Raw genomic sequence first — 72,089 nt, 5'->3', positions numbered from 1 at the left:
ACTAGATAGACACCAGGAAGAGTACTCCTGCAGACTATAATATACTGTATATGATTTTCGTGTGAATAAAGGGAGACACAGGATAGATACTGGATAGACACCAGGTAGAGCATTCCTGCAGACTATAATATACTGTATGTGATTTACTTGTGAATAAAGGGAGACACCGGACAGATACTAGATAGACACCAGGAAGAGCATTCCTGCAGACTATAATATACTATATGTGATTTACGTGTGAATAAAGGGAGACACTGGACAGATACTAGATAGACACCTGGTAGAGTATTCCTGCAGACTATAATATACTGTATGTGATTTACGTGTGAATAAAGGGAGACACTGGACAGATACTAGATAGACACCTGGTAGAGCATTCCTGCAGACTATAATATACTGTATATGATTTACGTGTGAATAAAGGGAGACACTGGACAGATATTAGATAGACACCAGGTAGAGCATTCCTGCAGACTATAATATACTGTATGTGATTTACGTGTGAATAAAGGGAGACACCGGACAGATACTAGATAGACACCTGGTAGAGCATTCCTGCAGATTATAATATACTGTATGTGATTTACTTGTGAATAAAGGGAGACACTGGACAGATACTAGATAGACACCAGGTAGAGTATTCCTGCAGACTATAATATACTGTATGTGATTTACGTGTGAATAAAGAGAGACACTGGACAGATACTAGATAGACACCTGGTAGAGCATTCCCGCAGACTATAATATACTGTATATGATTTTTGTGTGAATAAAGGGAGACACAGGATAGTACTAGATAGACACCAGGAAGATTAATCCTGCAGACTATAATATACTGTATATGATTTTCGTGTGAATAAAGGGAGACACAGGATAGATACTGGATAGACACCAGGAAGAGCATTCCTGCAGACTATAATATACTGTATATGATTTACTTGTGAATAAAGGGAGACACCGGACAGATACTAGATAGACACCAGGAAGAGCATTCCTGCAGACTATAATATACTGTATGTGATTTACTTGTGAATAAAGAGAGACACTGGACAGATACTAGATAGACACCTGGTAGAGTATTCCTGCAGACTATAATATACTGTATGTGATTTACGTGTGAATAAAGGGAGACACAGGACAGATACTAGATAGACACCTGGTAGAGCATTCCTGCAGACTATAATATACTGTATATGATTTACGTGTGAATAAAGGGAGACACTGGACAGATATTAGATAGACACCAGGTAGAGCATTCCTGCAGACTATAATATACTGTATGTGATTTACGTGTGAATAAAGGGAGACACCGGACAGATACTAGATAGACACCTGGTAGAGCATTCCTGCAGATTATAATATACTGTATGTGATTTACGTGTGAATAAAGGGAGACACTGGACAGATACTAGATAGACACCAGGTAGAGTATTCCTGCAGACTATAATATACTGTATGTGATTTACGTGTGAATAAAGAGAGACACTGGACAGATACTAGATAGACACCTGGTAGAGCATTCCTGCAGATTATAATATACTGTATGTGATTTACTTGTGAATAAAGGGAGACACTGGACAGATACTAGATAGACACCAGGTAGAGTATTCCTGCAGACTATAATATACTGTATGTGATTTACGTGTGAATAAAGAGAGACACTGGACAGATACTAGATAGACACCTGGTAGAGCATTCCCGCAGACTATAATATACTGTATATGATTTTTGTGTGAATAAAGGGAGACACAGGATAGATACTAGATAGACACCAGGAAGAGTACTCCTGCAGACTATAATATACTGTATATGATTTTCGTGTGAATAAAGGGAGACACAGGATAGATACTGGATAGACACCAGGAAGAGCATTCCTGCAGACTATAATATACTGTATATGATTTACTTGTGAATAAAGGGAGACACCGGACAGATACTAGATAGACACCAGGAAGAGCATTCCTGCAGACTATAATATACTGTATGTGATTTACTTGTGAATAAAGAGAGACACTGGACAGATACTAGATAGACACCTGGTAGAGTATTCCTGCAGACTATAATATACTGTATGTGATTTACGTGTGAATAAAGGGAGACACAGGACAGATACTAGATAGACACCTGGTAGAGCATTCCTGCAGACTATAATATACTGTATATGATTTACGTGTGAATAAAGGGAGACACTGGACAGATATTAGATAGACACCAGGTAGAGCATTCCTGCAGACTATAATATACTGTATGTGATTTACGTGTGAATAAAGGGAGACACCGGACAGATACTAGATAGACACCTGGTAGAGCATTCCTGCAGATTATAATATACTGTATGTGATTTACGTGTGAATAAAGGGAGACACTGGACAGATACTAGATAGACACCAGGTAGAGTATTCCTGCAGACTATAATATACTGTATGTGATTTACGTGTGAATAAAGAGAGACACTGGACAGATACTAGATAGACACCTGGTAGAGCATTCCCGCAGACTATAATATACTGTATATGATTTTTGTGTGAATAAAGGGAGACACAGGATAGATACTAGATAGACACCAGGAAGAGAATTCCTGCAGACTATAATATACTGTATGTGATTTACGTGTGAATAAAGAGAGACACTGGACAGATACTAGATAGACACCTGGTAGAGCATTCCCGCAGACTATAATATACTGTATATGATTTTTGTGTGAATAAAGGGAGACACAGGATAGATACTAGATAGACACCAGGAAGAGAATTCCTGCAGACTATAATATACTGTATGTGATTTACGTGTGAATAAAGAGAGACACTGGACAGATACTAGATAGACACCTGGTAGAGCATTCCCGCAGACTATAATATACTGTATATGATTTTTGTGTGAATAAAGGGAGACACAGGATAGATACTAGATAGACACCAGGAAGAGAATTCCTGCAGACTATAATATACTGTATGTGATTTACGTGTGAATAAAGAGAGACACTGGACAGATACTAGATAGACACCTGGTAGAGCATTCCCGCAGACTATAATATACTGTATATGATTTTTGTGTGAATAAAGGGAGACACAGGATAGATACTAGATAGACACCAGGTAGAGTATTCCTGCAGACTATAATATACTGTATGTGATTTACGTGTGAATAAAGAGAGACACTGGACAGATACTAGATAGACACCTGGTAGAGCATTCCCGCAGACTATAATATACTGTATATGATTTTTGTGTGAATAAAGGGAGACACAGGATAGATACTAGATAGACACCAGGAAGAGTACTCCTGCAGACTATAATATACTGTATATGATTTTCGTGTGAATAAAGGGAGACACAGGATAGATACTGGATAGACACCAGGAAGAGCATTCCTGCAGACTATAATATACTGTATATGATTTACTTGTGAATAAAGGGAGACACCGGACAGATACTAGATAGACACCAGGAAGAGCATTCCTGCAGACTATAATATACTGTATGTGATTTACTTGTGAATAAAGAGAGACACTGGACAGATACTAGATAGACACCTGGTAGAGTATTCCTGCAGACTATAATATACTGTATGTGATTTACGTGTGAATAAAGGGAGACACAGGACAGATACTAGATAGACACCTGGTAGAGCATTCCTGCAGACTATAATATACTGTATATGATTTACGTGTGAATAAAGGGAGACACTGGACAGATATTAGATAGACACCAGGTAGAGCATTCCTGCAGACTATAATATACTGTATGTGATTTACGTGTGAATAAAGGGAGACACCGGACAGATACTAGATAGACACCTGGTAGAGCATTCCTGCAGATTATAATATACTGTATGTGATTTACTTGTGAATAAAGGGAGACACTGGACAGATACTAGATAGACACCAGGTAGAGTATTCCTGCAGACTATAATATACTGTATGTGATTTACGTGTGAATAAAGAGAGACACTGGACAAATACTAGATAGACACCTGGTAGAGCATTCCCGCAGACTATAATATACTGTATATGATTTTTGTGTGAATAAAGGGAGACACAGGATAGATACTAGATAGACACCAGGAAGAGTACTCCTGCAGACTATAATATACTGTATATGATTTTCGTGTGAATAAAGGGAGACACAGGATAGATACTGGATAGACACCAGGTAGAGCATTCCTGCAGACTATAATATACTGTATGTGATTTACTTGTGAATAAAGGGAGACACCGGACAGATACTAGATAGACACCAGGAAGAGCATTCCTGCAGACTATAATATACTATATGTGATTTACGTGTGAATAAAGGGAGACACTGGACAGATACTAGATAGACACCTGGTAGAGTATTCCTGCAGACTATAATATACTGTATGTGATTTACGTGTGAATAAAGGGAGACACAGGACAGATACTAGATAGACACCTGGTAGAGCATTCCTGCAGACTATAATATACTGTATATGATTTACGTGTGAATAAAGGGAGACACTGGACAGATATTAGATAGACACCAGGTAGAGCATTCCTGCAGACTATAATATACTGTATGTGATTTACGTGTGAATAAAGGGAGACACCGGACAGATACTAGATAGACACCTGGTAGAGCATTCCTGCAGATTATAATATACTGTATGTGATTTACTTGTGAATAAAGGGAGACACTGGACAGATACTAGATAGACACCAGGTAGAGTATTCCTGCAGACTATAATATACTGTATGTGATTTACGTGTGAATAAAGAGAGACACTGGACAGATACTAGATAGACACCTGGTAGAGCATTCCCGCAGACTATAATATACTGTATATGATTTTTGTGTGAATAAAGGGAGACACAGGATAGATACTAGATAGACACCAGGAAGAGTACTCCTGCAGACTAAAATATACTGTATATGATTTTCGTGTGAATAAAGGGAGACACAGGATAGATACTGGATAGACACCAGGAAGAGCATTCCTGCAGACTATAATATACTGTATATGATTTACTTGTGAATAAAGGGAGACACCGGACAGATACTAGATAGACACCAGGAAGAGCATTCCTGCAGACTATAATATACTGTATGTGATTTACTTGTGAATAAAGAGAGACACTGGACAGATACTAGATAGACACCTGGTAGAGTATTCCTGCAGACTATAATATACTGTATGTGATTTACGTGTGAATAAAGGGAGACACAGGACAGATACTAGATAGACACCTGGTAGAGCATTCCTGCAGACTATAATATACTGTATATGATTTACGTGTGAATAAAGGGAGACACTGGACAGATATTAGATAGACACCAGGTAGAGCATTCCTGCAGACTATAATATACTGTATGTGATTTACGTGTGAATAAAGGGAGACACCGGACAGATACTAGATAGACACCTGGTAGAGCATTCCTGCAGATTATAATATACTGTATGTGATTTACGTGTGAATAAAGGGAGACACTGGACAGATACTAGATAGACACCAGGTAGAGTATTCCTGCAGACTATAATATACTGTATGTGATTTACGTGTGAATAAAGAGAGACACTGGACAGATACTAGATAGACACCTGGTAGAGCATTCCTGCAGATTATAATATACTGTATGTGATTTACTTGTGAATAAAGGGAGACACTGGACAGATACTAGATAGACACCAGGTAGAGTATTCCTGCAGACTATAATATACTGTATGTGATTTACGTGTGAATAAAGAGAGACACTGGACAGATACTAGATAGACACCTGGTAGAGCATTCCCGCAGACTATAATATACTGTATATGATTTTTGTGTGAATAAAGGGAGACACAGGATAGATACTAGATAGACACCAGGAAGAGTACTCCTGCAGACTATAATATACTGTATATGATTTTCGTGTGAATAAAGGGAGACACAGGATAGATACTGGATAGACACCAGGAAGAGCATTCCTGCAGACTATAATATACTGTATATGATTTACTTGTGAATAAAGGGAGACACCGGACAGATACTAGATAGACACCAGGAAGAGCATTCCTGCAGACTATAATATACTGTATGTGATTTACTTGTGAATAAAGAGAGACACTGGACAGATACTAGATAGACACCTGGTAGAGTATTCCTGCAGACTATAATATACTGTATGTGATTTACGTGTGAATAAAGGGAGACACAGGACAGATACTAGATAGACACCTGGTAGAGCATTCCTGCAGACTATAATATACTGTATATGATTTACGTGTGAATAAAGGGAGACACTGGACAGATATTAGATAGACACCAGGTAGAGCATTCCTGCAGACTATAATATACTGTATGTGATTTACGTGTGAATAAAGGGAGACACCGGACAGATACTAGATAGACACCTGGTAGAGCATTCCTGCAGATTATAATATACTGTATGTGATTTACGTGTGAATAAAGGGAGACACTGGACAGATACTAGATAGACACCAGGTAGAGTATTCCTGCAGACTATAATATACTGTATGTGATTTACGTGTGAATAAAGAGAGACACTGGACAGATACTAGATAGACACCTGGTAGAGCATTCCCGCAGACTATAATATACTGTATATGATTTTTGTGTGATTAAAGGGAGACACAGGATAGATACTAGATAGACACCAGGAAGAGAATTCCTGCAGACTATAATATACTGTATGTGATTTACGTGTGAATAAAGAGAGACACTGGACAGATACTAGATAGACACCTGGTAGAGCATTCCCGCAGACTATAATATACTGTATATGATTTTTGTGTGAATAAAGGGAGACACAGGACAGATACTAGATAGACACCAGGAAGAGAATTCCTGCAGACTATAATATACTGTATGTGATTTACGTGTGAATAAAGAGAGACACTGGACAGATACTAGATAGACACCTGGTAGAGCATTCCCGCAGACTATAATATACTGTATATGATTTTTGTGTGAATAAAGGGAGACACAGGATAGATACTAGATAGACACCAGGAAGAGTACTCCTGCAGACTATAATATACTGTATATGATTTTCGTGTGAATAAAGGGAGACACAGGATAGATACTGGATAGACACCAGGAAGAGCATTCCTGCAGACTATAATATACTGTATATGATTTACTTGTGAATAAAGGGAGACACCGGACAGATACTAGATAGACACCAGGAAGAGCATTCCTGCAGACTATAATATACTGTATGTGATTTACTTGTGAATAAAGAGAGACACTGGACAGATACTAGATAGACACCTGGTAGAGTATTCCTGCAGACTATAATATACTGTATGTGATTTACGTGTGAATAAAGGGAGACACAGGACAGATACTAGATAGACACCTGGTAGAGCATTCCTGCAGACTATAATATACTGTATATGATTTACGTGTGAATAAAGGGAGACACTGGACAGATGTTAGATAGACACCAGGTAGAGCATTCCTGCAGACTATAATATACTGTATGTGATTTACGTGTGAATAAAGGGAGACACCGGACAGATTCTAGATAGACACCTGGTAGAGCATTCCTGCAGATTATAATATACTGTATGTGATTTACTTGTGAATAAAGGGAGACACTGGACAGATACTAGATAGACACCAGGTAGAGTATTCCTGCAGACTATAATATACTGTATGTGATTTACGTGTGAATAAAGAGAGACACTGGACAGATACTAGATAGACACCTGGTAGAGCATTCCCGCAGACTATAATATACTGTATATGATTTTTGTGTGAATAAAGGGAGACACAGGATAGATACTAGATAGACACCAGGAAGAGTACTCCTGCAGACTATAATATACTGTATATGATTTTCGTGTGAATAAAGGGAGACACAGGATAGATACTGGATAGACACCAGGTAGAGCATTCCTGCAGACTATAATATACTGTATGTGATTTACTTGTGAATAAAGGGAGACACCGGACAGATACTAGATAGACACCAGGAAGAGCATTCCTGCAGACTATAATATACTATATGTGATTTACGTGTGAATAAAGGGAGACACTGGACAGATACTAGATAGACACCTGGTAGAGTATTCCTGCAGACTATAATATACTGTATGTGATTTACGTGTGAATAAAGGGAGACACAGGACAGATACTAGATAGACACCTGGTAGAGCATTCCTGCAGACTATAATATACTGTATATGATTTACGTGTGAATAAAGGGAGACACTGGACAGATATTAGATAGACACCAGGTAGAGCATTCCTGCAGACTATAATATACTGTATGTGATTTACGTGTGAATAAAGGGAGACACCGGACAGATACTAGATAGACACCTGGTAGAGCATTCCTGCAGATTATAATATACTGTATGTGATTTACTTGTGAATAAAGGGAGACACTGGACAGATACTAGATAGACACCAGGTAGAGTATTCCTGCAGACTATAATATACTGTATGTGATTTACGTGTGAATAAAGAGAGACACTGGACAGATTCTAGATAGACACCTGGTAGAGCATTCCCGCAGACTATAATATACTGTATATGATTTTTGTGTGAATAAAGGGAGACACAGGATAGATACTAGATAGACACCAGGAAGAGTACTCCTGCAGACTATAATATACTGTATATGATTTTCGTGTGAATAAAGGGAGACACAGGATAGATACTAGATAGACACCAGGAAGAGCATTCCTGCAGACTATAATATACTGTATGTGATTTACTTGTGAATAAAGAGAGACACTGGACAGATACTAGATAGACACCTGGTAGAGTATTCCTGCAGACTATAATATACTGTATGTGATTTACGTGTGAATAAAGGGAGACACCGGACAGATACTAGATAGACACCTGGTAGAGCATTCCTGCAGATTATAATATACTGTATGTGATTTACGTGTGAATAAAGGGAGACACTGGACAGATACTAGATAGACACCAGGTAGAGTATTCCTGCAGACTATAATATACTGTATGTGATTTACGTGTGAATAAAGAGAGACACTGGACAGATACTAGATAGACACCTGGTAGAGCATTCCCGCAGACTATAATATACTGTATATGATTTTTGTGTGAATAAAGGGAGACACAGGATAGATACTAGATAGACACCAGGAAGAGAATTCCTGCAGACTATAATATACTATATGTGATTTACGTGTGAAGATAAACGAAATGACTTTATAGGAGTGGAGAGGGTTAAACTTCCTAGGCTGGGGGCAGACCAGTGTGAGGAATCATGTGATAATTAGGGCCAATGGGTTTTTAGGGTTGTAGGTTATAGCAGGGATATTAGAGATTGTTGGAGGCGGAGTCAGCCTCTTTTGTTCCTGTCTTGGGAATGGGTAAGTGCTCTTACCTGAGCTCTGTTATATTTTCTTCATAGCCATCCTTCTGTTTTTCTTTCCTCTTCTTATCTTTGTTCTTCACCTTCTTCATCTATCCCTCTCTCTCTCTGCCCTCCCCCACCTTTGCGCTCTGCATTTTCTAACAATCCTCCTAACCCTTATAAGGACTGTGACCCCCCCCAAATTGGTAGCATGCCCCGCCCGCACCGCTCATCGCGGATCCCCGCCCGTTACCGGGCACAGGAAGAAGGCCCAGGGAGTTCTGGGGAGGCTCCTGCCTCTCAAGAGGGAGCTGAAGGGGCTAGCGCGAGTCGCGCAGCCCCGCGGCGTCATGGGCGGCCGGGCGCGGCCGCGCTTACCCGCGGCCGTCAAGCAGGTGCTGTCAGGGCGGCTGGACACAGCCGCCGGCGGGGGGAAGGCGCGGCTGCTCTGAGCAGCCGCGAGAGGCAGTTAGTGAGCCCGCGGGAGGGCAGAGCTGCCGCGATTAGGGCGGTGAGCGCTCGCCCCCCGCGGGTTCAAAGGTCACAGGCGCACACGCGCACCGCAAGGAGGGCTGCTAATAGCCCTGTTAGTGCCCGGAGGGGCAGGGGGGACTCCCCCACAGTTAATGAAGTGGGGAATGTCGAGGTGGGGAGATGGACAGCCCTGGCAGCACATTAGGGGCTTTGTCAGTCAGGGAGGCAGCCATTTTAGGACAGGGAGAGCTGATGGAGGATGATTGGCAGGCTAGTCAGCAATCAGCAGACAGGGCCATGTCTGGGGCAGCAGCTTCTGGCTATGTGGATACTCAGGTCCCTAGTGGGGGTGCAAGTCAGTCCTTTGACCCTGCAGCTTTTGCGGCCATGATGTCATCAATGACATCTGCTTTTGCTCCCATGGTTGCGGCATTGGCTCCTAGCCAAGCAGATAGTGAAAGGGTGGATCAGAGGCAGCGTTCAATTTCTGCTACTCTAGGGCCAGCGGTAGATCAGTTCATGCAGGCTTGCAAGGCTATGGGCTCCGCTGCGGCTCAGTTGGCAAGACCAGAGGCGTCTGGGGCTGGTGCGGCTGTGTCTTCTCCTGCTGTGTCGACCGTGCCCAGGGTTTCGGCCCAGGGGGCGGCTTCATCGTCTGTTTCAGATACTGCTGAGGGCGAAGCTATGGAACAGGATTTCAGCGTCGAGGAGGCTTCATCATCGGTCGTGTCCGGGAGGGAGCAGTCCGGATCGTCAGGTGAGATCTCAGAAGATGATGATGTTGCTGACTCTGCCTCCTCTTCTTCCTCTGTCTCTGACTTGTCGTCGACCTCTTCTTCTCTGGCTTCTTCTGTCAGCAGCGCGAAAAAGGCGCGGAAGAGGGCTGCTAAATATGCGCGCAAGGAGGCGGATAGGCGGGATAAGCGGGCTAAGCAGCAGCGTCAGAGTAGTAGCGCGCGGAAGTCCAAGAAGCGTCAGCATCAACCAGGTGTGGTGCATTGCGACAATACAGCAGTATTGCGGGGTCTGCGCGATTGTTGCAAGAAAAAAATCAGGAAGGGCGATTATGTGGACATGTTCATTTTAACTGAGCAAGCCAAAAAAGATTTCAAGGCAGCTAAGCTTAAAGGCGGGGTGGGGTTGGAAGCTTTTCGTTCCTATGATAACTGGCTTGCTGGGTTTTGCGTATTCGCAGCATGCTACTTGAAAGATCGCCCAGGGGAGCACCTGAACGTAATAAGGTATATCCACCTGATTCATGGGATGCAGCGTAAATCCAGGGGCAGCGCCTGGAGAACATATGATGAGGAATTTAGGCGCAAGCAGGACGGATCCAAGCGCTTAGATTTTGGGTGCAAGGACGTGGAAGTGTGGCTTGACGTCACGCAACCACCAAAAGGTGGAGTGGAGGATTCTCGGGTAGGCGGGGATACTCATAAGGGGGGGTCTGGGGCGTGGCGCCCGAGTTCTGATCCCTCCCCGGGGCGTCGACAGACGGGCCCCGGTCGGCTTTCTGCGCAGACACCTTTTAAAGGTAAATGTTTTGCCTTTAATAATGCCTCCTGTTCCCAGGGCCAACGGTGCCGTTTTCGACACCTTTGCTTGCGTTGCAACGGATCGCACCCCGCCTCTAATTGTTTCAGGTTGTCAGCCCAACAGGGATCCAAGTCGGGAGGAGGAGCTATTCCCAAAGCGGGAGGTAGCGCAGGCGCTAAATAGGGCACCAACCCCTATCCGTTTGGATGCTATGTCCAGGTGGCTAGGGTGGTACCCTAATAGGCAGGACGCTAAGTTTTTGTTTTTCGGGTTCAAGTTGGGTTTTCGTTTACCAGTTATAGGGGAAGTTCGAGTCGGTTCCCCGAGAAATTTACAATCAGCTCGACTTTTTCCTGACGTTCTTCAGTTAAAAGTCGAGAAAGAGGTTCAGTTAGGACGTATGGTGGGTCCATTTGCGCATCCTCCAATGGGGAATCTGATTCTTTCCCCAGTGGGGGTGGTGCCTAAGAAAACTCCAGGAAAATTTCGGCTGATCCAGCATCTGTCTTATCCATTGGGGTCCTCCGTTAATGACGCTATACCTCCTGAATTCTGTTCAGTGAGGTATCAGTCTTTTGATGATGCTCTCAGTATCGTTAGGGCATATGGACGCGGGGCCCTCATGGCTAAGATGGATGTGGAGTCAGCTTTTCGTTTGCTTCCTTTGCACCCCGAATCGTTTAGGTTCATGGGTTTTCGCATTGGGGGGGAATACTTCATAGACAAGTGCTTGCCTATGGGGTGTTCGATTTCCTGCGCATACTTTGAAAAATTTAGCACTTTCCTTCATTGGTGCGTAGAGTTTTCTTGTGGGGGTCATGGGATAGCGCACTATCTCGATGACTTCCTCTGCGTGGGGCCCGCTGGGTCAGAGCGTTGTAACGAGTTACTTGGTTCCATGAGAGCGCTGTTTTTTCATTTTGGAGTACCTGTGGCAGACGAAAAGACAGAGGGACCCCTCTCGTGTTTGTCATTTTTAGGTATCGAGATTGATACCTTGGCTGGATCCTGTCGGCTGCCGCGCGATAAAATTGACAAATTGCGAGATTCCATTTCAGAGTGTTTGGTTGCGCGCAAAATTTCGCTCAGGCAGGCCCAATCACTGTTGGGTTGTATGAACTTTGCCTGTAGAGTTATACCGATGGGGAGGGTATTTTGCAGAAAGCTAGAGAGGGCCACAGCGGGGGTTTCCAAACCTCACCATTTGATCCGTTTATCGTCAGAAATAAAGAGAGACCTGGAAGTTTGGGTTTCCTTTTTGGCAGATTTTAATGGGATCAGGATATGGTTATCCCCTCTGGTGGGCAATGTCGATTTGCAGCTTTTCACCGATGCAGCAGGATCTTCGGGGTTCGGTTGCTACCTGAGGGGATCCTGGTGCGTCGCAACTTGGCCAGAGGAGTGGATTCGTGCAGGTTTGACAAGAGATATGCTGCTCTTAGAACTGTTCCCAATAATGGTCGCCTTGGAGGTCTGGGGCGAGCGCATCTGCAATCGCAGCATTCTGTTCAGATGTGACAATCTGGGCGTGGTGCATGCGGTAAACGGGCAGCGAGCAAAGTCGTTGCTGGTTTTGCGTGTGCTAGCGCAGCTGGTGCTTGCCTGTTTGCGCCATAATGTGCTGTTTCGAGCTCAACACGTACCCGGAGTTGACAACGGGATTGCCGATGCGCTGTCCAGATGTCAATGGGGTCGGTTCCGTACATTGGCTCCTGATGCAGAGACTGATGGTGTGCTGTGCCCCTCTTATGTTTGGCAGGTTATCAAGCCGGACTGGAGGGGTTAGCGGAGCTGTCCATTGCACCAAGTACCCTCAAGGCTTACCGTCGGTCTTGGGAAGAATGGGAAGTTTTTTCCCGTAGCCAAGGCCTTGGAGGTAAGGGTCAGCATCAATTGATGCTTGCTTTTATTTGGCAGCTGTATGTATCTGGCAAATCGAGAGCGGTAGTTTCACGGTACCTGGCAGGTATTTCGTTTTTCTCCAAATTGAAGGGAATCCCTGACCTTACAAGGAGTTTTGTCATCACAAAGGCCTTGAAAGGTTGGGCGCGCGCTGAGCCGGTTAACCCCGATAAAAGACGGCCTATAGACATTTATCTGTTACCGTCCATTCTAGGAGCGGTTGCGGACGTGGCGGCCTCCGGTTTCGAAACGCTTTTGTTTAAGTTAGCTTTTTCCATGGCTTTTCATGGTGCTTTCCGGGTGTCGGAATTGGTTGCTCCCTCCAAGTGGAGGGATTCAACTATGCTGCGTTCGGATGTGAAGGTGGGTGAGAGGTCCTTGCTGTGCAGATTGCGTCGTTCTAAGACCGATCAGTTAGGCAGGGGTCGCTGGATAACATTGGTCCCCTCGGCGGATTGTCGAATTTGTCCGGTCGGCTTGGCCACTCGTTATGCATCTGTCAGACCCTCAGCGGAGGGCTCATGGCTGATGCATGGCGATGGGCTTCCGCTGACAAAATTTCAGTTTAGTTGGATGCTGCGGCGATGTCTTTGCAGCGTGGGCCTCTCACCAGGGGAGTTCGGCACGCATTCGTTTCGACTTGGTGCTGCCACTTCCGCCGCTGCTGCGGGATTTCCAGAGTCACAGATTCAAGCTCTGGGCCGATGGAAATCAGCCAGTTATAAGCGTTACATTCGACCGAATCATTGAGGTTAATGTTGTGCATGCACGTTACATATGGTTTGTTATGTTTTACGAAATGTCATTGGTCCTGGTCTTGTTTGTTTTCCCCTGTCTTTCCTACTCGGGGACTAGCTACTCGCCATTGATTTCAGTGGGAGTCTGGAGAGTTTTGACGATTTTTTTACCTGATCTGACGGATTTAATTCGGCTATTTGGTTTATAATTACAATTATATGTCCCTCAGCAGGTTTTACGTTTTCTCTCTGGTCGAGTTCACTTGTGTTATCCGATATCTCTCCCAAACCCCCCCCCCCCCCCCGCTCTCCCCCCCCCTTCTTTTTTATTTTAACTTATCCTCTTGTGTCTTCATGTTGCTTCAAATTGGCACAGAAGCTTGTTGATCTTTAAAGATTCAAATCAAAATTTTTTCTTTTTGGCAGATCCTCAGTAATATGTTCCCCGTTAGATATACATGATTAAATATGCTAAAATTTTACAATAACTTTAATGTTTTCTTTGTTTTTCCCTCATTATAGGAATGGCTTTTGATGATTGTACTGTATGGATAATTGGCCATTCATTTGTTTTTTGGGCGGCTAGGTTCATGCAGGCGCAGGACGCGCCGTTGTTTCCGGGGGCTAGTGGAGTTAGATGGATAGGGGTCAGAGGTATGTTGTGGGAGAGCCTTAAGCCTAAACTCTTGCAGCAGGTTCAGCGGTATGGCTTACCGAGAGTCGTGGTTATTCATCTAGGCGGGAATGATTTGGGCAAGAGGACATCTCTGGATTTAAGGCATGCGGTGGTGGAGGATTTGGGTCAGATTATAATGGCATGGCCAGCTTGCACAATAGTTTGGTCTTTCATGGTCCCTAGATTGTGTTGGAGTGGTGTGGTTGACGGCAGAGCCATTGATGAAGCCCGGAAGAAAGTGAACTTTACGGTTTCAAAATTTGTGTTGGAAAATGGTGGGGCAGTGGTCAGACATCCTAGGATAAAATTTCGGTATACTTACCTTTTTCGGTCTGACGGGGTTCATTTAGCGGAGGAAGGTATGTTTATTTTTCTTGAGGATCTGTTTGAGGTTGTGGTTTCTGTGCGTTAGTTCTATGGTGGCGGTGCAAGGTTTCTTTTGGCAGAACCTTGCTTTTGGCGGGAAAGAACGGCAGGTTACCTATTAGCACTGTGAATATTTGTTTACTCATTGTTTTGCTCACCTTCGTTGACTCATAAAGTCTGCTGGACCACCCTGCCGGGGGCAGCATCATCACCTTACCGGGTGGGTAGTCAAGATAGAAGGCTTGAGCGTATTGTGTTGTGGTTGGAGTGTTTATAGTGTTAGGCTTGGGCGGTTGTTAGCCGTTCTTTCTTTGCCACCATATTTAAATTAATTTAATTAATATAGTAACTAATTCATTATATGTTTTTAAATAAATAGCTAACAAATTCTGCCAAATACAAGTCTCCGTGTCTTTATTTCAATTAAGTATGTTATTGTCACTGATTCACACGCAGGTCAATCCTCAGACGATGGGAAGTTTAGATAAACGAAATGACTGTATAGGAGTGGAGAGGGTTAAACTTCCTAGGCTGGGGGCAGACCAGTGTGAGGAATCATGTGATAATTAGGGCCAATGGGTTTTTAGGGTTGTAGGTTATAGCAGGGATATTAGAGATTGTTGGAGGCGGAGTCAGCCTCTTTTGTTCCTGTCTTCCCACCCTCCCTCCCTAAAGTTTATTTTTATGGGCTCTTTTTGATTTGGGTTTGGTGATTGTTTCGTTGGCTATTTTAGGCGGGAAAGAACGGCAGGTTACCTATTAGCACTGTGAATATTTGTTTACTCATTGTTTTGCTCACCTTCGTTGACTCATAAAGTCTGCTGGACCACCCTGCCGGGGGCAGCATCATCACCTTACCGGGTGGGTAGTCAAGATAGAAGGCTTGAGCGTATTGTGTTGTGGTTGGAGTGTTTATAGTGTTAGGCTTGGGCGGTTGTTAGCCGTTCTTTCTTTGCCACCATATTTAAATTAATTTAATTAATATAGTAACTAATTCATTATATGTTTTTAAATAAATAGCTAACAAATTCTGCCAAATACAAGTCTCCGTGTCTTTATTTCAATTAAGTATGTTATTGTCACTGATTCACACGCAGGTCAATCCTCAGACGATGGGAAGTTTATAAAGGGAGACACCGGACAGATACTAGATAGACACCTGGTAGAGCATTCCTGCAGACTATAATATACTGTATGTGATTTACGTGTGAATAAAGAGAGACACTGGACAGATACTAGATAGACACCTGGTAGAGCATTCCCGCAGACTATAATATACTGTATATGATTTTTGTGTGAATAAAGGGAGACACAGGATAGATACTAGATAGACACCAGGTAGAGTACTCCTGCAGATTATAATATACTGTATGTGATTTACTTGTGAATAAAGGGAGACACTGGACAGATACTAGATAGACGCCAGGTAGAGCATTCCTGCAGACTATAATATACTGTATATGATTTACTTGTGAATAAAGGGAGACACCGGACAGATACTAGATAGACACCAGGTAGAGCATTCCTGCAGAATATAATATACTGTATATGATTTACGTGTGAATAAAGGGAGACACAGGACAGATACTAGATAGACACCAGGTAGAGCATTCCTGCAGACTATAATATACTGTATGTGATTTACGTGTGAATAAAGGGAGACACTGGACAGATACTAGATAGACACCTGGTAGAGCATTCCCGCAGACTATAATATACTGTATATGATTTTTGTGTGAATAAAGGGAGACACAGGATAGATACTAGATAGACACCAGGTAGAGTACTCCTGCAGACTATAATATACTGTATATGATTTTCGTGTGAATAAAGGGAGACACAGGATAGATACTAGATAGACAGCTGGTAGAGTATTCCTGCAGACTATAATATACTGTATGTGATTTACTTGTGAATAAAGGGAGACACTGGACAGATACTAGATAGACACCTGGTAGAGCATTCCTGCAGACTATAATATACTGTATGTGATTTACTTGTGAATAAAGGGAGACACCGGACAGATACTAGATAGACACCAGGAAGAGAATTCCTGCAGACTATAATATACTATATGTGATTTACGTGTGAATAAAGGGAGACACCGGACAGATACTAGATAGACACCTGGTAGAGCATTCCTGCAGATTATAATATACTGTATGTGATTTACTTGTGAATAAAGGGAGACACTGGACAGATACTAGATAGACACCAGGTAGAGTATTCCTGCAGACTATAATATACTGTATGTGATTTACGTGTGAATAAAGAGAGACACTGGACAGATACTAGATAGACACCTGGTAGAGCATTCCCGCAGACTATAATATACTGTATATGATTTTTGTGTGAATAAAGGGAGACACAGGATAGATACTAGATAGACACCAGGTAGAGTACTCCTGCAGACTATAATATACTGTATATGATGTTCGTGTGAATAAAGGGAGACACAGGATAGATACTAGATAGACACCAGGTAGAGTATTCCTGCAGACTATAATATACTGTATGTGATTTACTTGTGAATAAAGGGAGACACTGGACAGATACTAGATAGACAGCTGGTAGAGTATTCCTGCAGACTATAATATACTGTATATGATTTACTTGTGAATAAAGGGAGACACCGGACAGATACTAGATAGACACCTGGTAGAGCATTCCTGCAGACTATAATATACTGTATATGATTTTCGTGTGAATAAAGGGAGACACAGGATAGATACTAGATAGACAGCTGGTAGAGTATTCCTGCAGACTATAATATACTGTATGTGATTTACTTGTGAATAAAGTGAGACACTGGACAGATACTAGATAGACACCAGGAAGAGAATTCCTGCAGACTATAATATACTGTATGTGATTTACGTGTGAATAAAGGGAGACACTGGACAGATACTAGATAGACACCTGGTAGAGCATTCCCGCAGACTATAATATACTGTATATGATTTTTGTGTGAATAAAGGGAGACACCAGACAGATACTAGATAGACGCCAGGTAGAGCATTCCTGCAGACTATAATATACTGTATATGATTTACGTTTGAATAAAGGGAGACACAGGATAGATACTAGATAGACAGCTGGTAGAGTATTCCTGCAGACTATAATATACTGTATATGATTTACGTGTGAATAAAGGGAGACACAGGACAGATACTAGATAGACACCAGGTAGAGCATTCCTGCAGACTATAATATACTGTATGTGATTTACGTGTGAATAAAGGAAGACACTGGACAGATACTAGATAGACACCAGGTAGAGCATTCCTGCAGACTATAATATACTGTATATGATTTACTTGTGAATAAAGGGAGACACTGGACAGATACTAGATAGACACCAGGTAGAGTATTCCCGCAAACTATAATATACTGTATGTGATTTACGTGTGAATAAAGGGAGACACAGGACAGATACTAGATAGACACCAGGTAGAGCATTCCTGCAGACTATAATATACTGTATATGATTTACGTGTGAATAAAGGGTGACACTGGACAGATACTAGATAGACAGCTGGTAGAGAATTCCTGCACAATGTAATATACTGTATGTGATTTACGTGTGAATAAAGGGAGACACAGGACAGATACTAGATAGACACCTGGTAGAGCATTCCTGCAGACTATAATATACTGTATATGATTTACGTGTGAATAAAGGGAGACACTGGACAGATACTAGATAGACACCTGGTAGAGCATTCCTTCAGAATATAATATATACTGTATATGATTTACGTGTGAATAAAGGGAGACACAGGACAGATACTAGATAGACAGCTGGTAGAGTATTCCTGCAGACTATAATATACTGTATATGATTTACGTGTGAATAAAGGGAGACACAGGACAGATACTAGGTAGACACCAGGTAGAGTATTCCTGCAAACTATAATATACTGTATGTGATTTACGTGTGAATAAAGGGAGACACAGGACAGATACTAGATAGACACCGGGTAGAGCATTCCTGCAGACTATAATATACTGTATGTGATTTACGTGTGAATAAAGGGAGACACTGGACAGATACTAGATAGACACCTGGTAGAGCATTCCTTCAGACTATAATATATACTGTATATGATTTACGTGTGAATAAAGGGAGACACTGGACAGATACTAGATAGACACCTGGTAGAGTATTCCTGCAGACTATAATATACTGTATGTGATTTACGTGTGAATAAAGGGAGACACAGGACAGATACTAGATAGACACCTGGTAGAGTATTCCTGCAGACTATAATATACTGTATGTGATTTTCGTGTGAATAAAGGGAAACACTGGACACATACTAGATAGACACCTGGAAGAGCATTCCTGCAGACTATAATATACTGTATGTGATTTACGTGTGAATAAAGGGAGACACTGGACAGATACTAGATAGACAGCTGGTAGAGCATTCCTGCAGACTATAATATACTGTATGTGATTTACGTTTGAATAAAGGGAGACACAGGACAGATACTAGATAGACAGCTGGTAGAGCATTCCTGCGGACTATAATATACTGTATATGATTTACGTGTGAATAAAGGGAGACACAGGACAGATACTAGATAGACAGCTGGTAGAGCATTCCTGCAGACTATAATATACTGTATGTGATTTACGTGTGAATAAAGGGAGACACCGGACAGATCCTAGATAGACACCAGGTAGAGCATTCCTGCAGACTATAATATACTGTATATGATTTACGTGTGAATAAAGGGAGACACAGGACAGATACTAGATAGACACCTGGTATAGCATTCCTGCAGAATATAATATACTGTATATGATTTATGTGTGAATAAAGGGAGACCCTGGACAGATACTAGATAGACACCTGGTAAAGTATTCCTGCAGACTATAATCTCCTGTATGTGATTTACGTGTGAATAAAAGGAGACACATGACAGATACTGGATAGACACCTGGTAGAGTATTCCTGCAGACTATAATATACTGTATGTGATTTACGTGTGAATAAAGGGAGACACAGGACAGATACTAGATAGACACCTGGTAGAGTATTCCAGAAGAATATAATATACTGTATGTGATTTACATGTGAATAAAGGGAGACACTGGACAGAGACTAGATAGACACCTGGTAGAGTATTCCAGCAGAATATAATATACTGTATGTGATTTACGTGAATAAAGGGAGACACAGGACAGATACTAGATAGACACCTGGTAGAGCATTCCTGCAGACTATAATATACTGTATATGATTTACGTGTGAATAAAGGGAGACACAGGACAGATACTAGATAGACACCTGGTAGAGCATTCCTGCAGACTATAATATACTGTATGTGATTTACGTGTGAATAAAGGGAGACACAGGACAGATACTAGATAGACACCTGGTAGAGCATTCCCGCAGACTATAATATACTGTATGTGATTTACGTGTGAATAAAGGGAGACACTGGACAGATACTAGATAGACACCTGGTAGAGTATTCCTGCAAACTATAATATACTGTATGTGATTTACATGTGAATAAAGGGAGACACTGGACAGATACTAGATAGACACCAGGTAGAGTATTCCTGCAGACTATAATATACTGTATGTGATTTACGTTTGAATAAAGGGAGACACAGGACAGATACTAGATAGACACCTGGTAGAGTACTCCTGCAGACTATAATATACTGTATGTGATTTACGTTTGAATAAAGGGAGACACAGGACAGATACTAGATAGACACCTGGTAGAGCATTCCTGCAGACTATAATATACTGTATGTGATTTACGTTTGAATAAAGGGAGACACAGGACAGATACTAGATAGACACCAGGTAGAGCATTCCTGCAGACTATAATATACTGTATGTGATTTACGTGTGAATAAAGGGAGACACAGGACAGATACTAGATAGACACCAGGTAGAGCATTCCTGCAGAATATAATATACTGTATATGATTTATGTGTGAATAAAGGGAGACCCTGGACAGATACTAGATAGACACCAGGTAGAGCATTCCTGCAGACTATAATCTCCTGTATGTGATTTACGTGTGAATAAAGGGAGACACAGGACAGATACTAGATAGACACCTGGTAGAGCATTCCTGCAGACTATAATCTCCTGTATGTGATTTACGTGTGAATAAAGGGAGACACTGGACAGATACTGGATAGACACCTGGTAGAGCATTCCTGCAGACTATAATATACTGTATGTGATTTACGTGTGAATAAAGGGAGACACAGGACAGATATTAGATAGACACCAGGTAGAGTACTCCAGCAGACTATAATATACTGTATGTGATTTACATGTGAATAAAGGGAGACACAGGACAGATACTAGATAGACACCAGGTAGAGCATTCCTGCAGACTATAATATACTGTATATGATTTACATGTGAATAAAGGGAGACACTGGACAGATACTAGATAGACACCTGGTAGAGCATTCCTGCAGACTATAATATACTGTATGTGATTTACGTGTGAATAAAGGGAGACACTGGAGAGATACTAGATAGACACCAGGTAGAGCATTCCTGCAGACTATAATATACTGTATGTGATTTACGTGTGAATAAAGGGAGACACAGGACAGATACTAGATAGACACCTGGTAGAGCATTCCTGCAGACTATAATATACTGTATATGAATTACGTGTGAATAAAGGGAGACACTGGACAGATACTAGATAGACACCAGGTAGAGAATTCCTGCAGACTATAATATACTGTATGTGATTTACGTGTGAATAAAGGGAGACACCGGACAGATACTAGATAGACACCAGGTAGAGTATTCCTGCAGACTATAATATACTGTATGTGATTTACGTGTGAATAAAGGGAGACACCGGACAGATACTAGATAGACACCTGATAGAGCATTCCTACAGACTATAATATACTGTATATGATTTACGTGTGAATAAAGGGAGACACTGCACAGATACTAGATAGACACCTGGTAGAGTATTCCTGCAGACTATAATATACTGTATGTGATTTACGTGTGGATAAAGGGAGACACAGGACAGATACTAGATTGACACCTGGTAGAGTATTCCTGCAGACTATAATCTCCTGTATGTGATTTATGTGTGAATAAAGGGAGACACCATACAGATATTAGATAGACACCAGGTAGAGTATTCCTGCAGACTATAATATACTATATGTGATTTACGTGTGAATAAAGGGAGACACAGGATAGATACTAGATAGACACCTGGTAGAGAATTCCTGCAGACATGAAGTCACAATTGTGTGTGCACCAGTCTGCTTATAAGATATAAAGGTGGCACCTGCTCTGGTGCTTGTTCCTACATATGAGCACAGTTTTGGCCACTGGTACTGTCATTGTGTCATCATTCGGAGACGCTCTGGTTTTCGGGAGTGGGACGGTCCTCAGTATTCTGGGTAAGTGTCTACATGGCCCATAAATGACAATCAGAAAATCAGAACATTTCTGAAATATTTTTATGCTGTCCTAATTCACATAAAGGTATCACACAAGGGTCTGTTTGTGGGACAGTAATGTATTTTCTGTCCTTCTTTCCCTATATTCAGTAAGTAACCTGCTCCTACAGGACCTGCACCCCATATCTACATTATATACTGTTAATCCTAGATAGCCCAAAGTATGCACACTTCCCCCCATATGTTTCCTGAACGAGCCCTTAGCTCTGTGTAACTATCAGGCTTATTTCGGAGAAGGAACAGTCCTGGCAGTTCTAGGTAATTATTTACTTGCTTTGTTTTACACTATCTATATATCTATCTGTCTATCTATCTCATATCTATCTATCTATCTCATATCTCATATCTATCTCATATCTATCTATCTATCTCATATCTATCTATCATCTATATATCTATCTATCTGTCTATCTCATATCTATCTCATATCTATCTATCATCTATATATCTATCTATCTATCTCATATCTACATTATCTCATATCTATCTCATATCTATCTATCTCATATCTATCTCATATCTATCTATCATCTATATATCTATCTGTCTATCTATCTCATATCTATCTATCTCATATCTATCTATCTCATATCTCATATCTATCTATCTATCTATCTATCTATCTATCTATCTATCTATCTATCTCTCTCATATCTATCTATCTATCTCATATCTATCTCATATCTATCTATCTCATATCTATCTATCTGTCTCATATCTATCTATCTGTCTCATATCTATCTCACATCTATCTATCATCTATATATCTATCTATATATCTATCTATCTCATATCTATCTCATATCTATCATCTATATATCTATCTATCTGTCTATCTCATATCTACAGTATCTCATATCTATCTCATATCTATCATCTATATATCTATCTATATATTTATCTATCTCATATCTATCTCATATCTATCATCTATATATCTATCTATCTCATATCTAGCTATCTACTGTATCTTATATCTATCTATCTATCTATCTATCTCTCTATCTATATACATCCATGTAAGAGACCATTGTTATCATGTAATTTAGAATTAATAGCTTTAGATATACAAAAAGGTGAATGGGAAACATTAATGTGAAATGCGTTCTACAAAGTACAGTGTACAGAGTATCCTCAGATGCATCTATTGTATTATAGGATGAAGTCTCCTTGGAAAGCTTAGTATCAGTTGTACATTGCACTATTCCCATTTTCTGCATGTAACATACTCAGCAGAGATTGTGCAGACAGGTTTACTGAGGGGGTTTCTCCTCTGTGACAAACTCTGTCGCTTACTTTGGGGCTGGAACAATTCTCAGTGTTCTTGGTAAGTTGGAGGGTGCAGAAAGACCCTAATTCCCTGGGTAGATATTATACAGCCATAAGGGGCTGTGAGCACCCAGAAGCTGGAGTTTGGGGCTGGAACCGTCCTTTCTGTGTTGGGTAAGATGGGGAAATAATCCCATGTAGAATGTACAGTAATGGGGAAATGTTTTGGTGATGTTAGTGATTACCCTGTTTGGTGTCTTAGCTCTGTACCAAACTGCGGAACTTTGTGGTGCCCTATAAATAAATGCTAATAATAATGACAAAACATTTGGGAAAGAGTAACGAAAGGATGAATGCTAGTGACCTCCATGTAAAAGGACGCAGGGAACTATGAAGTTCTGTGTGGTTTATTGCACTATTACCATGTATATGTATATACGGTATGTATGCATGTATGTATGTGTATATATATATATATATATATGTATGTATGTATGTATTAGGTATTGTCAATCATGTCTTACTGTAGATTACAGCTTCCATCCTTTACTATGTGCATAGAAATACTCAGCACAGAATAGGAGCACTAGACACACACAAGTAAAGTTTGCACATAGAGAAAGTTATGTATAGGCAGACATATATAACTAGTCATAGGCAGGTTTGTGGCAACTTTGTGTCCAAGGGGAGTTTTGTGCTAGCACTTAGCTTGTGTGTGAGTAATGAGAAACTGTACTTCGGAGGGGGTACGGTGGTCTCAGTCCTAGGTAAGTCCTGATGAGAGGTGTAGTGTAATATTATAATATCTCCCTGATCTCATTACTGGAAGGTGAATGTAGACTCTGTGTCATTGCAGCTTACAGGCAGGCTGGGGATTGTGTAACGTTGCTGGTAATATGAGTTTTATATTTTGCCTTGATAACATAGATAATAGCAGATGTAAGGTCCGGAGCTGTTAATGAAATGTCAGAGTACAGACAGTCTATTCCTATAGAAGGAAGCAGATTACAGGTCTCCAGTGCTGGTGGATACTGTGTCATGCAGCAAATCCCAATTAAAAGCCGACTAGTAAATATATTATTGCACATTAAGTGGACTGACCACACTATGCTGCCAGTCTCTGCAGAACCCACACACACAGGCGGGAGGCTCTGTCGCCACAAATCGGAGTGATGAAATTAGGGGGTGATGTGCTGCAGATTTGGTGCTAGGGTGCCTCAGTGTGTTCCTATAATGCTCAGTATTTCGGCGGAGGAACCGTGCTCCATGTGATGGGTAAGTCATTGCACCGGGGATCTGTGTGTTCAAGACTCCATAAATGGCACCAGAAATGTGTTAAAAGATTTTAGTTTCTCAATCTAGAGTTTAATGAACAGAAGTCTTGGGAGGGGGGTAGAGAGGGGCAAACTCCGAAATGGTTGTAATGTAGATTTGGGTGTTATCACACTTGCAGATATAAAGAGAAATCTGGAAACTTCATGGGCTGGTGGCTTCTAATCTTATATCTGTGGACGGTTTGCGGGTCTTGTTTACGTTTTTATTGTGTCACCTGTATGGCCATAATGTTACTTTATTATAGTGGTTCTCAACTTCAACCCCCAAATTTTCCCAACAGGTCATGTTTTAAGGATTTCTGTCTGTGGAGGCAGGTGGGATAATTGCTGGCCCAGCAACATAGAGTAACTCAGCTGTGTTTGATTAGAGATCCACAAACCATGACCTGCTGGTGGAACATTACTATTAGAGGAGAGGAATAAATATATATCACCAATGCATAGTGCAGGTAACTTGTACAGATGTGCCCTCCATAAGCTGTCCCTCAGGCCAGACATACACATGGCTTTTTGTGATAACATGGGGAGATATCTAGCATATCACAGCTACACAATATGTTCTATAGAAGAATAGCCTGTGACACCGTATCACTACATGCCGCTCCAACTGAGCTACATGCAGCCAGAATTACAGAACTGCATGTTAGCTCCAAGCGTAGGGATCCTGAATCAACATAAAGGTTGTATAACTACAAGTCCCATCACGCCCTGTTTACCTAATCCTGGCATGCTGGGTTTTGCAGTTTTGCAGCAGCATAGTCTGATATTCACAACACCCAAGAGAGATAATATTATACCAACCCCCTATACCTAGTATCATTGCATACAGCTGTATGGAGACTGTTAGACGTTACCACTGTCAGGGCACCTGGGAGATTTAATACAGAGATATGATGCTGTGAATGCAGCTGACAAACAGTATTTTGCAGATGGAACTGTCCTATCCGTACTTGGTGAGTCTCCTTTCATCCAACTGTCAGTTTGTCCATGAAATTCCATGTAAGAAAACAAATGTGTCTGTACCTGTAATATAAATGGGTTACTGCTGTCAGGAGTTACAGTACACAGCTCAGGAGCAGTTTGGAGAACTCATGAGTCCAAATAACTGTGATTGATGCTGGAGCATAGCTGCAAGTAAGAAAGTAGTTTCATGTCAGTAAATTATAGGTACAGGTGCAAAAGGACATTTTAATAATATAATTATTGGATTACTGGCCAGAATTAAGAAAGATCAGTCTTTCAACTTGTCCCAGGCTTCAGCCAATGCAGAAATGAAAAAAAAAGCTGTATATTTAGTGTATGATACATAACGTGTGTAATAAAGAACCCAACACTTTATATGTTCAGTCTGTTTAGAATTAAACCCGTAGACTGTACAAATGTTTAATGTTCAACCAAACGAAGCAGTAACAGAATATTAGTTAGAATTCAGATTTTTCTGTTGTGCTTGGAAATAAAACATTATTTATAATCTTGGATTCTAGTCCTAATAGTGAATGGGGTAAAATAAGTAAAGTATATCTAATAATGAACGTATAGTGGGCAATGGGATAAGGTGTCATTACAGGAAAATCCATAGAAAATTCTCAGGGAAGAATAGAACCATAGGAAATAATTCTAGATGCTCCCACAATGCTCCCCAGAGTAATAAAAAGCTTTGAAAGTTGTATATTCGTAATACAGAGACATTTTATATTATATACATGTTTCAGGGGACCAAGAAAAATGAGTAAAGCTGCATACACACACAACGATTTTTTTAATGATTATCGTTAAACGATATCGTTTAACGATAATTGTTTGCAAAAATCGTTCACTTTCTGAGTCAAACGATGAACGATTATCGTTCATGCGCGTTCACGTTCGTAGTTTGTCGTTTGTAGTTCAGTCAGACTTGTCAACTCAATGATTTTCATTAAGGGAATATGCAAAAATGGTTTGTAGTTCATAAAAATCGTTCATGACATTTAGTAAATGAACAACTTTAGTAAACGATTTTAGTAAATTTTTTCAAGGGAAAAAATCGTTTACTAAAATCGTTCTTTAAAAAAATCGTTGTGTGTGTGTATGCAGCTTGAGTAACAAGTAGAATAGAGGAAAAACACGCACAAGCTATGTACACGTGATGGAACCGCCTGTCCCAGCGTGTACACTGTCTGCACTGGGCCTTCCAGAATTAGGGACATCTGTACATACAAACGTCTTCATCCGAGCAATGGTATGAACTCTACAGTATATGGAAAGTGTTTTGTCACTCTATATACGATGTACTGTATATCTATGCAAAGTATAACTTAGTCTGAAGTGCGCAGGCAGAACACGTTGCTAAACTGTAACCATACTTTTATTATTAAATATACTTTACTTATTTTACCCCGTTCACTATTAATAATAGAATCCAGTGGGGATAGTGTATAGGAATAGGGGAAGGGTCTACTTGTAGAAGTGCGTTGTATTATGATGGGGCTTATTCTGGGGATGGGACCATTGGGAGGGTACTGGGTTAGCAGGTAGAGAGGTGGATAGAGGGTCTTCAGGAGCCACAACACGTAACTATGGCAGATACCAGAAAGCCTGAGTTTGGAGCAGTTGGGGTAAATGTATTTATTGGCTGGTTACATTGTGATAATGTTACATTGTATTATCAGAAAAGTCTATTCTTTCTAACATGAGATGACTAACTTCCCTGTAACCTGCATCTGGAGAACCTAATATTGTGATTTACCTAGGTATTATATTATGCACTTATTCCAGAGATGATAAGATTTCATTGTCCAAAACTGGTCCCCTCCCCATATCCCCTTGTTGAGGGGTTCATCGTCAATGGTCTGTGAGAACAATAGGAGCCACTGGTTATTAGGGGGATTTAGTACAGAGCTGGGTGGCTGTGAGCGGAAATGATAGACAGTATTTTGGACATGGGACAATCCTGGCTGTCCTGGGTAAGTTACATTCAGGTTAGTCCATACAGGACATTTATCAGTCATCACAGGCAACATAGTGACAAATTACCATAATTATCTGCAATAGGACTTTGTTCATCTGAATACTCTGGTGAAAGACAAACGTGAGATCTCCGAATCCTGCAGAGTACGAGAGCAGACATCAGACATGTTCCTTATTTCAGATCATTTCTAGTTGAACTTTACCAACTGTGTTAGTGATAGAGAGATAATTCACTATTAGACAGATACAGATATATAAGGAAGCTATATATGTAATATACATGTCACTATTAGATGGATACAGATATATAAGGAAGCTATATATGTAATATACATGTCACTATTAGACAGATACAGATATATAAGGAAGCTATATATGTAATATACATGTCACTATTAGATATATACAGATATATAAGGAAGCTATATATGTAATATACATGTCACTATTAGATATATACAGATATATAAGGAAGCTATATATGTAATATACATGTCACTATTAGATGGATACAGATATATAAGGAAGCTATATATGTAATATACATGTCACTATTAGATATATACAGATATATAAGGAAGCTATATATGTAATATACATGTCACTATTAGATATATACAGATATATAAGGAAGCTATATATGTAATATACATGTCACTATTAGACAGATACAGATATATAAGGAAGCTATATATGTAATATACATGTCACTATTAGATATATACAGATATATAAGGAAGCTATATATGTAATATACATGTCACTATTAGATATATACAGATATATAAGGAAGCTATATATGTAATATACATGTCACTATTAGATGGATACAGATATATAAGGAAGCTATATATGTAATATACATGTCACTATTAGACAGATACAGATATATAAGGAAGCTATATATGTAATATACATGTCACTATTAGATATATACAGATATATAAGGAAGCTATATATGTAATATACATGTCACTATTAGATATATACAGATATATAAGGAAGCTATATATGTAATATACATGTCACTATTAGATATATACAGATATATAAGGAAGCTATATATGTAATATACATGTCACTATTAGATATATACAGATATATAAGGAAGCTATATATGTAATATACATGTCACTATTAGATATATACAGATATATAAGGAAGCTATATATGTAATATACATGTCACTATTAGACAGATACAGATATATAAGGAAGCTATATATGTAATATACATGTCACTATTAGATATATACAGATATATAAGGAAGCTATATATGTAATATACATGTCACTATTAGATATATACAGATATATAAGGAAGCTATATATGTAATATACATGTCACTATTAGATGGATACAGATATATAAGGAAGCTATATATGTAATATACATGTCACTATTAGACAGATACAGATATATAAGGAAGCTATATATGTAATATACATGTCACTATTAGATATATACAGATATATAAGGAAGCTATATATGTAATATACATGTCACTATTAGATATATACAGATATATAAGGAAGCTATATATGTAATATACATGTCACTATTAGATATATACAGATATATAAGGAAGCTATATATGTAATATACATGTCACTATTAGATATATACAGATATATAAGGAAGCTATATATGTAATATACATGTCACTATTAGATGGATACAGATATATAAGGAAGCTATATATGTAATATACATGTCACTATTAGACAGATACAGATATATAAGGAAGCTATATATGTAATATACATGTCACTATTAGACAGATACAGATATATAAGGAAGCTATATATGTAATATACATGTCACTATTAGATATATACAGATATATAAGGAAGCTATATATGTAATATACATGTCACTATTAGATATATACAGATATATAAGGAAGCTATATATGTAATATACATGTCACTATTAGATATATACAGATATATAAGGAAGCTATATATGTAATATACATGTCACTATTAGATGGATACAGATATATAAGGAAGCTATATATGTAATATACATGTCACTATTAGATGGATACAGATATATAAGGAAGCTATATATGTAATATACATGTCACTATTAGATATATACAGATATATAAGGAAGCTATATATGTAATATACATGTCACTATTAGATGGATACAGATATATAAGGAAGCTATATATGTAATATACATGTCACCATTAGACGGATACAGATATATAAGGAAGCTATATACAGTATGCAATATACATGTCACTATTAGATATATACAGATATATAAGGAAGCTATATATGCAATATACATGTCACTATTAGATATATACAGATATATAAGGAAGCTATATATGTAATATACATGTCACTATTAGATGGATACAGATATATAAGGAAGCTATATATGTAATATACATGTCACTATTAGATATATACAGATATATAAGGAAGCTATATATGTAATATACATGTCACTATTAGATATATACAGATATATAAGGAAGCTATATATGTAATATACATGTCACTATTAGATATATACAGATATATAAGGAAGCTATATATGTAATATACATGTCACTATTAGATGGATACAGATATATAAGGAAGCTATATATGTAATATACATGTCACTATTAGACAGATACAGATATATAAGGAAGCTATATATGTAATATACATGTCACTATTAGATATATACAGATATATAAGGAAGCTATATATGTAATATACATGTCACTATTAGATATATACAGATATATAAGGAAGCTATATATGTAATATACATGTCACTATTAGATGGATACAGATATATAAGGAAGCTATATATGTAATATACATGTCACTATTAGATGGATACAGATATATAAGGAAGCTATATATGTAATATACATGTCACTATTAGATATATACAGATATATAAGGAAGCTATATATGTAATATACATGTCACTATTAGATATATACAGATATATAAGGAAGCTATATATGTAATATACATGTCACTATTAGATATATACAGATATATAAGGAAGCTATATATGTAATATACATGTCACTATTAGATGGATACAGATATATAAGGAAGCTATATATGTAATATACATGTCACTATTAGATGGATACAGATATATAAGGAAGCTATATATGTAATATACATGTCACTATTAGATATATACAGATATATAAGGAAGCTATATATGTAATATACATGTCACTATTAGATGGATACAGATATATAAGGAAGCTATATATGTAATATACATGTCACCATTAGACGGATACAGATATATAAGGAAGCTATATACAGTATGCAATATACATGTCACTATTAGATATATACAGATATATAAGGAAGCTATATATGCAATATACATGTCACTATTAGATATATACAGATATATAAGGAAGCTATATATGTAATATACATGTCACTATTAGATGGATACAGATATATAAGGAAGCTATATATGTAATATACATGTCACTATTAGATATATACAGATATATAAGGAAGCTATATATGTAATATACATGTCACTATTAGACAGATACAGATATATAAGGAAGCTATATATGTAATATACATGTCACTATTAGACAGATACAGATATATAAGGAAGCTATATATGTAATATACATGTCACTATTAGATATATACAGATATATAAGGAAGCTATATATGTAATATACATGTCACTATTAGATATATACAGATATATAAGGAAGCTATATATGTAATATACATGTCACTATTAGATGGATACAGATATATAAGGAAGCTATATATGTAATATACATGTCACTATTAGATATATACAGATATATAAGGAAGCTATATATGTAATATACATGTCACTATTAGACAGATACAGATATATAAGGAAGCTATATATGTAATATACATGTCACTATTAGACAGATACAGATATATAAGGAAGCTATATATGTAATATACATGTCACTATTAGATATATACAGATATATAAGGAAGCTATATATGTAATATACATGTCACTATTAGATATATACAGATATATAAGGAAGCTATATATGTAATATACATGTCACTATTAGATGGATACAGATATATAAGGAAGCTATATATGTAATATACATGTCACTATTAGATATATACAGATATATAAGGAAGCTATATATGTAATATACATGTCACTATTAGACAGATACAGATATATAAGGAAGCTATATATGTAATATACATGTCACTATTAGACAGATACAGATATATAAGGAAGCTATATATGTAATATACATGTCACTATTAGATATATACAGATATATAAGGAAGCTATATATGTAATATACATGTCACTATTAGATATATACAGATATATAAGGAAGCTATATATGTAATATACATGTCACTATTAGATGGATACAGATATATAAGGAAGCTATATATGTAATATACATGTCACTATTAGATATATACAGATATATAAGGAAGCTATATATGTAATATACATGTCACTATTAGACAGATACAGATATATAAGGAAGCTATATATGTAATATACATGTCACTATTAGACAGATACAGATATATAAGGAAGCTATATATGTAATATACATGTCACTATTAGATATATACAGATATATAAGGAAGCTATATATGTAATATACATGTCACTATTAGATATATACAGATATATAAGGAAGCTATATATGTAATATACATGTCACTATTAGACGGATACAGATATATAAGGAAGCTATATATGTAATATACATGTCACTATTAGACAGATACAGATATATAAGGAAGCTATATATGTAATATACATGTCACTATTAGATATATACAGATATATAAGGAAGCTATATATGTAATATACATGTCACTATTAGATATATACAGATATATAAGGAAGCTATATATGTAATATACATGTCACTATTAGATGGATACAGATATATAAGGAAGCTATATATGTAATATACATGTCACTATTAGATATATACAGATATATAAGGAAGCTATATATGTAATATACATGTCACTATTAGACAGATACAGATATATAAGGAAGCTATATATGTAATATACATGTCACTATTAGACAGATACAGATATATAAGGAAGCTATATATGTAATATACATGTCACTATTAGATATATACAGATATATAAGGAAGCTATATATGTAATATACATGTCACTATTAGATATATACAGATATATAAGGAAGCTATATATGTAATATACATGTCACTATTAGATGGATACAGATATATAAGGAAGCTATATATGTAATATACATGTCACTATTAGATATATACAGATATATAAGGAAGCTATATATGTAATATACATGTCACTATTAGACAGATACAGATATATAAGGAAGCTATATATGTAATATACATGTCACTATTAGACAGATACAGATATATAAGGAAGCTATATATGTAATATACATGTCACTATTAGATATATACAGATATATAAGGAAGCTATATATGTAATATACATGTCACTATTAGATATATAAGGAAGCTATATATGTAATATACATGTCACTATTAGATGGATACAGATATATAAGGAAGCTATATATGTAATATACATGTCACTATTAGATATATACAGATATATAAGGAAGCTATATATGTAATATACATGTCACTATTAGACAGATACAGATATATAAGGAAGCTATATATGTAATATACATGTCACTATTAGACAGATACAGATATATAAGGAAGCTATATATGTAATATACATGTCACTATTAGATATATACAGATATATAAGGAAGCTATATATGTAATATACATGTCACTATTAGATATATACAGATATATAAGGAAGCTATATATGTAATATACATGTCACTATTAGACGGATACAGATATATAAGGAAGCTATATATGTAATATACATGTCACTATTAGACGGATACAGATATATAAGGAAGCTATATATGTAATATACATGTCACTATTAGATATATACAGATATATAAGGAAGCTATATATGTAATATACATGTCACTATTAGATATATACAGATATATAAGGAAGCTATATATGTAATATACATGTCACTATTAGATGGATACAGATATATAAGGAAGCTATATATGTAATATACATGTCACTATTAGATATATACAGATATATAAGGAAGCTATATATGTAATATACATGTCACTATTAGACAGATACAGATATATAAGGAAGCTATATATGTAATATACATGTCACTATTAGACAGATACAGATATATAAGGAAGCTATATATGTAATATACATGTCACTATTAGATATATACAGATATATAAGGAAGCTATATATGTAATATACATGTCACTATTAGATATATACAGATATATAAGGAAGCTATATATGTAATATACATGTCACTATTAGATGGATACAGATATATAAGGAAGCTATATATGTAATATACATGTCACTATTAGATATATACAGATATATAAGGAAGCTATATATGTAATATACATGTCACTATTAGACAGATACAGATATATAAGGAAGCTATATATGTAATATACATGTCACTATTAGACAGATACAGATATATAAGGAAGCTATATATGTAATATACATGTCACTATTAGATATATACAGATATATAAGGAAGCTATATATGTAATATACATGTCACTATTAGATATATACAGATATATAAGGAAGCTATATATGTAATATACATGTCACTATTAGATGGATACAGATATATAAGGAAGCTATATATGTAATATACATGTCACTATTAGATATATACAGATATATAAGGAAGCTATATATGTAATATACATGTCACTATTAGACAGATACAGATATATAAGGAAGCTATATATGTAATATAAATGTCACTATTAGACAGATACAGATATATAAGGAAGCTATATATGTAATATACATGTCACTATTAGATATATACAGATATATAAGGAAGCTATATATGTAATATACATGTCACTATTAGATATATACAGATATATAAGGAAGCTATATATGTAATATACATGTCACTATTAGATGGATACAGATATATAAGGAAGCTATATATGTAATATACATGTCACTATTAGATATATACAGATATATAAGGAAGCTATATATGTAATATACATGTCACTATTAGACAGATACAGATATATAAGGAAGCTATATATGTAATATACATGTCACTATTAGACAAATACAGATATATAAGGAAGCTATATATGTAATATACATGTCACTATTAGATATATACAGATATATAAGGAAGCTATATATGTAATATACATGTCACTATTAGATATATACAGATATATAAGGAAGCTATATATGTAATATACATGTCACTATTAGACGGATACAGATATATAAGGAAGCTATATATGTAATATACATGTCACTATTAGACAGATACAGATATATAAGGAAGCTATATATGTAATATACATGTCACTATTAGATATATACAGATATATAAGGAAGCTATATATGTAATATACATGTCACTATTAGATATATACAGATATATAAGGAAGCTATATATGTAATATACATGTCACTATTAGATGGATACAGATATATAAGGAAGCTATATATGTAATATACATGTCACTATTAGATATATACAGATATATAAGGAAGCTATATATGTAATATACATGTCACTATTAGACAGATACAGATATATAAGGAAGCTATATATGTAATATACATGTCACTATTAGACAGATACAGATATATAAGGAAGCTATATATGTAATATACATGTCACTATTAGATATATACAGATATATAAGGAAGCTATATATGTAATATACATGTCACTATTAGATATATACAGATATATAAGGAAGCTATATATGTAATATACATGTCACTATTAGATGGATACAGATATATAAGGAAGCTATATATGTAATATACATGTCACTATTAGATATATACAGATATATAAGGAAGCTATATATGTAATATACATGTCACTATTAGACAGATACAGATATATAAGGAAGCTATATATGTAATATACATGTCACTATTAGACAGATACAGATATATAAGGAAGCTATATATGTAATATACATGTCACTATTAGATATATACAGATATATAAGGAAGCTATATATGTAATATACATGTCACTATTAGATATATACAGATATATAAGGAAGCTATATATGTAATATACATGTCACTATTAGATGGATACAGATATATAAGGAAGCTATATATGTAATATACATGTCACTATTAGATATATACAGATATATAAGGAAGCTATATATGTAATATACATGTCACTATTAGACAGATACAGATATATAAGGAAGCTATATATGTAATATACATGTCACTATTAGACAGATACAGATATATAAGGAAGCTATATATGTAATATACATGTCACTATTAGATATATACAGATATATAAGGAAGCTATATATGTAATATACATGTCACTATTAGATATATACAGATATATAAGGAAGCTATATATGTAATATACATGTCACTATTAGACGGATACAGATATATAAGGAAGCTATATATGTAATATACATGTCACTATTAGACAGATACAGATATATAAGGAAGCTATATATGTAATATACATGTCACTATTAGATATATACAGATATATAAGGAAGCTATATATGTAATATACATGTCACTATTAGACGGATACAGATATATAAGGAAGCTATATATGCAATATACATGTCACTATTAGACGGATACAGATATATAAGGAAGCTATATATGCAATATACATGTCACTATTAGATATATACAGATATATAAGGAAGCTATATATGTAATATACATGTCACTATTAGATATATACAGATATATAAGGAAGCTATATATGTAATATACATGTCACTATTAGATATATACAGATATATAAGGAAGCTATATATGTAATATACATGTCACTATTAGATATATACAGATATATAAGGAAGCTATATATGCAATATACATGTCACTATTAGATATATACAGATATATAAGGAAGCTATATATGTAATATACATGTCACTATTAGATGGATACAGATATATAAGGAAGCTATATATGTAATATACATGTCACTATTAGACAGATACAGATATATAAGGAAGCTATATATGCAATATACATGTCACTATTAGACAGATACAGATATATAAGGAAGCTATATATGCAATATACATGTCACTATTAGATATATACAGATATATAAGGAAGCTATATATGTAATATACATGTCACTATTAGACAGATACAGATATATAAGGAAGCTATATATGTAATATACATGTCACTATTAGACAGATACAGATATATAAGGAAGCTATATATGCAATATACATGTCACTATTAGATATATACAGATATATAAGGAAGCTATATATGTAATATACATGTCACTATTAGACAGATACAGATATATAAGGAAGCTATATATGTAATATACATGTCACTATTAGACAGATACAGATATATAAGGAAGCTATATATGCAATATACATGTCACTATTAGATATATACAGATATATAAGGAAGCTATATATGCAATATACATGTCACTATTAGATATATACAGATATATAAGGAAGCTATATATGCAATATACATGTCACTATTAGATATATACAGATATATAAGGAAGCTATATAGGCAATATACATGTCACTATTAGATGGATACAGATATATAAGGAAGCTATATATGCAATATACATGTCACTATTAGATATATACAGATATATAAGGAAGCTATATATGCAATATACATGTCACTATTAGATGGATACAGATATATAAGGAAGCTATATATGCAATATACATGTCACTATTAGATATATACAGATATATAAGGAAGCTATATATGTAATATACATGTCACCATTAGACGGATACAGATATATAAGGAAGCTATATATGCAATATACATGTCACTATTAGATATATACAGATATATAAGGAAGCTATATATGCAATATACATGTCACTATTAGATATATACAGATATATAAGGAAGCTATATACAGTATGCAATATACATGTCACTATTAGATATATACAGATATATAAGGAAGCTATATATGCAATATACATGTCACTATTAGATATATACAGATATATAAGGAAGCTATATATGTAATATACATGTCACTATTAGAGATTAGAGTGAGGGACTTTGTGTGGGGTTTAGGAAATATTGTTTTTGTAGTAGAGCATAACATTGTGAGCAGTGGGAGCACCATGGTACAAATTGATATAATCCCTTTACAATAACCCCCTGCTGAGTTTTAGGCTTTTTTCCTATAGGCGAAATGTGTGGGTGCTGCAAAACAGTCTACTGATGCCCAGGGTGCCTTGTCTGCCAGGTGTTACTGACAGTAAATGATGATCCCCTTATACTAGGATAGAGAACTGCATTATATCCATATAACAGTCTTGGTGATAGTGCCATAGAGCTGGCAAGATGTCCCAGTAAGCTAGTCGGGATGTAGTGTCATTAGTGCACGGTCCTGAGATGAATACTGGAAACAGAGTTACTACATAGTCTTTAGTACATTTTCATCTCTGGAGTAAGTCAGACAGTGGAGATGTTTTCTGATGGGGCTCACCCACTGTGCTGGAACCTCTGCTGCCCACTTTGGCGCTGGGACCACTGTCAGTGTTCTGGGTAAGTGGGTGAGTTTTTAGACATGAGTGTGTGGCTGTGAATACTGCTAGTAAGCTTGAATTTGGAGGGGGTACAGTACTGTCAGTCCTTGGTAAGTTACTCTTTATTATCGCTCATTGTTACCACTTAATACATATGATTATAGATTACTTGTTGTACACGTGGGGGTAGGATGGGGGATTTAGTACAGTAGTTTGTGGCTGTGAATGCAGAGAGACAATACTTTGGAAGTGGCACCATTCTGGCTGTGTTGGGTGAGTTGTTAAATAAATGTCGCTGACTTATTTCACCATATGAGATGTTTTTTTATTCAATATAGGTTTCATTAAGTCATCAGATGTAGTTTGTTTTAAGGTCTATCTGCCACCAGCAAAGAGAAATATACATGGGGGGTTATGTATAGTGTTTCATAGTTAGTGTAGATGCTGTTCTGGTCGGAGGGAGGGTGTTTGTATGGTGTAGTATAGTGTAGTGTGGTGTAATATAGTGTGGAGTAGTTTGGTGTAATATGGTGTACTATAGTGTAGTGTGGTGTAATATAGTGTGGTGTAGTTTAGTGTAGCGTAGTGTAGTGTGGTGTATGGTGTAGTATAGTGTAGTGTGGTGTAGTATGGTGTAGTGTAGTGTGATGTAATATAATGTGGTGTAGTGTGGTGTAATATAGTGTGGAGTAGTTTGGTGTAATATGGTGTACTATAGTGTAGTGTGGTGTAATATAGTGTGGTGTAGTTTAGTGTAGCGTAGTGTAGTGTGGTGTATGGTGTAGTATAGTGTAGTGTGGTGTAGTATGGTGTATGGTGTAGTATAGTGTAGTTTGGTGTAGTATAGTGTAGTGTGATGTAATATAGTATGGTGTAGTGTGGTGTATAGTGTAGTATGATGTAATATAAAGTGTTATAAGAAGTATAGTGTAGTGTGCTGTAATATAGTGTGGAGTAGTTTGCTGTAATAGTATGGTGTAATATGGTGTACTATAGTGTAGTGTAGTGTGGTGTAATATAGTGTGGAGTAGTTTGGTGAAGTAGTATGGTGTAATATGGTGTACTATAGTGTAGTGTGGTGTAATATAGTGTAGCGTAGTGTAGTATGGTGTAGTATGGTGTAATATAAAGTGTTATAAGAAGTATAGTGTAGTGTGCTGTAATATAGTGTGGAGTAGTTTGGTGTAATAGTATGGTGTACTATAGTGTGGTGTAGTTTGGTGTAATAGTATGGTGTAATATGGTGTGCTATAGTGTAGTGTGGTGTAATATAGTGTGGAGTAGTTTGGTGAAGTAGTATGGTGTACTATAGTGTAGTATGGTGTAATATAAAGTGTTATAAGAAGTATAGTGTAGTGTGCTGTAATATAGTGTGGAGTAGTTTGGTGTAATAGTATGGTGTAGTGTAGTGTGGTGTAGTTTGGTGTAATAGTATGGTGTAATATGGTGTACTATAGTGTAGTGTAGTGTGGTGTAATATAGTGTGGAGTAGTTTGGTGAAGTAGTATGGTGTACTATAGTGTAGTGTAGTGTGGTGTAATATAGTGTGGAGTAGTGTGGTGTATGGTGTAGTATAGTGTAGTGTAGTATGGTGTAATATAGTGTGATGGAAGTGTAGTGTAGTGTGGAGTAGTTTGGTGTAGTAGTATGGTTTAATCTGGTGTACTATAGTGTAGTATAGTTTAGTGTGGTGTAGAATGTTGTGGTTTAATATAGTGTGGTGTGGAGTAGTTTGGTTTAGTGTAGTATAGTGTAGTGTGGAGTAGTTTGGTGTAGTATAGTGTAATGTGGTATAGTTTGGCGTAGTGTACTGTGGTATAGTTTGGTGTAGTATGATGTAGTGTAGTGTGTTATAGTTTGGTGTAGTGTGGTATAGTTTGGTGTAGTGTGGCATAGTTTGGTGTAGTATAGTATGTTGTATGGTGTAATGTAGTGTGGTATAGTTTGGTGTAATGTGGTGTGGTGTAATGTTGTGTGGTATAGTTTGGCATAGTGTAGTGTGGTATAGTTTGGTGTAATGTGGTGTGGTGTAATGTTGTGTGGTATAGTTTGGCATAGTGTAGTGTGGTATAGTTTGGTGTAGCATGATGTAGTGTAATGTAGTGTGGTACAGTTTGGTGTAATGTGGTATGGTGTAATGTTGTGTGGTGTAGTGTAGTTTGGTGTAGTGTACTGTGGTATAGTTTGGTGTAGTATGATGTAGGGTAGTGTGGTATAGTTTGGTGTAGTATAGTATGTTGTAGTGTGGTATAGTTTGGTGTAATGTGGTGTAGTGTAGTGTGGTATAGCTTGGTGTAGTATGATGTAGTGTAGTGTGGTATAGTTTGGTGTAATGTAATGTTGTGTGGTATAGTTTTTTATGTTTATGTAACAGATATACCGTTTTGTGTACATACACAAGTCCAATAGACAGTATGAGAAAATTCAGTGCTAAACCGGCTCATACTGATCATAACAATGATAAATGTTAGTAAACAAGGTTGTGAACGTGTTTAGAATAGTTACTATTATAATTAACTAACAATAACTACACTGAAATCTCTTCTGCCAATAGCAAAGGCTACAAATGTCTAATTAGTAAGTAGAGTAGTTATGAGATTTGATAGTTAATAAAATTCAGGTAATAATGTGCACTGAAAGGTACACGTGTACAATGATAGATTTCTTGTACAATTCAATTTGATTTATCATAATAATAATTATATTTGTGAACTGGGCTTTATTTTCCCCTGGACAGTCCCAGGAATGGCGGATAGCTGACAATATAATATAATGACAAGTATATAATATTATCTATGTTACAGTTTGTCCAGCTTAGCTGTAATAATAAATCATATTAAATCTACTTCCATCATTATAACAATATTGGAGATAAAATAATCACAAGAGAAAAATATTATGGCTGCGCTCTCTGCCCTGAAGAGCTAACAATCGAAATGGTTATAGGGAACATAACTAATGGCTAAGTAACAAACATATATATATATAAAAATCTATTTATTTTCCATTCATTAGTACAATGAGGAGAGAGTTTTGATTACAATGTACTATGTAGGGACATATATTGATTAGAGAGCGAGAACTGATCATTAGCATCATGTGTATTATATAGCTGTGTATGATGGAAGCAGAGCACATTAGATTATTATATAGCTGTGTATGATGGAAGCAGAGCACATTAGATTATTATATAGCTGTGTATGATGGAAGCAGAGCACATTAGATTATTATATAGTTGTGTATGATGGAAGCACAGCACATTAGATTATTATATAGCTGTGTATGATGGAAGCACAGCACATTAGATTATTATATAGCTGTGTATGATGGAAGCACAGCACATTAGATTATTATATAGTTGTGTATGATGGAAGCACAGCACATTAGATTATTATATAGCTGTGTATGATGGAAGCACAGCACATTAGATTATTATATAGTTGTGTATGATGGAAGCACAGTACATTAGATTATTATATAGTTGTGTATGATGGAAGCACAGCACATTAGATTATTATATAGTTGTGTATGATGGAAGCACAGCACATTAGATTATTATATAGTTGTGTATGATGGAAGCACAGCACATTAGATTATTATATAGTTGTGTATGATGGAAGCACAGCACATTAGATTATTATATAGCTGTGTATGATGGAAGCACAGCACATTAGATTATTATATAGTTGTGTATGATGGAAGCAGAGCACATTAGATTATTATATAGTTGTGTATGATGGAAGCACAGCACATTAGATTATTATATAGCTGTGTATGATGGAAGCAGAGCACATTAGATTATTATATAGCTGTGTATGATGGAAGCAGAGCACATTAGATTATTATATAGCTGTGTATGATGGAAGCACAGCACATTAGATTATTATATAGTTGTGTATGATGGAAGCACAGCACATTAGATTATTATATAGCTGTGTATGATGGAAGCAGAGCACATTAGATTATTATATAGCTGTGTATGATGGAAGCAGAGCACATTAGATTATTATATAGTTGTGTATGATGGAAGCACAGCACATTAGATTATTATATAGTTGTGTATGATGGAAGCACAGCACATTAGATTATTATATAGTTGTGTATGATGGAAGCAGAGCACATTAGATTATTATATAGCTGTGTATGATGGAAGCACAGCACATTAGATTATTATATACTAGTGTATGATGGAAGCAGAGCACATTAGATTATTATATAGCTGTGTATGATGGAAGCACAGCACATTAGATTATTATATACTAGTGTATGATGGAAGCAGAGCACATTAGATTATTATATAGCTGTGTATGATGGAAGCACAGCACATTAGATTATTATATACTAGTGTATGATGGAAGCAGAGCACATTAGATTATTATATAGTTGTGTAGGAAAGGAATCACAGCACATTAGATTATTATATAGTTGTGTAGGAAAGGAATCACAGAACTTTAGATTATTATATAGCTGTGTATGATGGAATAACAGCACATTAGATTATTATATACTAGTGTATGATGGAAGCAGAGCACATTAGATTATTATATAGTTGTGTAGGAAAGGAATCACCGCACATTAGATTATTATATAGTTGTGTAGGAAAGGAATCACAGAACTTTAGATCAGATACTGTACGTAGATTAGATCAGACACTGTACGTAGATTAGATCAGATACTGTACGTAGATTAGATCAGATACTGTACGTAGATTAGATCAGACACTGTACGTAGATTAGATCAGATACTGTACGTAGATTAGATCAGATACTGTACGTTGGATGATTGAAAAGTGCTGTTTTTGAAGTACAGTGTATTATTGTGGGTAGCGGGACAGCACCATAATACAGATTAATGCAAGGGCTTTACAAATATATGCTCCCATACTAGTACTATATGTCTCTGTAGATAAGATGTAACAACTGTCAGTCATTCCCCCTCTTACACTACAGTATTAGCTCTGCTGAATGTGCTGACTAGGAATCCAGGCGCTGTCCAGTGCTGACCATCGTGTGTTAGGGTGCTTTAGGGCCCCGCTGAGTGCTGTAGGGCCCCGCTGAGTGTTATAGGGCCCCACTGAGGTTTCATGCCTAGGCTCCCCCACTGTGTCTGGCTCCACTGTCTATTTTGGAAGTGGGACTACTGTCAGAGTGCTGGGTAAGTCTGTGTCATGTCAGAGACTAAGGGGTAACACTGGGCAGGGTTTTTATACACCAGTATACGGCTGTGAATGCTGGAAACAAGCAGGAGTTTGGAGAGGGGACGATACTTTCAGTCATTGGTGAGATCATTGGAATTTTGTTTCCATAATGCTTTATATGGTTCTTTGCATGTAAATTAATTGTCAGCTCATGGGATCAGCAATAGACTGGGAAATATTGTCTTTAAGTAAACATTGCTGCAAAAGAGGGGTAATCTGTCTGCATTACACTTGGAAGATAATTTGCTGATAATCACAATGTCTGAGCACAATGTACAGTAATGAGGAAATACAGAACGTTCCTGCGATCATATCTCAGGAGGACACAATAGGTGATTTTAATGCTGTTAAGTAGAACGAAAATGCCCTCATAGTATTTATTTAAACCAGCAAAACAGATGTTACTGTATTATCTTCCTACTGTGTCTGAATTATTATTATATCTCCGTATATGGTGCTAACATGTTGCTCTATAAAGAACTACTCTCTCTGACTGCAGAAAAGTGTATCCAGTAAGAAATATTACAATAAATTCATGTCAGAGCATTGTACTAACATTTGTCATATTATAATTATAGCTACATATTAACAAAGTACTGTATATAGATATAACACATGATTTTGTGTATGATATTACGTGTTTATTTCCAAAGTAAAACATATTGTAGAACAGTTTAAATGTTCTTCTAGGAAACACTACAAGACTTTGCATTGCTCTGTACCATAGGCAGTTCTGTTATCTAGATTTTTTGTTTGTTTTATTTTTTTCTTTGTTGTTGCTTCTCCCCATTATCATCTGTATGTTGTACTAAACCAGTTAGAACTTAGGGGTCAATCCAATTAGGTGCGAATTGTGAGTTTGTTTCATGAAACTCGCAGGCTTCGCCCGAATGCGCGCACTCCAAACCAATAAAAAATGCCTATTTGCGGTACTCGCAGCGGAGGTTTGCAAATTGACTGACAAATGCGATGTGAGAGAAGTGCATGATAAAAGTGGGGAGACCATCCTGGACCCCCCAAATGTGATCATTCCGTTAGCAGGAACGTATAGACGGCTGTTAGTGGGCATAAGGAAAGTACTGAAGTGGTGTCAAATGGGTGATTTGGGCTTTTTTAAAAATATACTAAAAAGCAAAACTTTTTCATTTAATTTCAAATGAATTAAACAAACAATGTAAAAAAAAAAAAAGTAGGAAAAAAGGTGATTTTTGGGGTATTTTGAGGGTACTTTAAATAAAATAAAAAATTCTGAACAAAAAAAAATTATAAAGCAATTAATTTTCAATTGAAAGAATACTAAAATTAAATTTGGCGTGCACAAACAATCGAAAAAGTAGATTTTTGGTGTAATCTTAGGTAATTTTTTTAGACCCCAAAAAATGACATGCAATCATAGGACTAATTAAACTATTTGGAAATGTCCAATTGCCTAATTAGTCATTAGGGGGGGGATGTCCAAGGTATTCTGCATGGTGTCCCGACATTTTAACCTTAAAATAAAGATTTTGCCTCCAATCTCTCACCATCAGGGAGGTGCGAATGGAAAAATGCGACTTTACTCTGACTGGTTCAGTGCTAACTGGATTGCAAAATGAATTCGCAGAGAAAATGGCAACTCGCAGCTCGCACCTAATTAGATTGACCCCTTAGTAGAAGTGAACTTGAAGTTTTTTTTCAATAACATGTATATTGGGATTAATGTCCCCATCATGGATTTCTGACAAAAGCAAAGACGGGCCCACTGGGGATTTTTGTGAATATGGCCCTCATTCAGAGCCACTCGCTAGCGGCAGTACGCTCGTTCCGAGCGATGTTCGCACATCCGCGCATGCATACGGTTTTTAGTACGCATGCGCGAACCAGTCAGTGCGGCCGAAAATCGTTGGTACGCAATATAGCGAGGGCCTGCTATTTTGAGTGACAGAATGAGGCGTATGTGGGTGGTAACAGGGGAAGGTGCTTGAAAACGGGGAGTGGAGATCCGAACGCAGGCGTGCTTAAAGGTCAAAACGGGCGTTTTAAGGGAGTGCATAATTAACAAAGCAGCGTCATTGACCACGTCACTTGGTTTTTTTTAACTCAGAACTGCTCGCAAAATAGCGGTTGAAAACACCAACCACAAGAATAGCGAGCAGTTCATACGCTGTACGATGTACTCGATTAATCTAATAAATAGCGGACATGACGTATGGTGCGTGCGGCCAGGGGGCGTTTTTATCAAATAAACGAGCGTATGTTTTGCTCGCTCGTTCAGACTTAGAGGTGTGAACAGACTGCAATTTGCGAACGGATCATTTGAATAGCCACCCCTTGTTTTTGAACGAACGACCGCAAATAGCGAACGGCTCTGAATCAGGCCCTATGTTTTTTGTTATTTGCCTGGATTTTGGTGTGATACATGGAAATCACTTCTTCCTCAGGACCCTTTGTGGTCTGGTCTGGGGTATAATAGCTCAGCCTGTCGGAGGTACAGTATCAGTGCAAAGCAGGGATGGGGAACCTCAGGCCCGGGGGCCGTATAAGGCCCGCGGAGTCATTTGGTCTGGCCCGCTGAGCTTTTTTCTGCTAGCTTCATCTGGCTAGCAGGGTGCCTAAAATGTCACCCTGCAGCCATAATATATGCAGCAATGTCACCTGGAGTGTCCTTAGGACGCTTCATATGGTCACACCGCTGCCCTTACAGTGTGGCCCTGCCCCTGTGTAACTTCACCGGGCCCGCAAATAATGTCATATATATATCAAAATGGCCCTCTGCAGAAAAAAGGTTCCCCAACCTTGGTGTAAAGTGAGGACGGATCAGGCCTCCAGTTGATTTCTTCTCTGTCTCTTGGGAACTGTCCCAGTTTACAGGGCCGTAGCTAGTGCGGCCGGTGCCATCGCACAGGGCACCACAGGTCAGGGGGCGCTGTTTGGGCCTGTCAAATTTCTGTTTATTATCATTCTTGCTTGTAGCTTCCTCTTATTTCATCCCCAGCATCTCCTGGCCTCCCCTATCTCTTCCCTGGCCCTTCCCCATGAGGCCATGGCCCTCTCTCAGGTGCACTATATTATGTCCCTATCTATCCCCAGCATCTCCTGCCCTCCCCTATGTCTTCCCTGGCCCTTCCCCATGAGGCCATGGCCCTCTCTCAGGTTCACTATATTATGTCCCTATTTATCCCCGGCATCTCCTGGCCTCCTCTATCTCTTCCCTGGCCCTTCCCCATGAGGCCATGGCCCTCTCTCAGGTGCACTATATTATGTCCCTATTTATCCCCAGCATCTCCTGGCCTCCTCTATCTCTTCCCTGGCCCTTCCCCATGAGGCCATGGCCCTCTCAGGTGCACTATATTATGTCCCTATTTATCCCCAGCATCTCCTGGCCTCCCCTATCTCTTCCCTGGCCCTTCCCCATGAGGCCATGGCCCTCTCTCAGGTGCACTATATTATGTCCCTATTTATCCCCAGCATCTCCTGGCCTCCCCTATCTCTTCCCTGGCCCTTCCCCATGAAGCCATGGCCCTTTTTTGGGTGCATTATGTCCCTTTCAAAAATGAGGGTGGTGCCAATGCTCTCTCTGGCACAGGGCACCAAAAAGTCTAGTTATGGCTCTGCCAGTTTAGCTGAGAATAACAATGTCCCATCTTCTTGAATACAAGAAAGGAAACTCATCCTGCTCAGTGAGTCTGATACGTAGTGTACAATGCATCAGGGCCCCCCCTAATTAGACTAACTGGGAATGATACTAATTTAACAGATTAAGGTTAACTGTAATAATAAAACGGGAGAGATGGGGGTGAGAGCGAGCTGAGATAGGGCCTGTTTCTGAATTTGGAGTAAAGAAAGAGCAAGTAAACTTGTACCTGGACAAACCATGTTGCAATAGAGGGGAGCAAACGCATTTATTGTTTTTGCATGCAGAGCAAATACTGGCTGCTTTTCTATGGAGCCCACAAATACGCCCTTAGTCCTGCTCTGTCTGCCACAGCCAGGGCCTGTACTGAATTTTCAATGTTTTCTTCCTGTCTCTCTCTCTTGTAGAAAAAGACAAGATCCAGAGGGGGCCCAAAATCAGAATCTTTCCCCCAAGCAGGAAGGAGCTCAGAGACCACAACTTGCTCTCGCTGGTCTGCGTGGCGACAGATTTCTACCCGGAACATGTGCGCATAAAATGGTTTGTGAATGGAGAACCCAGGGAGAACATCTACCACCCTGAGGCATGGAACAATTCCAATGGCTTCTATTCCACCTACAAACGCCTCACTTTGACCAAGGCGGAATATTTCGATCCAGAGGCCACCTTCAGGTGTGTGGCCAGGTTCATAGACGGACAGATGGAAGTTTCCGATGAGAGAAAGGGAGAAGCAGGTAACTGGATAGCAAGATGCTCAGATGTCTCCATCACATCTCAATGGGGAATGGGGGGGGGATAGACTGGGAGACTCACAAATGGTGGAGCATCCACAATAATGGCAGCATGGCAACCAGGGGCAGCAGAGTGAGGTCAGGAGGACCAGAGGGAGATCTCATTAATAATACATACTACAAGAATTAAATCACTAGTGAACCCAAAGGTGCTCAAAGGCCCCACGAGAATTAGTACACACATAGTATATTTGTATTACCTAATGCGTTTTGTCTGTAAATGGGCTAAATCTGTACAGGATGAGGAGCCTACTTGCCAATGAGTAGTGACTCTCATTGTATTTATTCCTGGCAAAAGGTACTCGAGCATAAACAGCAAAGTTAGATAACTAGAGCAACAGAGTATGGCAGAGATTATTGTTATTATTGTTATTTATTATTATTATTATTACTTATTGTTATTTATTATTATTATTATTACTTATTGTTATTATTATTATTTATTATTATCATTATTATTATTATTACTTATTGTTATTATTATTATTTATTATTATTATTATTATTATTACTTATTGTTATTATTTATTATTATTATTATTATTATTATTAATATTACTTATTGTTATTATTATTAATTATTATTATTATTATTATTAATAACATTCACTTATATAGTGCCATCATATCTAGTTGTGCTTTACAGGTTTGATCAAAGCCCACAAGCTGATTAGGAGTAAGAGGGGAGAAAACAAATTCAGAATAGCTGCGTGCTCTATACTGTATGTATGTATATATGTATGTATATATATATATATATATATATATATATATAGTACTAGCTAAAAAAAAAAATATATATACATTACAGGATGCTCTTTAATAAATGGAGGTAGAGGTAATGCCCACTTAATTTATTGCAATGAATTGATCACAAGGTCACCTGCTAGTGCCACTGACGTGAGAAGTCAATGTAATGAAATGTACAGTATAATAAGTAATATGGTTTGTGTAATGTCCAGAAGTCTTGACTGGATTTCTTAGGTAACATGGTGACTGGCTGCATTAACACAATCTCTGTTATTCTGTTCGCAGATTGTGGAGTCTCTAAAGGTGGGTACAAAATGCGTCTCTGTTCTTTACAAATCATGTATTTTTGTGTCTTACATTCATTAATATGAAGGATGTAGCAGCTGAAGGAGCAGACAGACCGTTAAGGTGATGAGGTTTATGGTGATCTAGTCTCGTCCTGCTTGTGTCGGCTAAAGATGAGTTAAGGTGCCTACACACTAGGCGATGTGCTCACGGTGCGATATCCCTTGGACTCTCTCCGGCAGCTCTCCGGCAGTCCTGGACATGATACGGTGCTAAAAAGTGTCCTATCTGACTTAAGATCTATCGTGCACAGCTATCTATTGGACCACAGCGTCTGAGATTGGCAGATCTCACCGGCAGCAGGCAAGATCTGAAGATGCGATGTACGACCAGCGGGTATGCGCATCGGCATCAGTGGACACTCACGATTTGTCGTTCCGATGCTTCGAAATCAGGTGAATTGTGTAAAATATCGCCTAGTGTGTGGGCACCTTTACCTAGTGTGTGGGCACCTTTACTGCACCATGGTCCCTGCGATTTTACCTCTGTGTCCTCGCTGATCATACAGACAATAGCAGCAGATGGTTGTGTAGACAATTAGTAGAAATGGGAGAAGTTGCTTCTAGTACTCTAAGCGGAGGAAGTTTACTAGTAATGTATCACCTACATGTAGCAATGATACGGACGCAGAATCTGCAGTGCTACATCTCACAATGACTATACTGCATAGGCCTTTTCTCTATGCATTATAAATACATCTAAGACTATGATATCACTCTAAGGGGTACATTTACTAAAGTGAGAGTTTTTAGAAGTGGAGATGATGCCCATAGCAACCAATCAGATTTTAGCTATTATCTTCTAGAAGGTGCAAGTCTGATTGGTTGCTATGGGCATCATCTCCACTTCAACAAACTCTCACTTTAGTAAATATACCCCTAAGTACATACATGATATAAACAGGACAGTATTGTGTTCCAGACACTCAACGACGTGGTCATGGAAGGGAAAAGAAAAATAAACGTCAGGCTCTAAAGCACTACAGACATTTTAGACTCCACACAAGCCTCCTCCACCTGTCATCCCTGAGGACAAGGGCAGGAGATGGACACACACAAGCCTCCTCCACCTGTCATCCCTGAGGCCGAGGGCAGGAGATGGACGCACACAAGCCTCCTCCACCTGTCATCCCTGAGGCCGAGGGCAGGAGATGGACGCACACAAGCCTCCTCCACCTGTCATCCCTTGGGTCGAGGGCAGGAGATGGACGCACACAAGAGATTTATGGGCAGCTAATGATTTCCCCTCCACCTTCTCTACTTTATAAGAAAAGTCTTCAGTGACCGAGGATTAGTCTTAATAAACATTAAAATAAGCAGTTTACTGGCCAACTGCCAACTAGTTGTACTAAGTGTTACCTTCATATGACCAAATTAGTTACCAGTGCAACCAGCGTCATGGCCTCTTAGAAATGTCATTCTAAGGAAACCTTTGTATCAGCAAGGACGTTACATGTGGAAGCGGCTCTGACTAATAGATGCAGAACGTTGCGACAAGAAACATTTCTCTTCTTCACCTCTAAAATGATTAATGAATCTGTTACATTTTCGGCTAGGATACCATACTATTGCCCGCTGCTATTTACTGCTATAGATTCTTCAATATAAAAGAGAATATACCCAACGCTATGTAAGCAGTAAGAGAGGTGATTGCCAACCTCACCTGCAAGAACAAAACAATAGTATACTGCGCTCTAATACTTATGTTGTGACATTAGCATAACACAGACCGAGTTACATATATAAAAAATGATCCAATGTTAAACAATTAGTAAGACAAAGACATAAATCATAAAAAGAATAAACTAAAACAATTGCACATATATCTCTTATCATTTGTCATAGAAAAATTAGATAATCAAATTCACATTATGAGCACAGAATATTCCTAATGCACAGAAAAGGTTCCTGTAGGAGAAGCAGCATCTAAACATCTAAGGGAGAGCTGGTATTAAGCTACAAACGCCGAGAGAATCTCCAGGCAACCACCATCTAGATACCAATTGCAGCAGTATCAGCTATGTGGATACTATTAACCACAATCTGGAATTAGCTACTGGTAACGGAATCGGTATGATATGCCGGCTGTCGGGATGCGTCCTGTCAGAATACCGATAGCGGCATTCCGATGGTCGGGTAAGTATACTTACCCCCCCCTTACCCTCCCTTTTGGTACCCTAACCCTCCCTACCCCGCACCCTAACCTCCTGAACCTAAGGGCCTCATTCAGACCCACTCGCAAGCGCTATGAGCTCGCAAGCGGCCGATGGTGGGGCACTGCGCACGTGCCACGCGGGCCGCGCGTGTGCGCAACCCCGTAGCAAGTGAGAAATTCACTCGATCTGGGGCTCGCTACAAATGGGGCGGCTGTCAATGTTCATCGACAGCTCGCCCCGTTTTGTAGGCGGGGAGGGGGGGTGGCTGGACAAACGGAGGCATTCCTGAAGGAACGCCTGCCATTTGTGGGCGGCCCTACTGACATCACTCGTGATGTCAGTAGTGAGCTTCCTGCTCTATTAGAGCAGGAAGCTCACTGGGGTTTGCGGCAGACGAGACCCTACCACAAGGGTCTTGTCGCAAGCCCGATGGTCGCGACCATAGCGACAATCACCTGGCCGCTCGCAAAAGCTGTGGGTGGTCACCCACAGCTTAGCGAGTGGCCAGGAGGCCGGCTAAAAAAAAAAGTGGCAGCCCTCATTCAGATCGAGCGCTCGCTTTTTGCGAGCAGCTCTGAATGAGGTCCTAAGTCCACCTCGTTCGTGCCTAAACCTAACCCTCCCCCCTTAGTGCCTAAACCTAACCCCCCCAGAGGTGGCTGACCCTAACCCTCCCCCCTAGGGATGCCTAACACTAACCTACCCCCCCCAAAACCTAATGCTAACCCCGCTAAGTACCCTAACCCTGCCCCCCTGTAGATGAGAGGATAGGTACCCCGGACTTACCTCTTTCGGGGATCTGTTGATCTGCTTTCCGGCGTCGGGAGTAAGATAGGCATCTGCATTTCGATGCCTATCTTAACTCCCTTGTCGGGGTATCAGCGTCGGCATTTAGACCGGCGGCCGCGAGTCAGCTGACTACATCCCCTGGTAACAGTAACTTTTGACTTTTATACTGCTAAGATATAGCTGCTGCACATTGGAATTATTACTCCTATTTAATAATACTTTTAGAGAGTCTGAGCAACTCTTTTTTATTTTTGAATACCTTTTTTATGCATTAGGAATATTCTATGCTCATAATGTGAATTTGATTATCTAATTGTTCTACGAGAAATTATAAGAGATATCTGTGCAATTGTTTTAGTTTTATGATTTATGTCTTTGTCTTACTAATTTATTGAATACATTTTTATATGTTTAACTCGGTTTGTGTTACACTAATGTCCCAACATAAGTATTAGAGCGCAGTATACTATTGTTTTATAGATTTTTCAGGGCAGAATTCTGACAAATGGGATTTATTAGAACTTTGTGTTTGTATAAATCTTTTTGCTGCAGAACTTTGTGTTTCTATAAATCTTTTTGCTGCTTAATTCAGTTTACAGCGCCCGATGTCTGACACGTGTGTTTTTATTTCCAGAGAAATTCCGAATGTCCATAAATCAGGGGAAGATTTCCTATATTATGGTCCTGTGCAAAAGTGGCGTGTACGGATTGATTGTACTTGCCGTGGTGTGGAGGAAAAAGGTACATACATAGAACATGCACACACGTCTTGTATTTACACATATGGTGGAGGATAGGGTGGAGAGTATGTAGTTACTTTGTTGACATTCGGAATGTCGACTTTTTCAAAATGACCATTTGAGGGCTAGGGATAAATTTACTAAAGTGAGAGTTTTTAGAAGTGACTTTTAGAAGTGATGTTGCCCATAGCAACCAATCAGATTCTAGCTATTATTTTCTAGAAGGTGCTAAGTAAATGTTAAATAGAATCTGATTGGTTGCTATGGGCAACATCACTTTTAAAACTCACTTCTAAAAATTCTCACTTTAGTAAATTTACCCCCTAGAGTTAGAGGAAATAGTATTGTCGGCATTCTCAGTGTTGTCATGCATAATTTCAATATGTCAAATGTCAGCATTAGGCTGTAATCTTATTGATTATGAAAATGCAGAATAGACTTTATATAGGTGGCAGGCTGACTGTTTATAGACCTGTATACTTATAGTTTTATAAGATAATGTTTGCGCATGAAAATTCTTTAATCGATCCCTTTTTTCCATCTTCAGTTTATTACGTTAATCTTCTTTTACGATTCTTATTTTTAGGCTATTGCAGGTTCCTATTAGAAGATATTCAATGTGCACAAATATTGCTGCAGCTTCAAAGCTAAATCTGCGCTTCATGTACAAAATGCCCCATTAGTCCTATGACGGAGCGGAGGACACAGACCGGGGAGGATAAATACGAGGACCAGCAATAGTGTGCTCCTAGGACTCGCTGTGCCATATATATTGTTTTATAGTATTTATTTGTGTGAAATATTTACTTGTTATCTAATAAAGAAAGTCCTGCATTGAGCATGAAGCATGTCTGACTGCTGTGATTACACATATGCCAGACATTATAATTACGGTGTTTAGTTATAAATCAGCAATAAACTACTGTTAGGGAACTGGAATTCACTGAGGACCTCATTCAGAGTCGGTCGTTGCGGCCGCACGGTCGTAAGGGAAAAGGGGCCGGATATGCAAATGATGCACTCGCATGTTGCGTCCTTAAGGTCGGATCGTTAGCTGGCCGACCAAGGGGAGGATGTGGCCGTAAGACAAAAAATACGCCCCGTTCTCGTACGCATTACATGTCATCTCCGGGCATATAAGGATTAATCGCGACAATCGGGAACCATCGGAACTGGTCGTAGAGCTTAAGGTTGACCATACCCTCTCTTAAGCACTACGATCATGTCAGTGTACAAACCACCCATGTCACGTGTGCCATGACACTACTTTGTTAATTATGCACTCCCATAAAACGCCGTTCGCATAATTAGGCACGCCTGCGTTCGGATCTCCACTCCCCCATTTTCAAGCACCTTCCCCTGTGACCACCCACAAACGCCTCATCCTGTCACTCAAACTACCGACCTGGCTGTGTTCAAGGAGAGAGAAATTTCAGATCGTAGCAGCTAGTTTGCGCACGCGCATTGCGAACTATACGCATGCGCAGTTCAGCGAACATCGGTAGAGTACGACCGTGCGGCCGCAACGACCGACTCTGAATGAGGTCCTGAATGTAGCAGGTCAGTTCCGCAGGAACATATTTTAAAAGAAATGTACAGTATACAAAGTCAACACAAGGTCAAAGCATTCCAATGTGATTGTGAGAGGGTTCTGTGCAATATATATATATATTTGATCATGTGCTATGTGTTTGACAATGAGCTCTGCATTGTAAATGACAGTGGGTTATGTGCTGTGTGGCTGACAATGGTCACTGTGTAGTGGGAATGACAATAGTCTCTGTGCTGTGGGAATGACAATAGTCTCTGTGTAGTGGGAATGACAATAGTCTCTGTGTAGTGGGAATGACAATGGTATCTGTGTAGTGGGAATGACAATAGTCTCTGTGCTGTGGGAATGACAATAATCTCTGTGTAGTGGGAATGACAATAGTCTCTGTGTAGTGGGAATGACAATGGTATCTGTGTAGTGAGAATGGCAATGGTCTCTGTGTAGTGGGAATGACAATGGTCTCTGTGTAGTGGGAATGACAATAGTCTCTGTGTAGTGGGAATGACAATGGTATCTGTGTAGTGGGAATGATAATGGTCTCTGTGTAGTGGGAATGGCAATGGTCTCTGTGTAGTGGGAATGATAATGGTCTCTGCATAGTGGGAATGACAATGGTCTCTGCATAGTGGGAATGACAATGGTCTGTGTAGTGGGAATGACAATGGTCTCTGCATAGTGGGAATGACAATGGTCTCTGCGTAGTGGGAATGACAATGGTCTCTGCGTAGTGGGAATGACAATGGTCTCTGCGTAGTGGGAATGACAATGGTCTCTGCGTAGTGGGAATGACAATGGTCTCTGCGTAGTGGGAATGACAATGGTCTCTGCATAGTGGGAATGACAATGGTCTCTGGGCCTGATTCAGCAAGGAATGCAAATGAGAAAATGCACGCACGCACTCGGCCGATGTTCTCGCTCTGCGCATGTATATGCATCGCAATGCGCGTGCGCGGACCTTCAACAGCGATGGGAACTGTGTGAGCAGAAGACACACAGACCCAAAGCAGAGTGATTGATAGGAGGAGCCGTTTGTAGGAGGTGACGGGGGGTTGACGGGGGAACGCAGGCGTATCATTGTGTTGGGACGCTGTTATAGGGGTGTTCCTAATTAAGGCAGTGCGGCGGCATATGTAGCCATAACGTAAGATCTACACAGGAAGCTGCTAAAATCCTGCGGCAGGTCAGGTCAACCACTAATATGCTAATGAGTCTGATGGTTCTCAATGTTACCGATGGTTACGCTATCTTGTGTGCTGATCAGGCTGTGAGTAAAGGGAGATGGGCGGCTTAATATGCTGCTGGGCGTCTGAGTCTTGTGCTGCGGTCTCCGTGCATATATGTATTGATTAGCATATTCTCGCAGCGGATGGGTGTGTGCGTTCTCTCCTTCGCGTTCCTTGCTGAATCAGGCCCAATATGCAATATGATTGGTAATTAGCTCCATGCAATGCTATTGACAGTAGGTTCTGAGCTTTTTAGCTGTGTGGGTAATAGGTAATTGTGCAATATAATTCAAAGTGCTTTGTACAATGTGATGGACAGTGTTCTCTGTACAATGGAGCAATGGATTGCATTACCCAGCAAACTAACTAGTAAATAAAAATAAATAAATAAGAAAAAGAAATCTGACCATTCATAGTTACTGAACAGTCTCCATTAGTCTGGCTCCACACTATCTAATCACATGGGGCCATGTACTGTACTCTTTCTAATCACATGGGGCCATGTACTGTACTCTCTCTAATCACATGGGGCCATGTACCGTACTCTCTCTAATCACATGGGGCCATGTACCATACTCTCTCTAATCACATGGGGCCATGTACTGTATTCTCTCTAATCACATGGGGCCATGTACTGTATTCTCTCTAATCACATTTGGCCATGTACTGTACTCTCTCTAATCACATGGGGCCATGTACTGTATTCTCTCTAATCACATGGGGCCATGTACTGTATTCTCTCTAATCACATGGGGCCATGTACTGTACTCTCTCTAATCACATGGGGCCATGTACCATACTCTCTCTAATCACATGGGGCCATGTACCGTACTCTCTCTAATCACATGGGGCCATGTACCGTACTCTCTCTAATCACATGGGGTCATGTACTGTACTCTCTCTAATCACATGGGGCCATGTACTGTACTCTCTCTAATCACATGGGGCCATGTACTGTACTCTCTCTAATCACATGGGGCCATGTACTGTACTCTCTCTAATCACATGGGGCCATGTACTGTACTCTCTCTAATCACATGGGGCCATGTACTGTACTCTCTCTAATCACATGGGGCCATGTACTGTTCTCTCTCTAATCACATGGGGCCATGTACTGTACTCTAATAACATGGGGCCATGTAGTGTACTCTCTCTAATCACATGGGGCCATGTAGTGTACTCTCTCTAATCACATGGGGCCATGTACTGTACTCTCTCTAATCACATGGGGCCATGTACTGTACTCTCTCTAATCACATGGGGCCGTGTACTGTACTCTCTCTAATCACATGGGGCCGTGTACTGTACTCTCTCTAATCACTCTAATTCACCCATTGTAGATACGTCATTAGGGGCATAAGGTGAAAGGGAGAGTACAAGGGGGGAGAGTACAGTACAAGCGATGCCAAGGACACAAAAATCTCCGGGTCACCTCTGTGCAATGTTACTCAGCTGGGCCTAGAAGCTGCACAAACAGGTACATACATACAGTCACAGGTATTAATGATCATCATGATTACAACCATTTGTGAATACCATTGAATGTGGCCCTTATTCATTTATCCATATTCTTTTAAAAAAAAACTATTTATTGCGACCCTGCCATGTTTGTAGGAATTAATCGGAGACACAGGCATAGGGGTACATGTAAAGGTTTCCATACAACAGTTTGACTTATTTAGGATGTTCTGACTTTAGTTACAGTACATCTGCCATATATAAACAGACAACTCTGTTCTTTCCTTCTAATTCATATAGTCATTATTAGTTATCAGTAGGCTGCACCCCAGCGTAGTGACTGTACTATTACAATCCTCTGAATATACAGTATATACAGTTTTTTTATTTTTTTTTAGTCCTCAAGCAAAAGGTTAAAAGTTTAGGTAACTCTTTATTCTAACAAAAACAATCCCCCAGATAAAACAATTGAGAATCCATTGCATTAGGAAATAGTCTCTAATACCCGACAAAAAAGATGTTACCTGGACTCTAGTGGATGGGATCCCTGAACATCTTTTTTGTTATATAGAGTCAGATGTGTGGGGGCATCCCCATTAAAATACTTAATGGTACTATTTGGAAGAATTTCTATATACAGTAGGAGGCATGGATGATAGTGTGCTCATACATTGTTTGTGTTTTGCTTTTTCTCTTTTTGCATGTTTATCCTGAGAACTTTCATGAGAGATACAGACCCACATTTACAGGGGAGTACCCACTCAGTAACCCCCGTCCCCTTCTTATCTGGCGTGAAATAGTGACAACATATTCTTTCTTGCGAGTGTGGCACTTGGACAGTGACGTCTATACCTATAGGCTAAATGGGCAGTTGCCCAAGGGCCCCAGGATTCCAAGGGCCCGTGGCTGATAGTACCCCTACCCCCCATCACATAACTGCCACCGCTGATAGTGCTGCATGGGGAGGAGGCAGAGGCGGGTACTGGCTGCAGGGTAACACACAGCACAGGGTGTGAGAGTTGCAGGGAGAGAGAAGTTGCACCGTTTCCCGTCATCATGTTCTGGTAGACTGTCCGCATACACCAATGTTCATGCCATGTCACAGGAGGGCACCCCCTGCTGGCTCTGGCCGAACATGCTGTGCCTGCTCGCATATGGATGTCCAGGCTGGGCAGGAGAGACCTGGGAGCGGCAGTGGGAGCAGGGGGCCGGTACTGTATATCAGTGGCTTCCCTCCCTGTGGTGACACCTGGTGCTGGGAGGGATGCTTTGTGCGCCGAGCAGGTCTCGGGAGAAGGGGCGTGGTCTCGAGGGAAAGGGGTGTGGCCTCACAGCCCGAAACCGGTCCCCGGCCCGAGATTATCAATGTGTGCTGGGTGGATGCCGGAGGTACGGCCAGTGCCGGCTCCCTCACTGTGACAGGAGCCGTGCTGCACTTTATGCTACAGGGCAGCACCCGGCTCCTGTCACTGAGGGGGAGCCTGCATCTTGGTGTCACCTCTCGGCAGGTGACACCCGGGTGCTGCCTGCACCCCCCTTGTGACGCCACTGCTCTATATAGTGGTGGTGGGCTTTCACAACAAGAAGAGCTGTCAGGTAAGTTGTGTATTATTGCCCACTGACACTTGCATGATCTTGCCCAGGTACATCCCTCATCACGGTTGGCACCCCGTGTCCTGTCTGCTGTACCCCCTGCTATGCCGCACTCAGTGATGTCACACCAGCCAGCCTTCCTGCTGTGTATGTGGGATATACACTCTCTTCTTACTTGTATCTATTCCGCCATCACGTTATACTGCTGTCATTTTCCCTCTCACTTTTTCCAGATTCCACTCTGATGACATTATTGTGGGACGCATGTTGTGTATGTTTTATGGTATATTCTCATTATTCACTCACAACAAGTGCTACTGTATGTGATCTGAGTTTTCAGTACATATTTTTCCTGTCCTCTGCTGGAAATGTAGAATATAATGTATGCTCACGATTTGATTGAATTTGTTGTACTGTACATGTCCAGACTGTGACTTGTGTGTTTTCCTGTACATCACTTCTGTTTTTCTGCCGATAGCCAACACCTCCCCCGGCACAGCCTCCACCAATAGCATCCCATCCCTGGCAGAGGATTGTTTAATAGGGGCCCCAGTGCATTGCTTTGCCCAGGGGCCTGCACTGCTGTTACACAGCCCTGCACTTGGATGTAACATCATATCCGAGTGCCACCCTGCCTGCCATTACTAACATGGGGGAGCAGCACCTGTTCGCCTTCTCTGTCACTCAGTGTGGGAGGTTCATTGGGATAAAACACTTAGGGTGGGATACGATGCACCCCGCCACTCTTCACATGCATGCCGGCGCTAATTACGCCGGTATGTATGAAGCAAAACGCAAAGGACTGCTCTCTCGGTAAGAATGGTCCTTTGCGAATAACCCTCCAGCATCCTTCTGCGAGTGCGACCGCGAATAGAACCGGTGTTTAGTAACGGCGTATGCATGATAATGTAGCGCTAAGGACATCTCTCCCGATAAGATCTGTCCTTTGCAGTGTGGGAACCGCCGGGTTTATGACCTAGGAGTCTCTCTGCAAACGCAAGAGCCGAGGGAGAACCTGGGAGGGATCATACTAGATCCCTCTCTGAGAAAACTTCACTTCTATTAGGGAACGCTATCTAAAGATGACATACCTATCGGGACCAAGCTCCGAAAAATGTTGGTTTCTGGCGCTTGGTGTATTCGGGAAAATGCGGTCAAACTTCCAAAAATGGCATTTTGGGAGGTTTGACTGCATTTGTCTGCATAGTGCATCTCGCCCAGAGTCTTTCAATAGATAGAAAGTAAATCAGCTCTTTATAATGAGCGTATCCCCAATATCATCATCACAAACTCATTCCACTGTTATGTGAGGTTTACGCCTTTGAATGATTCAAGTCTTCCGTCCTTTCCACCGCTCTGCAAACCTAGCCGCACTTTCATCCTGCGGAGACGCCACCCAGACCCAGGGTCGTCGCACACCCGGAAGTGCATTATGGGGATCAATGCGACGCTGCGTAGAAATACAACCAGCGCACATTGACAATGAGGCCCATTATGTAATCTTATAACATCCAGTAGCCCTGTTGTTGGGGTACAAACTCTTCTCCATCTGTCCATGCACTAAGGCGATGCTTCCCACGTTTTCATAGCTTTGCGCTCGCTCTGCGTGTTTGGAAGATGCAACCCAGAATGTATATATTGGGATTGTCCTATAAAAGAGGAAAGAGCAGAAAATTCTGTTAAATTGTCCTTAAAATGGTGTTTTGGTATTTAAACATTGACCATTGTGAAACAGATACTAGATCTCATCAAAATAATATTACTTTGAAAAAGATTATTAAAAATCAAAGAGAATGCAAATATATAGAATTTAAATGAATGACAAATAGCTACTCCCAATAGAAACAGTATAATATACTACTATAATATATGAGAAGTTAGCATCTAATGCTGCCCCTACACCTACACGACCAGCGTAAGATCAGATTCATATACGATTCCCCAGAGCTCCCTGGCGATCCCGGTAGAATGTTTGTTGTTTTTCTTAGCACAGGATCTAAGGCCCTGATTCAGAGCTGAGCGCTCGCTCTGAATCAGGGCCGTCCTATTTAAATGTGGAGCGGCCTTATGGACGCTCGCATAGCTGTAGGTTACCACCCACAGCTTATGCCGCGTCCATGATGATGGTCGCGATGGTCAAGATGGTCAGAGCCAAAATCACTCCCACTGACATCACTAGTGATGTCAGTGGGGCCGGACCCAGACGGTAGGCGTTCCCATGGGAACGCCTCCGTCTGGCAGCCACGCCCCTGGCACGCCCACCAAAGGGGGCGTGCTGTCACTCACCATCGACAGCACGCCCCCTTTGGTGCGAGACCCATAACGACGGCTACCCCGTCGTTATTTGGGTCTCGCGCATGCGCACGATGGAGCTCCCTCCATCGTGCGCATGCGCACTAGGGCACCATTGACCCGCTTGGGAGCGCTCAGCGCTCGTGAGCGAGTCAGAATCAGGCCCTCTGTCTCCTAACACTGCTTAGTAAATAGACCCTTAAGTGTTCTGGGGGCCTGTCATGGGTGTGTACATGTATTATTGTTGGCTTTTCAGAGAGGTGTGTAGGCTGAGATTACGGACGGCTCTCTTGGCTGCGCGCTCATAGTGATAATGGCTACTTTCACAAGCAGATGGATGGGGTGCTGGTCTTGACCATCGCGACCATCGGGCTTGTGACGAGACCCTTGCGGTAGGGTCTCGCTACCGCAAGCCCAGGAGTGATTTTGGCTCTATCAGAGCCAAAAGCACTCCCACTGACATCATTACTGATGTCAGTGGGGCCGGACTCAGACGGTAGGCGTTCCCATGGGAACGCCTCCGTCTGGCCGCCACGCCCCTGGCACGCCCACCAAAGGGGGCGTGATGTCAGTCACCATCGACAGCACGCCCCCTTTGGTGCGAGACCCAGGTCTCGCGTATGCGCACGACGGAGCTCCCTCCGTCGTGCGCATGCGCATTCTCACAACATTGACCCGCTTGCGAGCGAACTTTGCTCGCGAGCGGGTCTGAATGACCCCCTAAGATCGATCCTGTGTCTCACAGGCTCATAAGAAAACAGTAATTGAAATGACTTGAATGGACACACGATGAATCACATGAACAAAATAAACCTTTCGATCTGCACACGATACGATGGACAAGATGTGCTGCACATCTGATCATACGATACGACTATAGGAGCTGCGGGAGCGCGCATCGGATCTTATCTTACTAAAATAATACACGATTTTCAGAAGATCCATCTTATGACTCACTGAAAATCGGGCAATCGGCCCGAAATCGTGTAGGTGTATGGCCACCTTTAGATGTACGGGTTATACTGTAAACCATTCAGAGCCTCTATAACCCCCGGCATTGAGTAGCGGTGGGGGGGGGGGCCCCATTTCCCAGAGTGCTCTGGTGCTGGTAGTGTGGGGAAGTGGACATGACTTGTCTAGGCCAGGGAAACCCAGGGGCTATAGAGCAAATCAGTCAGGGTCTGAGTTATAGTCGCCCATAAACTGGTCACAATTCCGCGCATATTCAGAGCCGCCTGCATCTATGGCGCAGCCCTCCGCTCTAGAGAAACTGTCATCACTATCATCGGCACTTACACCAGCCCCGTCCCTGGTGCAGAAGAGTCACCTGAGATTGGACAGATCTCTGGCTAGTCGTGTACACAGCCGGGAGCGCTACACGCACATGGGGTGCTTCTTTTACGTGCGTCCGCCTGGTCGCCACCCAGTACAGCAAACTCTGCTCTAAATGAGGAGCAACTAAGATGTGTACTGTATCTTAGTTGTGTTTGTAAAGGTTATATATATATTATACAGATGCAGGCCGGGACGCTTGCGCAGTTTTCTAAAAAAAATCCATCTATCTGACCATATTCAGGATTGCGCTGGTGTTATAGGGCACAGTGCCCTGTTCTCATATTACTGTTATGAATGCTGCGGTTATATCTGGTCAGGTGATCACAGCAGTTTATAAACCACCGGGGACCTTTCCCATGAGTCAGTAACCCCTACAGTCTCCGTATATTCCTCCCTGCCATCTAGGTCATGTTAGGTCCACAGGCTTGTCCCTTTTCTTGGCCAGCAGTCCCTAGCTGAGACTTTCCCAGACGCCATTGCATGGTCTCATGCTTATCTCGCCACTACCCAAATGTTTCCCTATCTGGCCATGTGCTGAGGGCAGATAGCTAGGAAGGTGCAGGCAGATAGCTAGGAAGGTGCAGGCAGATACTGTAGCTAGAAAGGTGCAGGCAGATACTGTAGCTAGGAAGGTGCAGGCAGATAGCTAGGAAGGTGCAGGCAGATAGCTAGGAAGGTGCAGGCAGATACTGTAGCTAGGACGGTGCAGGCAGATACTGTAGCTAGGAAGGTGCAGGCAGATACTGTAGCTAGGACGGTGCAGGCAGATACTGTAGCTAGGACGGTGCAGGCAGATACTGTAGCTAGGACGGTGCAGGCAGATACTGTAGCTAGGACGGTGCAGGCAGATACTGTAGCTAGGACGGTGCAGGCAGATACTGTAGCTAGGAAGGTGCAGGCAGATACTGTAGCTAGGACGGTGCAGGCAGATACTGTAGCTAGGACGGTGCAGGCAGATACTGTAGCTAGGAAGGTGCAGGCAGATACTGTAGCTAGGAAGGTGCAGGCAGATACTGTAGCTAGGACGGTGCAGGCAGATACTGTAGCTAGGAAGGTGCAGGCAGATACTGTAGCTAGGAAGGTGCAGGCAGATACTGTAGCTAGGAAGGTGCAGGCAGATACTGTAGCTAGGACGGTGCAGGCAGATACTGTAGCTAGGACGGTGCAGGCAGATACTGTAGCTAGGAAGGTGCAGGCAGATACTGTAGCTAGGACGGTGCAGGCAGATACTGTAGCTAGGACGGTGCAGGCAGATACTGTAGCTAGGACGGTGCAGGCAGATACTGTAGCTAGGACGGTGCAGGCAGATACTGTAGCTAGGACGGTGCAGGCAGATACTGTAGCTAGGAAGGTGCAGGCAGATACTGTAGCTAGGACGGTGCAGGCAGATACTGTAGCTAGGACGGTGTAGGCAGCTGAGCAACCAGCAGTTTACTTACAGGAAACAGAACATGCTGCTTATTTTAAGTTCCGTGACCTCATTTCAGCCGCAGCCCGATAGAGAATAGCTGATAAGGAAATCACACGCTCAGCGTCCTCACCCACAGGACCCACACGGCAGGAAAATAAACAGCTCCAGCACCCTAGGCCGGAAGGTGCAGGTGTGCAAGACTGCGCCGCAGATCATCGCTTCCGATGTGTACAGTCACCGCTGGCTGCTTACAAACATCTCACAGTAACATTGTATCCAACGCTCTCAATTTATACTATTTAAGGGAACTTTTCCCCTTCAGATGTCACCAGTGTAATGAATTGTTAATGGCCTCTTACAACTGCTGCTAAAATAAACATTTTAGAATGTTAGCAAGCCCAATCTTATTTATGTACTATTTATTTATTAACATTTCTGTATATAGCCCCAGAATACTGTATACCATTACACTGCACAATTGGGAGCAAGACAGTAATAAGACCGAACAGGGTAATAACTGGCACAGAGGTGAGAGGGCCCTGCTGGCAGGCTTACACTCTATAGGGGACATACAGTACATGCATACAGTGGTCTGAAGGCTTACACTCTATAGGGGACATACAGTACATGCATACAGTGGTCTGAAGGCTTACACTCTATAGGGGACATACAGTACATGCATACAGTGGTCTGAAGGCTTACACTCTATAGGGGACATACAGTGCATGCATACAGTGGTCTGAAGGCTTACACTCTATAGGGGACATACAGTACATGCATAAAGTGGTCTGAAGGCTTACACTCTATAGGGGACATACAGTACATGCATACAGTGGTCTGAAGGCTTACACTCTATAGGGGACATACAGTACATGCATACAGTGGTCTGAAGGCTTACACTCTATAGGGGACATACAGTGCATGCATACAGTGGTCTGAAGGCTTACACTCTATAGGGGACATACAGTGCATGCATACAGTGGTCTGAAGGCTTACACTCTATAGGGGACATACAGTGCATGCATACAGTGGTCTGAAGGCTTACACTCTATAGGGGACATACAGTGCATGCATACAGTGGTCTGAAGGCTTACACTCTATAGGGGACATACAGTGCATGCATACAGTGGTCTGAAGGCTTACACTCTATAGGGGACATACAGTACATGCATACAGTGGTCTGAAGGCTTACACTCTATAGGGGACATACAGTACATGCATACAGTGGTCTGAAGGCTTACACTCGATAGGGGACATACAGTACATGCATACAGTGGTCTGAAGGTGGACACTCCTGGTATGAAGGACTCTCTCACAGCTCCTAGTTTGTATATAAGATTACTATATGCATTTTTTTAGCCCATTTTATTTTGTGTTTCTGTAATTTAATGCCTGTCTACAGGATGCGCAAAACACGTTGCTTTATGGGCCTGAATCAGCACGGAACGCTGTTGCAACGCAGCTCCATAATCGCACGCAGGTCTGCTGCGAAAATATGCTAATGATTGCCGTCGCACACCCAGCATAGAGACACCCACTGCCCCCCACTATCTCTATCTCACATCCGTTATACCCTGCAATCCTGCGTACACATGGGGAACATTCAGCCCCTCACGCACAATTACAGCAGCCCTGACCTTACTCAACCTCGTCGCACGCAGTACGTACTCAAGCTGCGTTTGTAATCGCAATAGCCAATGTATGTACGCCCATGCAATGGCATTCAGACGGACAGGCACGCCTGCTTTTCTCCAACACCCCCAAACGCTGACTGCCTGCAAATCACTCTGCGATGGCTTACCGTGCTCTGCCTGATCGCAGTGCTACCGTCGCGCACGCATACTACAATGCATACGCATGTGCAGTACTCAACAATCATCCGACTTCGTACGCGGTTGCAATCGGTGCTGAATCAGGCCCTATGCGTTATCTGTGGACATATGAGGCTAGGTGGCAGCTTATCTGGGCTGAATCGCTACGGAATACAGTATGTGTGCACTATATAAATAACTAATGTATAAATTCAGTCACATGCAGATTCGCCGCGGATGCGACTGCATTGTGTACTCAGATATAAATGCACATCTCTGCCTGTATTCAGAGTTATCCGCATCTCAGTGCTTGCAACACCCCCCATCCATCTGCTTGTGAAAATAGCCATTATTATCACTATGAGCGCGCAGCCAAGAGAGCCGTCCGTAATCTCAGCCTACACACCTCTCTGAAAAGCCAACAATAATACGTGTACACACCCATGACAGGCCCCCAGAACACTTAAGGGTCTATTTACTAAGCAGTGTTAGGAGACAGAGGGCCTGATTCTGACCCGCTCGCGAGCGCTGAGGTCTCGCAAGCGGGTCGATGGTGCCCTAGTGCGCATGCGCACGACAGAGGGAGCTCCGTCGTGCGCATGCGCGAGACCCAAATAACGACGGGGTAGCCGTCGTTATGGGTCTCGCACCAAAGGGGGTGTGCTGTCGATGGTGAGTGACAGCACGCCCCCTTTGGTGGGCGTGCCAGGGGCGTAGCTGCCAGGCGGAGGCGTTCCCATGGGAACGCCTACCGTCTGGGTCCGGCCCCACTGACATCACTAGTGATGTCAGTGGGAGTGATTTTGGCTCTGATAGAGCCAAAATCACTCCAGGGCTTGCGGTCATCGAAACCCTACCGCAGGGTCTCGTCACAAGCCCGTTGGTCTTGACCATCGCGACCATCATCATGGACGCTCACATAAGCTGTGGGTGGTAACCCACAGCTATGCGAGCGTCCAAGAGGCCGCTCCAATGTAAGGTAGGAGGGCCCTGATTCAGAGCGAGCGCTCTGGTCAGGCCCAGAGTGGAAAGTGATAAGAAAGAGATAAGGTGCCAGCCAATCAGCTCCCAACTGCCATCTCACAGGCTGTGTTTGAAAAATGACAGTTGGGAGCTGATTGGCTGGCACCAGCCGGACGCTTTGACCGCAGTGCTAAAGGTAGCCCAGGGTCTACCCTAAGCATTACGAGTGCAGGCGATGGTTTCTGCCTCAACCGATGTTTGTAGGCAATTAACACTGTAACAGGTGTTAATCATGCTGATGTAGGTTGCCGCCTGCGACCGACTCTGAATTAGGTGTGCTTTCATTTTTGTGGGTGTTTCCGCGCTTACGATGTGCGTTGTGACTGAGTGCTCATTTTGCATATTCTCGATCACTCTGGGTGCTACCGATCACTCCCGAGCGACCGCCTCTGAATGAGGGCCTGGGCCAGTCAGTTAAAAAACAGGTATGACCATCGGTTGGTGAAACCATTGATGTTCATCCATAGAATAGTTTGTTACCATCGATGGCTACTTGCTATTTTCCAATCGATGGTAACACCACCGATGGCCATACCTAGTATACAGTAGATGTCAGTGCGCCCTCATCTTCCCGCGCCAGCATCTTCCACACTCTGGGCCTGATTCAGACCCGCTCGCGAGCGCTGAGCGCTCGCAAGCGGGTCGACGTTGACCCATGCGCACGACGGAGGCAGCTCCGTGGTGCGCATGCACGAGACCCAGATAGCGACGGGAAAACCGTCGCTCCATGTCTCGCTACAAAAGGGGTGTGCTGTCGATGTTGAGTGTCGATGTTGGTGGGCGTGCCGGGGGCGTGGCTGGCCAGATGGAGGCGATGGTCTTGACCATCGCGACCATCTTCCTGGCCGCTCGCTATAGCTGTGGGTGGTCACCCACAGCAATACGAGCGGCCAGGAGGCTGCTCTAAAAATACAGTAGGCGGGCACTGATTCAGAGCGAGCGCTCTGAAAGAGCATCCAGCTCTGAATCAGGCCCTCTGCACATAATTCCTCCGCACCTGCCAATCACTATGGCAATGGACTCAGGGCCTCATTCAGAGGCGGTCGGAGGATGCAAGCGGTCGCTCAGAAACTGGGCGGCCACTTGCATCCTGACAGCCCGCCTCTGTTGCGGTCGTTAGGCTGTGGGTTAACACCCACAGCTCTAACGACCGCTCGGGTGATGGTCGCGATGGTCAGAGATGGTCTGCGACTACCAGAGAGATTGCTGTACGAGTTTCAGACGCACCACTCTTTGTGACTGCAGAGGCGTAACTGGATTATAAAGGGGCGCTCTTCTCACATACGCCTAGCTCAGAGATGATTGAGCTGACGGAATTGCGGACTATGCAAAGTGGTGAGTACGCTGAAGTACACCTGTTCCCAGCTGCATCTTTCGCATCAAGAATACCGCTGGCGCAAGCGTGCAGTGATAATGATGGTTGTTACGAAAACCAAGCATACAGAGGGGCATAGCGGGCGCATAGTTGCATACAATTCTGCAGCTACTATGGATGACAAAGGGCATTTAGGGCCTGATTCAGAGCCGGACACTCTGACCAGAGCGCTCGCTCTGAATCAGGGCCCTCCTATCTAAACTTGGAGCGGCCTCTTGGACGCTCGCATAGCTGTGGGTTACCACCCACAGCTTATGCGAGCGTCCATGATGATTGTCGCGATGGTCAAGACCATCGCGACCATCGGGCTTGCGACGAGACCCTGCGGTAGGGTCTCGGTGACCGCAAGCCCAGGAGTGATTTTGGCTCTATCAGACCCAAAATCACTCCCACTCACTACTGATGTCAGTGGGGCCGGACTCAGACGGTAGGCGTTCCCATGGGAACGCCTCCGTCTGGCAGCCACGCCCACCAAAGGGGGCGTGCTGTCAATCAACATTGACAGCAAGCCCCCTTTGGTGCGAGACCTGGAGCGACGGCTTCCCCGTCGCTCCCCGGGTCTCGCGCATGCGCACGACGGAGCTCTCTCCGTCGTGCGCATGCGCACTAGGGCACCATCGACCCGCTTGCGAGCGCTCAGCGCTCGCGAGCGGGTCTGAATCAGGCCCTTAGTTCTGTGCCAGTAACGGTGGAGCAATTATGGCTGGCTAGCTTTCAGCTCTGCATCAGACCCTATTAGTGCACTAGGATCTGAGGCATGAGGCATGAGGCACTATCTTCAAAATGGCTGCTTCAGAGGTTGGGCTGCAGCGATGTTCAAAATTCAAATAGAGCAACCACACCAACTGCCAGTGAGTCCCGGCCGGCGATGTTTGGCAGCAGTTGGGGTGAGAGTTGGTGAGGTGCAGCCCCACCTCTCGGGCCTCCAAAGACCTGTAACATACCGCAGTAATGGCAGGTGGCATTATAGACTATGGATGTCTCCACTTAGGGGCTTATTCAGAGTTGTACACAGCTGCGATGCAAAAATATACAAATCTCGCAGCTGCTGGGAAAGGCATAGACACGCCCACCTGCTGCTTAGTACATCAACCATCTGTGTAAAGAGTCGCAGCATCTGCGTACACGCAGTATCGGTCGCAGACCATTCTATTACCGCAGTCCTGAGGGAGTTTTTGGTCATGCAAAATGGCCGTGAGAATTGAGATGCCGGAGCCAAATTCCTGGCGTATGAGATCACAGTCGCAGGTTGTTCATACTCCCCCAAAACAGTGGTGACACGACTGCGTTCTTTGCCGCCAGTCCCCGTTACATCCCCCAAACACTCTCTGACTGTCACTCACACTGGAAATAGTCACTGCCGGAGACTGCAGTAATGTACCTTGATGCATGCGCATTGCGACCTAGAAGCATGCGAGGTGTATTGATAATCGCTGAGCTCCGTAAACATTGGTATTGCGTATAACTATGAATCAGGCCCTTGGTGTCGGTTCTTCTATGTTCTTCTCGATGCTTTCTGATTGGCACATGTGCAGGATCTGTACTGCACATGTGGTGATTTCGGTCGCAGTGCCCTCTATGCCATTTGAGGGTGGGCAGGGGCGTCGTCGGTGAGCATTTTACAAAACACGTGAGTTTCGCCCCGGATTTGCAGGCGTGCTAAGGCCAGGGCCTGCGTCTTCCGGTGCAGATTTCGTGGCCCCAGCAGAGGAGTTCCGGTGCTTAGACATAGATGGCATCACATCTCCAATGCCAGCAGTGGGCATCTTTTGCCTTCAGGGGCGCCTAGTGTGGCATCACCATATATACGCTGCTGTACCTATGGACAGTGCAAACAACGTACACCGTAGAATCAGACCCTATATTAGTGACTCTCACACTAACCAGACCTGAGAACACGGCGCCTGATTCAGAGACCGACGCAAATGTGATCGCAGCTGCTTTTCCATACGCAACACAGCTGCAAAAATATGCTAATGTTAGCAAAGATCACCTGACCATAAAGATGCCCACTGCTGCCTTCTCACCTGCGTGCGACGACGCATATCTATGTAAACATCGGTAACATCGAAGCACATCGGCGGCCATCTTATTCTTGCAGCTGGTCTGAATGCCACAGCCTTGGGTGACACACAGAGCTGCGTATGCAATAGCAGTGGCTAATTTATGCACGCCCATGTAACTGCGTTTTTGTGACCACTCCCCATTACTACCCCCAAACGCTGGCAGTCTGTCACTCACTTAGCGATGGATTCCTCTGTGCGTGCGTAATCGCAATGCGAACGCGGTGTATGCACATGAACAATGGCAAACAATCGCTCGATCTGCGTGAAAATTGCATTAGCGTCCATCTCTGAATCCAGTAAGAGACATATGTGCAGGAAGGGTGCTAGACCTGATCTCATGTATGTAACAGGTGTGAGACTATAATGATGGTTATTTGGGTTATGTGCCGAGACCTAGAAACATTCAGCACACAGCTGCAATACGTTACACAACACGCTGAGGTACCAGCGCACATTGTTACCGCACCTTCCGCCCCGCGCCCTATTTCTCGCTGTGTTTGATATGACTCAGTCTCACCTAACGAAACAGGTGCTTCCGGCATATAATTACATTACTACCCATCTAGATGATGTTTATACAGAGGAAGTTTCTCTTATTACTGATGCTATTTGCTTTCACGGTTGGAACTTAGTAACACAACAATATACAGATTAGGAAATAATAAGAGATAATACTATACAATAGTTACCAAACGTTTCCTGATATTAATGTCACAGTTACCAAGTTGTCCCCATGTAAATGTCACTGTCAGGGTCACACGTTATAGGCCACGATTTGCCTTTACAGTAATTTCCACTTTAAAATCTAGTGACTATCTCGCCGGAATCGCCCTAAGAGGCTGATTCTGAGTCAGACGTAGACGCGGCCGCAGCAGACACCCACCTACAGCGTATTTTTGTGGGCTTGATGACCCATGGGGATGGTTGGAGCCATGTTGGGAGAACCCTTACACTGTAGACCTCCCCTCTATTTTTCCACTAGCCCACTGCTCTTATCCTGAAATCATGGGGGGGGCACGTCAGTTTCACCCCTGATTTTAGAGTAGTCAGCACTAGGCTGAAAGCTCCAGTGCTGGTTATATGTGGGTGGGGGGAACCCCACCTTTTTTTTGTGTAACAGAGAATGTACCTCTGTGCTGGAAATCCCTCAGTGGGAGGGAAACATTACACTTTCCCCTATATCAGAGGTTCCCAAACTTTTTTGAATCACGGCTCCCTAGAGTAACAGCATTGTTTTCTCGGCACCCCTGAACGTTTGGTTTATTATTGAGAAATGTAGTAAAGTAGTAAAGTGAAGTAAATTGTGCTTATATGTCATCCTTAGGGTCAGTTATGTGGTGGGGACAGGTTTGTGCTTCTGTTTGTTCACATATTTACATTACATTGACCATAATTAATTTGGATCACCAACCTGAAGCACCCCTGCAAGTGTCACAAGGCACCCCAGGGTGCCACGGCGCACAGTGTGGGAACCCCTGCCCTATACTAAAATGATAATCAGCTGATTGGCTTGGTTACTTAATTGTTAAATCTAACATATTGGAACCAGGGGCACGGAGTGGGGGTGGGGGAGGGTACTGCTAGTTACCCAGGCCTGGGCTTGATCGAGGGGCTCGGCAGGGCCTGGGCCAGCTGTTAGGGTGGGCAAATGCTCCCCTTCACAGTCCATAGCATTTCTAAATGTTTTTACACCACCTCCCAGATTGGGTCTCATCCCCTCAGCATTACCTCGGCCCCCGTATATATATCTCAATAGTCCTGGCTGGAATGACTATTTTGGCAATTCTTTTATTGTTTCCACGCTAATGGCTGATTAATGTTGGTACATACACTGCACGACTATCATTCCTACTTGCTATTTAGGGGCTGATTCTGAGTTGGACTAGGCGCATTGTGCGGTCGCACA

The 72,089-nt window shown here is 40.8% G+C and overlaps 1 gene segment (V, D, J or C); it reads left to right on the top strand.

Moving 5' to 3' along the window:
- Positions 1 to 24,972: 24,972 nt before the first annotated feature.
- LOC148516903 (T-cell receptor beta-1 chain C region-like) lies at positions 24,973 to 53,878 on the top strand. The segment is given in 5 exon segments: positions 24,973 to 25,012; positions 47,882 to 48,208; positions 49,301 to 49,318; positions 52,939 to 53,045; positions 53,631 to 53,878. Coding segments are annotated over 5 exon segments (477 nt in total).
- The last annotated feature ends 18,211 nt before the right edge of the window (positions 53,879 to 72,089 follow it).

This window comes from Taudactylus pleione, unplaced genomic scaffold, assembly GCF_031769625.1.
Source record: "Taudactylus pleione unplaced genomic scaffold, aTauple2 ptg000231l, whole genome shotgun sequence".
NCBI classification, from domain to species: Eukaryota; Metazoa; Chordata; class Amphibia; order Anura; family Myobatrachidae; genus Taudactylus; species Taudactylus pleione.
Note: the sequence above shows the minus strand (reverse complement) of the source record. Positions and strands in the feature narration are given on the sequence as shown.